The 72089-nt window shown below is 38.8% G+C and overlaps 1 long non-coding RNA gene across 1 annotated transcript; it reads left to right on the forward strand.

The window, feature by feature from the left end:
* Positions 1-6104: 6104 nt before the first annotated feature.
* On the forward strand, positions 6105-46630 carry LOC105709999 (uncharacterized). Its single transcript, XR_001105649.3, has 3 exons — positions 6105-6263; positions 30367-30397; positions 46010-46630. It is a non-coding gene; the product is annotated as an uncharacterized LOC105709999 (long non-coding RNA).
* Positions 46631-72089: the final 25459 nt, after the last annotated feature.

Consider the following 72089-nt stretch of genomic DNA (forward strand, 5'->3'; position numbering starts at 1 on the left):
ACCATTTGATCCAGCAATCCATCGACCCAGAGGAAAAGATGTCATTATCCGAAAAAGATACTTGCAGATGCATGTTTATAGCAGCACGTGTAGCAATTGCAAAAATACAGAACCAGCCCAAATGCCCGTCAGTCATTAAGTGGATAAAGACAGCGTGGTACATACATGCCATGGAATACTACTTAGCCGTGGAACTAAATAATGCCATTTGCAGCAACCTTGATGGAATTGGAGACTATTATTGTAGGTGAAGTTATTCAGGAATGGAAAACCAATCATATGTTCTTACTCATATGTGGGAGCTAAGCTATGAGGACACAAAGGCATAAGAATGATACGTTGAACTTTAGGGACTCAGGGGAAAGGGTTAGGGGTGGCAAGGGATAAAAGAGACACATTGGGTACAGTGTATACTACTTGGGTGATGGCTGCACCAAAATCTCAGAAATCATCTCTAAAGAACTTATTCATGTAACCAAATACCACCTGTTTCCCAAAAACCTATTGAAATAATAAGAAAATCATTTTAATTAACTGCCCACAAGCACCAGCTAGTAAGTAGTAGAGCTGAACTTGAGTCCAGTTCTGAATAACTCCTAAACCCATGTACTTAACTTCTGAGCACTATCTTGCCTCAGTTCTAAAAGGTAGTAAAAAATGTTTTTTTTTTCTAACTCCAGGATTTCATCGGTTTAGAAGCTCTGAGATAGAGCAAGTCAGCATCATCTACCTGTATCTAGTGGCATCCTGAACACAGAGAGGAGAGCTCTACTGTTTTGTGAACACATCACGGCTCGGGGTCCTGTGCTTGTGCATTCTTTCCGTGAGTCCAGTATTTACTTGCATTTCTGTTTCCTGCAACCAGATAAACCCACCTAGAACTCTTAAGATGTTGAAGGGAACGTGAAATCTGTGGTTAGAGAAAAAATGTGTTTGATTTATGTAGAGTCTAGATGAGACATGTTTCATTGTGATTTTCTTGTCTTCTGAAAAAGTTTCTGGGCTCCCAGAATTCTGGCATATTTAGAGTTCCAATGAATCCAAGATTTATTGCCATTCATCCACAGCAGGTACCTTTTCAGTGGATGCTGATTGTCCTCACATACAAAGAGGTAGGTGTATTGGGTTTCAGCCAAAAGTCGGAACTTTATTCAATTGAGTAGGGAGCATTTTTATACATTGTGCCTTTAACACTTAATAACACAGCTCTAATTGTATCTACTATCTAATTATTGAAATAGTATTTCTGACAATTACCGTTGCTTTTAGAGTAGCAGAGCCGAAGTTCTAGAGTTCTTTTTTCTCCAAGGATAAAACATATCTGATGTTACAAGAAATCCACGAGAGTGACTGGTTTTTTGTAGGTCCTCAAAGATGAGGCTATTTAGGTGGTGAATCTTTTACTGAAGGGCTACCTAAGTAAGCCAGAAAGTTGGCAAGGAACTGTACTGCACATACTGAGCTCCAGAAACCTCATCCTGCCTAGAGTTCGATATATGTAAAGCAAGCCTGCTGTCCACTTGGGTTGATAATGATGAGAAGCTTAGTGATACTGAGGGTGGAGAAAGCAGGTTTTGCTCTGTCTTGACCGATTATATTCCAAGCAATCTGGTGATGGCGGAGGCTCGCAGGTCTAGAATAAAAATAGAGCCCTTTAATTTTGAAAATGGTTAGAGGAAATATAGCAAGAGCAAGAACCAGTCTTGGAGGCAGGAAGTCTGTGACATGAACGTTGCTGAAATAGACCAGGGAAAGTGATTACAGGAAAATGTGGAGTAATGTGGCAGAAACTTTCCTCCCACTGCATATCATTTACTTGTAAACTATCGACACTTACCCCAGTTGCTAGGTGTGGACCATGGAATGTCTGGATTGAACATGCAGGGGGTGGTTTTGTCATTTTTCTCAACTTCGATGGTTTTCCTCCCTGAATCCGCACAATCACACAGATTCCTCCCAAGGTGTATAACACAAGGATCCATGGGGAAGACTGGGTGCCCAGGCTAGCCAGAGTGGACCAGACAGCTGTAGGGTGGAGCAGAGTCTCTCATGATGTCTTAGGAGGCCTTGGGGCTCTTTTACATTTTTCCACACAAAACAGTAGTTTTTTTCTACCTAAGAAAAGTCCTATCTGATTAGAGAAGAAGCATCTATGAAACTATGGGGAAAAAATACTGGAGACAAGTAGCTCATGCTTTGCTGTGAATCTAGACAGGTGAAATGAAAAGCCGAGTGTGGCAAGAGGAACAATGAGAAGGTCCACGTGCCCAGCAGTCAAGCAACAAACTTTTATAACACACGGGTACCTGCTCAGCCTGAATCGGGACCCTACAAGGGGCATTCTAGTAGGTCCTTCAGTCTAGACAGGAAGACAAAATGTAATTACAGGGGTGTGTATATTTGTGTCTGTATAAATAAGTAAAATATCATAGAATACCATAAAATAAAAAGTAATCTTGTTTGATTTAGACAATTAGTGGTGCATGAGTTCTGAAGGGAGGGATATTAGCAAGATATATAATAGTTTGAAGATTTTGGCCAACCCATTATGGTTCCCAGCTACTTTCTTTTGCCATTTCTAGGAGGTCTTCCCACTACCCTGCAGTGCAAGAGTGGGCAGGAGCACCTCAAACCGTATCTTCTTGTTTATGGACAAGTTCAGTTTTTATGGAATATAAAGTTTGAAGGGAATAGAAACTGTGGCAAAATGATACAAGCCTAGGTACTCTGTTCAACACTTGCCTCCTATACTAAATAGTTGATCGTCTCTGGATTTTGGAGACAGTCCGGTCAACTTGTTTTATCATGACTTTTCTATCTCTACCAAGGCCCAGCAGCATACCAGGAACTATTTTTCAAATGGTAAGTAGTTTTCTGCTGCAGAAGGTGTGGCTGGGCTCAGGAATACCAGGAATACTAGGGATCTGTACATAGCCTTTCCAATTTGGGCTTGCCAAAGACTTTAGACACCCATGATATCGTGCTGTGGGTATCTTTAGTAACATTAACATCTTAGTCATACAACCTAAGTGGTAAGGCACCTTGCACCACAGCCTGCATCCCACCCAAAATTGTCAGTCTCCAAGTCACCTGATGCATGGGGCAGGTATGAAATATACTGATAATATTTTCGAATGTGACATATACTGCCCCCATCTTGTCATGGTGTACCCCAGGCCAATGCACTCCTTAAAACCTCACTAATGTGGCAAGCTGTGGATCTTCATAGGGTTTCCTCGCACTGTCCACCATAATGTATCTTTCCAGGGCATCCAAAGTATTTGCCACGTTAGTCTATTAAGTATGTTTTCCTTGATGTAGAGAAACATTGATATGTTCTGTGTAATGTCAAGATGATCAAGTTTCCTGTGGATAATGTTTTGACAGAAAACAAAAGAGTTAGGTTGGCCCTTGGGCAGGACAGTTAAAAGTATACATCTGTCCCTGCCATGTGAAGTCAAGTAACTTTTTATCCTTTCCATTGATGGAGATAGAGAAGAATACATTCACCAGAATAATAGTGGCATAGCAAGTGCCTCAGGCCATATTGTTTTGCTCTAATAAAGAAGCTGTACCTGGAAATATCATCTGCACTTGGGGCTCACACCTGATTAAGCTTATGGTAGTCTGCTCTGCTCTGCCATATATCATCTGGTTTTCTCAGGTGCCAAAACATTAAAAGGAGATTTTATGGGAAGTGCCACTATTTCATTTAAGTCTTTCAGGGTAATACGAATCTTTGAAATTCTTCTTGGGATACAATATTGTTTGTTTCTGACTTACTGTTTTGGCCAAGACTGGGGCAGTTTTAGAGGCTTCTACTTGGTCTTTCCTTCCATAACGCAAACAGTATGATGTGCATCACTATAATACTGGTTCCAGAGAAATCCTCCACATGAGTTTCCATCTGCTCCTTTTATTGAACACAGAGGACAGAATAGAAAGGTGAGCCGTCTCAGAGACATATTTTTTCTGATTCCTGTTTCCCTCTTCATCTTCTCCCAGGTATCCAGTACTTCATTTTCTTTAGATGAAAGATGTTTGGAGTTGGAATTAGGAACCCTGGGTCTGTTTCTTGTCTGTCCCTCGTAAGCAGTTTAACTGCAGGCAAGGCACGTGATCTCTTAGAGCTTAGTCATTTACTCTACAAGATGATGCATTGTATAAGGTAGCCTCCGAACCCTTTCTAATTACTAAGATTATATGAATACTGAGTATAATCTGAAATCGATTCCCATTGAGGACCCAGAATCTGATCTTTGGGGTTACCTATTCTGGGGATTGCTAACAGGTGTGAAAGTCACTTCCTGGCTTGGCTGTTTGAGGAGGTGGAGCAGTCCTTGTCCTGCCTATAATAAATATATATTTTTTACTTTATTTTTTATAGTAGCTTGTGGCCAGTCCTGAAGATAAGTTTGAGGCCTTGATAGCCCAGGGGAATTTCAGCAAGGCATCATGCCAGGATATTCTTTATCTCTGCAAGAGTGCACAGCGAGCCCTTATGCCTTTCAGAAAATCTGGTTGAACACTCAAGTAAAATTTCCATGAATGGAACTTTTATGCTTAACATCTTCTGCTGAAAAAAACATTGTCTTTTCTGATCTTAAAAGAAGTCCTCTGAAGAACAAATAAAATGTTCACACCAAGGAAGAACACTTTATAGTTATAATTATAATTATGTTAATCTAAAAGGCTATAATAAACTTTAAGCAAGTGCTTCCTATTTTATTTTCACCACAAACAATTTATAAGCAGAACTGTCCTCTTGACATGATAATGAAAGAGCAGTCACACGTGTCAGCTAGAGCAATTATGTTCTTCAGATGTCTGTCGTATTATATGATTCCTTCCTGCTGACACCTTATCAACTGTGACATGCATATTAAAAAGAACACCCAAGAGAGCTAACTTAAAAAATCTGAGCACTTTTGAGAAGTTCCATCTGTGTTAAAAAGCCTTGCATCTCATCTTCTAAAGCAGCCTTCTCTTTGCTACCTATTTTCTTTTGGGCCTCAAATGAAAAGAACACATAGAAACGCGTATTCTGGTAGTAAACACAGGCAAATGATTCAGGGCCTTAAAAATTCACCTGGCTAGTTATTTCAGTGAATATAGAATCTGGAACCAGACAAATAACGACTTCAAATTTTGGCTCTATCATTTCCCAGCTTTTTTACTTTGGTCAAGGGACAAACTCTCTGAGCTTCATATGTAAAAAGATAAAGACATAGACTCTATTTCTAGAATTGTAGGGAGAGTTAGATGAGGGAACAGGTACGGGAGCACTAGGTTTGGGGTCTGTCATTTGAACAATGAGATGTCTGTTTCCCTCTTCTATGTTTTAGCAGGGTCCAGAAGGTGCTTTTCTGGTGTATTTTGGATGTTACCCAGAGAGTCCGTAAGCCACATGACCATTCTGTTGAGGAGGAGGAATGTGGACTGAAAGGAGGTAGTGTCTTGGACCTTCGTCTAGCTCCAAAATTTGCAGTCTGCAGGTCACACATTTTCTATCTGCTCTTCCCCTCTCATCTCGCCTCTCAGGAACAAAGCCATCTGGCACAGCTCCTCACAGTGTTCACTAGCCATCATCAGTATCAACTCTCAAGAGGTGAGTTTCCTCATCAGTCCCCGTCCTCCTGCTAGGGCAGCACCTCTGACTCTTCCATGTCTCTCTCTTCTGGTGCCTGACTCCATAGGTGCCCCAGAAAGCTGAGCCGGGACCCCTCTCTTCCACTCCTGTCCCGGCACAGCCTCCTTGTGTCCCTTTGGTGGGGCACAGGTACTTCCAGGTCAAAGAACATTCCAGGTCTCCTCTGTGGGCCTCTCCAGAGCATTGTTGTCGGGATGGTCAGGGCCTTGTTTTTTGTTGTTGTTATAAACACCTAAATCTCTCTCTGACATCTCAAATCTTTTCCATCTCATTCAGTTCCCTTTTGGCACCCAAACCTATCAGGTGCTCAAGCCATTTTTCTATCCTTGATTCATTTTAACAGGAAGGAAAGTAGATCCTACACAATAAAGTTAATATCATTGTTGCTTCATTCTGAATTCTCTCCAGCTTGATAACCTTTATTTTTATTTTTTATTTTTTTTTAGGATTGGGGAACAAACTGCACCGTATTCTAATGAGGGTTCTTGCTGTGAAAGGAAAGATGATATCTGGGCCTTTGATCATCACATTATGTTGTTAGACCCCTGGAACCCCTAGAATCTATGGCTTTGCCTTGCTTGTTTCTTCTACTGAAGCACTGTGTTGCTGACAGGTAGATATTCAAAGTCTCTTGCTATAGTTGGTTAATATCTGCCAGTCTCAGTAGTAAATATATTTATTCATCTTTATGTGTAATGTGTGTATACGTAGGTGCATGTGCATGTGTGCGTGTGAGAGAGAGAGAGTGAGACAGAACAAGAAAGAGAGATGAAGAGGGAAAGAGAAAGGTAGGCCAAGAAACAAAAGAAATTGGTACCGTTTATTTATTTATTTATTCATGCATGCTTGAGTCACTTTCTTGTTTCTGTTTTTTTTTTTTTTTTTTTTGAGACGGAGTCTTGCTCTGTTGCCCAGGCTGGAGTGTAGTGGCATGATCCCAGCTCACTGTCACCTCTGCCTCCCGGGTTCAAGTGATTCTTCTGCCTCAGCCTGTCAAGTAGCTGGGACTACAGGCACTCACCATCATGCCCAGATAAATTTTGTATTTTAAAGTAGAGATGGGGTTTCACCATGTTGGCCCAGCTGGTCTTGAACTTCTGACCTCAAGTGATCTGCCTGCCGCGGCCTACCAAAGTGCTGGGATTACAGGCGTGAGCCACTGCACCTGGCCTCTTGTTTCTCAGGTGTAGTAAAGAAGCACTGAGATATCAGGTCAGGAGTACCAGGTTCTTGTCCTGACTAAAGCCAACTTCCTGTGTGAACTTGGGTAGGTATGGTTCAACCCCTTTGGGTCTTAGGTGCTTTACCTGTGAAATGAAAGGGCAGAACTGGGTTTAGAAAGCCCCTTCTAATGTTAGTATTCCAGGAGCCTATTCTGTTTTGCATGTTATGCTTGTCTTTCTGTAAGTTAACCAATGTTACTACAGCAGGGCATCCTCAGGGTATGACAAATAGAAATGATTGTCTCAGACTTCAGAATTGATGTGTGTGCCTTGCCGTTGTGGGATATGTGGTAACCAATCTGCCAGTTAGTTGGGGAGCATGAAGTGAGACTACAATTGACACTCGTCTACCCACAAATTAGGATGTAAGCTTTTTTGCATCCCACCCTGCCCTCTTCTCACCATCATCTAAAAATTAGTGCTGAGTGTCTGAAAAGAACACCTTCCCCAGCTGGGTGCAGTGGCTCACGCCTGTAATCCCAGCACTTTGGGAGGCAGAGGCAGGCAGATCATTTGAGGTCAGGAGTTTGAGACCAGCCTGACCAACATGGTGAAACTCCATCTCTGCTAAAAATACAAAAAAAAATTAGCTGGGTGTGGTGATGCATGCCTGTAGTCCTAACTCCTCAGGAGGGAGGCTGCGGCAGGAGAATCGCTTGAACCTGGGAGGTGGAGGTTGCAGTGAGCTGAGATCATGCCACTGCATTCCATCTTGGGTGACAGAGCAAGACTCTGCCTGAAAAAACAAAAAGAACACCTTCCCCTCCATATAGGCTGTACATTTCTTCTTTAAATGTCTCCCCTCTTTAAGGTTGTCCTTAGCTATCATCTTAGCCAGAATTCTGTAGCCTGAAGCATGAAAACAACAAGCAAATTATTCTGATTCATCTTTCCAAGGAAGGAGTTGATGATTACTTTTTATTAATTATGGTTTTGACAATTTATATTGGTTCAGATTCTGGAGACACAGCCTGGGTGTGAACCTTGGCTCTACCACTTACCAGTTACATGGCCTTGGGAAGCTCTTAGATTTGTGTTCTCCTATGTGACAGTTGAAGAAAATAACTAGTTTACACTGTAGTTTAAGAAGTGGGGAAGGAGCAAGATTCTCGACAGTGTAGACAATGCAGTAGCTACTCTGTTGTTCTTATGCTTGTGTTCAACTGGATGAATAAAGAATGAAAACAGGTTCTAGGCCTCTTTCTGGAAACATTAACTCGAGTAAGTCACATCAGGTTAAAGACACACTCTTGAGAGTTCTGTGATCCAGACCAAGTTTTCACAGTTTAACTCTTAAAATCTCAGATGCTGACATTTCACTGAGCTTGGGAGAGATTTATTTTTGGCTCTCCCATCCATCCCTGCTCATTTATTGAGCACTTTCCTATGGGCCAGGCACTGTGCTAAGCTCTTTATGTAGATTATCTTATTGAGAACTGAAAGCATCCTTATCCATTAGATTCTATTATTGTCCTTATTTTACTGATGAACCTGGGTTCAGCTTGAACTTGGCCAAGTGCAGAGCAGAGCCCCCAGACTTCATCTAGATAATACACCCTTCCTGTGCCACCACTAAGTGTTAAAACCCCCTAAAATGGTCTGATGAATCATTGATGGAGTCAGAGAAACTAGGTCTTAGGAAATGAAGTTACGTATAGCGATTGCTTGATTTAGCCCCTGGGTTAAGGCAAGATTTGACATCATTGTCCTCTTCCAATTTCCAGATCTTCATTAGTAGAAGTCCTGTGGTTAGTCATTGATAAAGGTAGGACCTGCAGAACAGCAAGAGAGAAGATAGAGTAGTTGCAAGTCTTGTGTAGGCTTTTGTTTTTCACTGGCAAAAAGCATCCATTAGCTATTACTTCGTAACCATCTTGTACTGACTTGCTACAAAGTCCATGGTGTAAGATGAACACGTGGGTTGGCACATGCATGCCACAAAAAAGTGTCCAAAGAAGGGTGCAGGGTAAAGGTGGTGGTGAATGAACAGCCAGTTAGGGTATGAATCTAAAGTATGAATTAAAAGGTAGAGAAATGGAAAACTCATGGATCTAATTTGGTGGGAACAACTCTTTCTCAGCATTTTCAAGTCCGAATAGCGTTCAGAATGTCTATTTAAAAAAAAAACACAGATGTCAGTCACTAGTACAGTAAAACATCTGCAGTATACTGATAACACATAATATTCCAATAGAACAAATGTGTTTAAATAAACATATTTAATCCTCCTACCCAGTGAGAGGTCTGCTATTCTTATTAGGTGCTTTTCCTAAGTCAACACACGACTTCTCCTTTCCTCTAGAGCCATTGTGAGACTGTTCTTTTTAAATTAGCATTTCTAAATGGTAAATCCAATGGTTTCTTCTTTCCTGGAATTTCTCCAACTATATAATATCATAAACTAATAAAGATTAACTCTATGTTTTCTAATGCCATTTTCGTTCTTGGGTATGAAAGAAAGGGCTTGACGTTTCAGGAGTTGAATCTAATTAATTCATCAGAAACCCACCTTTAATTTTTAGGCCATCTAAACTTAACAATTCTGACAGTATAAGAAGTAGATATGTGAATGACAAAGAGACACAAGCAAGTTGTGGACATTTGTATATGTCATATTTTTGTTTGATGAGGAATTAGAGATAGTATATTAATAAATCAGTTTAAATAATTTAAACCCTAATTCCCACATGTTAAGTTGAAAATTAAATTTTCTAATCAGTGGAAAATGATGAAGTTCTAGAACCTCAAACCCTGTGATCTTAGAATCTGAAACTCTACATTTTGAACAACAACCACACACACACACACACAAAACCACTGGAGGTATTTCAGTATCTGAGTATACGAGTTAAACATTTTTGCCTCTGGCTCAGGAAACACTTTAGACTCCCAGAACAGCTGGAGGAGGTGAATAGAACTCTTGGGATAATCTCGGAGTTTCTATGTGAGCGAAGAGTTTAGGAATATATTCTGTACAGATACCACCCTTTCTGTAAAGTGCCTAAAAGTTAATGAATATGTTTAGATTTTTTGACAGAAATTGCTACCAATCAAGTTGTTTTGCTTTGAGACAAGGTTTTATTTTGTCGCCCAGGTTAGAGTGCCACTGTAACCTCTGCCTCCCAAGTTCAAGCGATTCTTCTGCCTCAGCTTCCCAAGTAGCTGGGACTACAGGAATGTGCCACCATGCCTGGCTACTTCCTGTATTTTTAGTAGAGACAGGGTTTCACCATGTTGGCCAGGATGGTCTCGACCTCCTGACCTCAAGTGATCTGCCTGCCTCAGCCTCCCGAAGTGTTGAGATTACAGGCATGAGCCACCATGCCTGGCCCCAAAAAAGCTTTTTCATGACTTTATACTGTCACAAGTAGTTATACCCAAATCTGTATCTTTGACCAGTAAGAGGAGGCAAGACAAAGGGAGGCAATGGAGGAAGGTAAGAAACATCATTTGCAATAATTCTCAAATATTTCCCTTCCTTTACATTTCCTTTACCCTCATGCTATTTCAGGATCTTTTGTTATACCCAGTGTGGCTTTATAATGATAATACTAATGATAATTTGATGCTAATGTCACATACTCGGTGCTTTGTACATATTAACTCATTTAATCCTCACAACCAATCTATAAAGTAGGTAACATTACTATACCTACTTTGCAGTTGTGGCAATGGGCTTGGAGTAACTGAGTAATTTGTCCAAGTTCACACAGTAAGTAAATGCCAGAGCAGGAATTCCACATCAGGCAGTTTGGTTCCAGAATCCAAGTCCATAATCACTACTGGCTTGTGGTCTTCTAACTGAATGTCTTGCCTCTTGGCTAGCCTTAGATTACTGTCAGATTTAATGTTCTTAAAATACTGCTTTGAACATTTTATTCCTGTGCTCAAAAGCCTTCTTGGCTTTTTCCCAAAAAGAGTAAAGTCCCGATTTCTCAGCTGGGCAGTATACTATCTGGTCCAGCCTAGCTTGCCAGCACCACCTCCTCTGTTCCTCCCAGGGACCTTCCATTCCTGGCAGGCTAATGTGCTCACTCTCTCGTGATCACTCCCACTATACTCTATCGTGAGATTACCAGGTGCTTTTCCTATTTTTCTGTGCTTTTTCTGTGTGCCACTTTCTCTGCCAAGTATTTTCTCTCCCCATCTCCTCCTTCCCAGCTATTCAACTCAGCACAAGATTTGCTATTGGGCAGAGTGACCAGGATGCGATGGGATTCTGAGCCACAACCAAAGACATGGGAATGCATAGCCTGGAGGACCAAAGACTCATAGGGACGAAATGAGCCCTCCTTAATTAATAGGCTGCCATGTGGGAGAAGTTTAGAGTAGTTTTATTCAGCCTGAGTATGAGACAGCTAAAGCATGGGAATAGAAGTAAATGGAAAACAGAAAGGCCTTTCATCTTCGAGGAGTTCTGACTTTTAAATTTATTATCACCAAGGAAGAGGTTGTCTTTACAGCAGCGATCAAACTATATTCTGTGGCCCACTGCTAGTCCACAAAGATCTTCCTGCTGGGTCAAAAACAGATGCAAAATTCAAGTCTTTCTTCACAGGGCATCCATCCAGAGGACTCAATTCCATTGACTTATCTTTGTCACTAACAGAAGGTGTCTGAATTAGGGGTTATTACATTTCAGTATTCATAAACTAAAGTGTGGCACTAAGCTTACTGAGGAGTAGTAATTTAACAAATGGTACTCAGTAATTGGCAGCATGGCAAAACTCCCATTATGCATACTTATAAGTAGAAATTAGGAAATTCACAGGAAAGTCCTAGACACACTGCTTCATGATTAATTGTTGCCTTTGTTTTTAAACTGATAACTTGATAATATTTATGATACATTTATAACACAGTTTAATTAAAAATTATTGGTTTAGCATCATTATTATCTATTTAGTTAATTGCATGGATTGTTGCATTCAGACTACAGTATATCATGGGATATATTTGCTTAAACAACATTTCACACCTATAATTTTCCAGTAACTAGAATTTAAAATAGTATATTTAGCTCAAATATATTATTTGTACCTCTACTGACATAACTTTTTCTCTAAGTATATAAACTCCAATTCTCTCTCTACCCCATTGCTTACTCAATGGTTTCATTATTGTCATCATCACCAAGTACTACCCTGTCCTCAGAAGAGGAAGGTGGGCTCTGAGGTCTTTTGTGTCTCCCATAAGTGCCACTGACAAAAATGACTCTTTGATAGCGTTGTTTTTTTTTTTTTTTTTGGTAATGAGGACTTAAAAACCAGATAGATCATTCAATGAAATGAGCTTTGTGCATGCTTTTTATTTAGACATTTTATGCTTTTCAGAGTTCTGCAGTGAAACGTGGTGACCACTTGCTCTTCTGAGCTCATAGCTCTAATAGACGTCATCATTTTGAAAATGTAGAAATCATTTTCTCAGCATTTCTACAGTTTTTCTTTCTATCCATGGAAGCTACAGCATGATTAGAGAGTGCACTGGGCAGGGATTTTGGCAACTATCATGCTGTAAAGAGCTTCCTTTGGATCTAAAACACTGGAAATGTAGATTTAAAAAAGAAGAAAAAGGAGATGTGTACCTATTTCACAAAAATCAATTTAATTTCTGTTGTTATTAGCAATTATCTTTTACAAATAGGTCTTTAAGATCAGCTAGTGCTGTGATAGAGTAGTTCCAAAAAGGAATAATCATTTATGCAGATAGCAGCAAGATATTCCAACAGGGCTTCATTTTATACCGTTATAGCCTTTCCCTAAAAGAAACAGTAATCTTTGTGATGAACATGGGGAAATATTCCTTCACTACAAATTCAATTTATTTTGGCCAGCTGATTGGTGCTTGCAGCCAGATCATTGAACATGATATTAATTATTCATTAAGATACTCGGAAGGACAGAATTTGCATTCTCATGCGGTCAAAATTGATGAGATTTTCATTTGTGCTGTAGGAATAGCTTATGACTCAGTGCTACGACTCGATATAATTTTAATAAAAATGTTGAAAAAGGCACCAATAATTTGAACTTTCTCATATCTACAGAACATTTGTTTTATTGGACCCTCCTGTCCTATTAAAAGCGTGTTGAAATATTCTTTTTACCTCTAATCATATAGATATGGCTTTGAAAAAATCTCAAGAACATTTCAAATAAAAGGTCATAATCACTGTAATGGAGCTTAAAAAACTTGTGATTTGGAGAGCAAAACTGCAACTTGTATCTTTATAAGAGACATTTACTATATCACATCTTTCAGAATTTTGGTTCTCAGATAAGGAAATATTGGGACTGTAACCATCTTTAGTAGAGAGGCAAGTAGTGTTCCCATAGCTAAGTAATATCGAGCACAAAAAAGACTTGCCTTAAATCAGAAATATGGTAGGAGATACAGCATCAAGCCAACTCCTGTTGGTCTCATAAAACAGACTTGGTCTGAGATTCTGACTTGTATCTATAAACACAAATAGATCACGGAGGGCAAGCCATCACCATTATATTTACTTATTCCCAGGTGTGTGTGAAATGTGGTTCCAGCACCTGAGTGGAGGGCAGTAAGCAGGTGTGTCTGACATCCTGGTGCTTTCCTCAGGAGGGCAGCAGTACCAAGTGAGGTTTTCTGTATCATGCTCTGAAGTCCATAAGGAAATTTCAGTTCCCCATGAAGAGCTGGTTCCTCTACATCACAGTCTTCACATGTACTGGTTAGAGTAAGATCAAGTCCAAAAATGTACTTCTCTACCTATTTTTCTAATGCTTCATCAATAAATCACTAAAAATATGCACTAAAAAAGAGAGAAAATTTCAGTTCCAAAGGCTGCACATGTTTTGCAAGGAGAGGCTTCTAGGAGAAGGTGTATGTGTGTTGTGAGGTGTGTTGGTTAGAATGACCCTGGTGGCAAGTCATAGAAAACCTGGGCTCCTGCTGACTTAAACAATAAGGAGACATTTCACATCCCTGGGAGTCCAGAGGCAGAGCAGGCTCCAAACATGGTGATCAGAGACTCAACAATGGCACTAAGGGCCCTGGTTCTATCTCTCTGCTGTTTCCTTCTAGGGCTATTTCCCATATGGTTGCAAAATGATCACCAATGGTGATCAGGGTACATGTGTCCTTATTCAAAACCAGCAGGAAAATAACTTTAGTATGATTGGCCCCTCTAGGTCACATGCCTATTGCCAGAACCAGCAATTATTGTTGGGAAACTGTCATGTGCCAATTGGTTACATTTATCAGGATTTCAGGGAATGCAGTGTATGTCTAGACAACATTAAGGTTCTGTTAGGAAGGATAAATAGGAGAGATGGATGCTGAGTAATAAACCAAAGTGTCTTCTACTAAAAAAGAGAAGTGCTCTTCTCTACTCATTAAAATCCTGTTTTAGAGGAACCATTCATTCACATTCTTGTCCCAGTAGCTTGCTTTGCTATCTCCATCCATCCATTCTCTCTCTCAATCATTAACAAATACCTATAGTATAGACTAGTGTTGCTGTGATGGCTTGATAGCAGTCTTTTGCAAACCTCTTCAGGGGTATTTTTCTCCTTTAAGTAACAGATAATGGAGGAAACACATTTGACACATAGTACCCAGTGTTTCTCCAGAAAAGTTATACTAATGTGTGCTTGTATCAATTCCATGTGAGTTTCCAATTTCCCTTCCTCAAAGATCATCATATTAGGAAATAGATGGAGAAATAATATGTTTTCTTATTTTAAAAATTAAATTTTGGGGGCTTATCAAATTAGATAATTTTACTAATTTTAGATTTTAGAATACCTTATTTTACATTTTATTTCTTAAAAGTTAAATTCCATTTATTTTAGTCAATTGAGAGTTTATATTTTTATGTGTCTTCTATATAGCTACTTGTGATTATCTGAGCCCTTTGCCTGCTTATTGGATAAGATTATTTTTTGATTGATTAATTGCATTAATGGTCCAAAATGTTCACCTCTTCGTATATCCATTAAGCATTTTGTCCTGTGACTTTGAATTTCCTCTCATAAAAGGAGAGTCAACATCATCCAACTTCACATGACTTGCTTTGATTATCATAAGGTGGAAGTGTTCGTGTGCCAATTTTGAGCCTAACCCCTTAACAATTCCATATTTCCACTTTCCCTCTTGTACCTCTGCTATCACTGAGAGTGTATGCCAGGCTTGCTGGAGAATGAGAGACATGGAAAGGAATGAAGGTCGTTATAATCAACTGACCTTAGCTGATTCCCAGACATGGGAGTGAACTCAGTCAAGAACAGTAGAGCCCCCTTGCTGACCCCTAGCTGACTCTAGACTGTGAGCAATAAATGGTTGTTGTTATAGTCCTCTGAAGGTTGGGTTGGTTGTTAGGCAGTGCTGGTACGGTCATAGGTAACTGATGCAACTATTATCCTCTTTTGTCCATCAGTTACAAATATGTTCAGATCTTGCCTTATAATTTTCTTTATGATGTTTTGACTTGCAGAAGTTTAAGAGGTTTATATTACTAAATCTGCTTTTCCCCTTTATGATTTCTTCCTTTGTTTTAATGTATAAAAATCCTTCTTCACTGAGAAATCAAATAAATATGAATATATATTTTATTTTGTGGTTTCAGTTTTACACCTACATTTTGCATACATCTTGGTTATTTGGTTGTAGTTTGATCTGAGGATCTAGAATTTTTGTTTTCAAAAATGAATTTCCCAACAACTATTGAAACAATTGCTTCATAATTTGATTAATAAAATCACTTCCATATGTTTGGTTTTTAGATGTATATAAATATTTACTTTTTAAAATTATTATTATATTTTAAGCATTATAATTTGGAATACTTTCTAATATTTGTAAAGGTTGGACATCCTCCATTTATGAAAATACTAAAAACAAAGTTGAACAAAAGAACTTATTTACAGATAAACTTTAGAACCATTCGGCACAACTACTGCATCTCCTAATTTTGTTACAATTTTGATGGACATTGTATTAAGCTTATAAATTAATTTAGAAAGACCTGTTATCTTTATAATAGTTAACTGTTTCACTCATGTTCATGTCAAATTTTACCGTTTAAGTCATTTCTATATTTTAGCATATTTTTGTATGTCTTAGTTAATTTTTTTTTTTTTTTTTTTTTTGAGACGGAGTTTCGCTCTTGTTACCCAGGCTGGAGTGCAATGGCGCGATCTCGGCTCACCGCAACCTCCGCCTGCTGGGTTCAGGCAATTCTCCTGCCTCAGCCTCATGAGTAGCTGGGGTTACAGGCATGCGCCACCATGCCCAGCTAATTTTTGTATTTTTAGTAGAGACGGGGTTTCACCATGTTGACCGGGATGGTCTCGATCTCTTGACCTTGTGATCCACCCGCCTCGACCTCCCAAAAAATTTTTTTCTTTAATTTTTTCACCTGTTCTAGATATCAGAATCTTCCTTATTTCTGGAGTGTCTGGAAGTTAGATTTTTCTTTTTGTGTATCTATCGCAAATCAAACAATATTTTCAGAATTATTAATTTGAATAGTTTATCAGTTTTATGATTTAATTTCCAAGGGAACTACTTTTTTCCTTTGAGTAAACAAGATGGGCAAAGATGGAAGCAAACCAGAGAAGTCAGCTCCCCTTTGTCCTGAGGAATGATATTGGAGAAGAAGGTTGGAGTGGTGGAGGACTTCCATTCCAGTCATCAGTTAGCAGTAAAGGCCTGTGTGGTGGTAGCAAAAGCAATAGGGGCTCCTGTTCTGTCAGTTAGTCATGTCATCTTCGTCTCTGGGGACTCAGGACAGAGAATACTGTCCCCATAGCATTTTCTAGGAACCACAGCACTTGTACGTTTAGTAATGTGATTCCTAGTTTTCCCAGGTCCATTCTGTTTTGTGCCTGTTGTGCTGACATAATTGTAATTGGTACCACTTTTCACTTTCAAAAGTGTTCCAGTCTGGTTGATAAATTACACATTTCCCGTACTCGTATTGCATTATGAAACAGTGACTGCAGTTACACTGACCACTGTACCCTAGACTTGGAACTGAGATGACTTGGAACTGTTCAGGTATCCTTAATGGAGCCTCTGTTGCCACAGGTAAAAGACTCAGACTGCTAATTAGGAGTGGTAAGGGCCACTTTCGTAAGCACAAGCTCCCTTCTCTTGTTTAGAGTTGCATGTTTTGATGGAGTTACAAGTGGCAGAGGAGTCAGCTTTTGGACCGGTCTCTGCACCCAACAGCAAATCATTCTTTTCAGAGTTCTGGGCTATTTCATTTGTCTAACTGCAATAGAAACAATGTTTGGTACATCCTGGAGCAGCAATGAGGTGAATCATTTCAAACTCAAGCAACAAGCAAGCTTTTATGCTGAGAAGGCAACAGGAGAGGGGAGTCTGGAATATGACTAGGGGAAGCCCATGCCCTTTTTGTGTTATTGAAGGATCAGATGTGAGATGTCATTGCTTGATGATCTCACATGATGTTGGCATCTCTTCAAAAGCCTTCTCCTCGAGAGATCAGAGACAGAAGTGCAGACTCATGGAAGCTTGGTTCATCATGAAGGTCTCAAATTAGGCTTGGCTGAACTCCCTTTCCTAAGCCACTGGCCCTTTGTTCATTAGGCATGGGAACCATGCGATGGAGCGTATTAGGCTCCTGTGATTTTTAGTTATATTATTTCTCTGAAAGATCATTTCCTAAAGTGTGTTCCACAGAATCGGTTCTAAGCGGGGATAAAACTGTACTAACAACAAAAGGGGATACATTTGGGTAACAGAGTCGTTTTGTGTTAATCTGCATCTGTGGTCTTTTATTCAACTTGAGGTTCTTAGTGGAAGTCTCACAGGAGAGCCAGGGCATGAATAGGGCTTTGAAGGATTGCATTGAAGAGTGAAGAAAACACTTTTTAATGAAAATGGGTAGAGTTTAGAGAGGTGGGAGTCACGTTGTTTAGATTTGAGTGACGTGATAAAGTAGACAGTTTATTCCCCCTTGCTGGAGAAGAGAGGCGAGCAGCTAGAGGTGGGCAAAAGGACGTTCCGGACACTGGGGCAGTACAGTCGTCTCCCCTTATCGGCAGCTTCACTTTCTGTGGTTTCAGTCACCTGTGGTCAACCTCAGTCTGAAAATATTGAATGGAAAATTTCAGAAATAAACTGTTCATACGTTTTTAACTGCATACTGTTCTGAGTAGCTTGATGAAATCTGCTTGGTCTTGAATCCTTCCTTTGTCCAGTGTATCTGTGCTGTCTACACCACGTGCCCTCTGGTCATTTAGAAACAGTCTGGTTTATTGGGCTGTCATAGTGTCACAGTGCTGGTGTTTAAGTAACCCTGACTTTAGTTAATAATGGGTCTAAAGCACAAGAGTAGTGATGCTGGTAATTCAGACATGACAAAGAGAAACCATAAAAAGTGCTTCCTTTAAGTGAAAAGGTGAAAGTTCTCAACTTAATAAGAAAAACATCATATGCTGAGGTTGCTGAGACCTATGGTAAGAACAAATGTACCGTGAAATTGTGAAAAAGGAAAAAGAAATTCATGCAGTCTATCACACCTCAAATGGCGAAAATTATGGCCACAGTGCATGATAAGTGCTCAGTTAAGATGGAAAAGGTACTGCATTGTGAGTGGAACGGAAACATTCTGATGGAAAGCAATCAGGGTTGGTACTACCCGCCATTTTAGGCATCCACTGAGGGTGCTGGAACTTATTCCCTGAGGAGGAGGGACTACTGTGGTTAGTGTATGTATGATACAAAAGCCTGAGGTAGGGTGGCAGCACTGGGGATACAAAGGAGAAAATGAACGTAAGAAAAACAAAGGGATATGCCAGACATCCCGCAGAATAGCCACATTGGGGTGCCAGTAATCAGCAGCAGCCATGGTGTGTTCACAGCAGCTAATATCTGAGACCGTACACGTGCCATGCCCTGTGCTGAGGGAGCACAGTCCATAGATTATCCCATTTTATCTCGCCAAGGGCACTAGGAGGTAAAGTTTGCATTTTAGTGATGGGAGATTTGTAGAGGTGAGGTTGTTTAAAAAACCCATAAATAGTAAGTAGTGGATCTCTCTCTGAACCTCAGCAGAGCCCTAGAGAAATGGTGGGATCAGAAGTGAGACTCCTGCTGCCCAGAGAGACTTCACAGAGAGGATGATGACCGGAAGGAGGACGTGGCTGTCTCCCTTCTAATGTTATGGGTCCTAAGGCAACTGATAACGCACTGGGGGTGGTTGGTGGGTGGATATGAGGAAATGAGTGGGTTTGATCAAGAAGACAGCCTGAATGTGACAAGGGGAAGGTCACCAACTTGATGCTTTAGGGGCTTTGAATAGCTCCTGTGCTTATAGTATCACTTTTAGAGAAAACAAGTGATTAAATCGCTTTCCCCCATCATCTGAAATGAATGTCAAAATCCTATTAAAAATCTGAGGATGACTGAAGACTCTGCACTTGGGAGGAAAAACAGTTTCTGGCTTTTGTAAAATAACTATTGAACATGTCAAGTATTTACTTTCCATTGCAGTTATAACAGTACTTCAGTATTTCCAATGGTTGATTTGGAGGGCGGAGGAAGAAGCATTTGTATAATTTTTTAAAAATTATGATGCCAAATATTCTTCTCAACAATTTTGAGTCAGTTTCTGAGCAGGTCTATAGAGGCTGTTAAAATGTGAGATTAAATCAGAAAACCAATTTCAATATAAGCCTATGGAGATTCCATTACAATATAAAAATGAAATGTTGCCAATGTGTGCTATACACTACATTCAGAATAGACAGAAAGCAATATAAAATGCTTCATGCCTATATAATATTTTGGTTCAGACATTCATCTATTGATTGAGCAGCATTCTCTAGAAGGAAGCTGACGCAGTGTCCTTACTCCAAACTGTAGTTTTTATCATACCACAGATGATGTTTTATTTAAATGGATTATGCTTCAAGTCACTTAGGTAAATTTCAAAGGAACTGAATTCAAAGTACGGGGCTATAACTAGACAACTTAGGGACATTAACTGAGAAATTCAGATAATCAGGATGTTTAGAACATTAGTGATTCTCAATCCCTACTGTATATTAGAATCACCTGGGAAGCATTAAGAGATACCTATGTCCAGGTTCCACTCCTGGAAAGTCTAATTTAATCTGTGTGCTAGTGGTTCACAGGCATCAGTATTCTAATGTGCATTGCTAATTTACATAAACCCAAATAGCTGGATTCAGCAGGGTCTGCTATTTATGCCATCCAAAGAATTGAAGATGGGATTCTGCCAACCACAAGCAGGAATTGCATGCAAATGGGTTCACTGATTTATGCCAGTTTCCCTCTTACCTCAACTGCTATCTTATTTTGGAAGTTTGTTGAAAGAAGTGTTGAGGAATGATGAGGTAGAGGTGGGAGCATTTTAGGTGTACCTAGGACAGCTTGGATTTCTGGCTGCTTGCAAACTGATTTAAACTATTACTGAGGCAGACACTTGGTAGTCAAACTAAATCCATTACCTAACTGTAATTGGATAAGAGAACTTTGGATCTCTTCAGTTATTCATCCCATCTTTAGGTTTAAATGGAGATTTTGATTGGTTAAACTTTAAGCCAATCAAGTCATGACATTCCCTCGGCAACTGCGGTTGGCCTAGGAGTGGCCATAAGATCTAAGTTTGCTGAATTGGAAGGTACTTGTATTACATCCATAACCAATATGAACAAGCAAACACACAACTGTCAGTAGCAATCCATGCTATCTTAGAACCCTGAGGGGATTCAGACCTAGCAGGAAGTTATACCTAGGAAGGCAAAGTGGAGAGATGGGAAGAACCTGGGTCTTTGATACTGTCACTGAGTTGCTAATGGGTACCTGGAACTACTCTGTCTTTGCACATGTTAAATAACATGGTTCCTTCTTCTGTAAGTTTATTTGAGTAAGAGATTTAAATTGTTTGCAGATTCAATCATCCTAACTGATAGAATTCTAGGGAATAATGATATCTACCAGCATAAGGCCTCTATGGTTGGAGTGTATGTGAGTTGAGGACAGAAAGGAGATAAACAGCAGGAGCGAAACTGGGGTTTTCAGACAGAATATCATTTCAAGAAAGAAAATAGTAAGAGTTAAGGATCTCTTTTTCTCTGGAGTCCTTTTGCAATTAAAGTTTGTTGAGGATCTTTATATTTTTAGAATCTTAAATGAATTTTATGTTTGTGCCATTGCTCATGTTAAATAAGAGGACAGTATTGCTATTAGCAAATAAGAACCATCAAGAAAATCTTTCCACTTCTTTACTCTTATGAAGCATAACCATTTTAAATCATTAGAGAAGGATGGTAAGATGATCGTGATTCAAGTGTTTTATTTATTTATTTATTTTTTATTTAAAATTTTTTTAGACAGAGTCTCGCTCTGTTGCCAGGTTGGAGTGCAGTGGCACAATCTCGACTCACTGTGACCTCCACCTCCTGGGTTCAAGTGATTCTCCTGCCTCAATCTCCTGAGTAGCTGGGACTACAGGCACATGCCACCAAGCCTGGCTAATTTTTTGTATTTTTAGTGGAGATGGGGTTTCACCATGTTGGCCAGGATGGTCTCAATCTCCTGACCTTGTGATCTGCCTGCCTTGGCCTCCCAAAGTGCTAAATTACAGGTGTGAGCCACTCTGCCCAGCCTCAAGTGTTGTATTATTTAACTAAACTTTAGAAAGTCCAAATGGCTACATGTAGAACATCAAATAAGATTACTGAATGTAACAATTATATGTGCACAGTTTTATAGTGTATAAATAATGATGGATATTACCTGTTGGCTTTTTAAAAACAATTAACTAATAGAGTTGTTTATATGTGGAAAAAGAAAACCACTTATAAAGTAGACTTGTACGGCTCATGTTACACTTCTCAAATACTGAATAATGATGTTTTCATATTGTATTCTAAAAATGATTTATAGTAAATTATTTCAGATAGTTGGGAAAAAGAGAGTATTCAAGCTGGAGTTAGAAATCCCATTCTGGCACTAACTTGAAGATCTTAGACCAAAGGAAGTTTCAGAGGCTGTTTTCTCCTATGGTAAAGTTAGGGGTTTGAACATGATCTCTAATGTTCTTTGAGCACAAACTGATCAGGTGTATGTTTAAGAATTCTATTCATTGAGTTATACTTGCTACTCACTTAGGGCATTCTGATTAAACATTATTTTCCAACGCATTTAATATATCTCCTATTTGTAACCCAAAACTTTCAAACTTTTGTACATAATTAGTCTCAAGTGAAATTTCAACACATCTTTGTCAGCATTTTTATTTGGGGTTGTCAGTTTTGGGGATTGGGGCCAAACTAACCACTGGTTTCTACTTCCATCTTTATGTCTTAGATCTGGTTTCTTCTCACAATGGCCTGTCTGGATACTGCCTCTTGAAATGGCAGTAGCCAGTACAAGATTAATAGGTAGACCAGATTGTACATGCTCACATCTGGCTCTGCACAAAATTTCATGAAATGAGTAATATACTCAGAAAAGATTACAGGAGAAGGAAGGATGGAGACTCAGGTGAAGTACTAGGAATTTTGCTCACTTTCAACTCTAGAATTGTGAAAGTAATAGTCATGCAAAGTCTATCCAGGTAAATTACAATCCTTAAGGAGATCTCCTAACTTGGGGCTTTATGAAAACTTTTGTCCCTTTCAACAAATCCTTTTGAACTCATACTCTGAAATAAAATTGGTATATAATTTACCATATGTACACATATACAGAACAAAATTTGAAGGTCTATTATATGTCTTGATGTCATCTTCAATTTTCTGAAGACTGAGGTTCCATAGCCCATAAGGTAAGAGCAGTCTCACAACTCACCTGGTCTGTATCTTTTTCTGTGTCTCCCACATTGACCTTATCCTGATGACTCGATAGATGCTTCCTTCCTCCCTCCCTTCCTCCCTTTCTTCTTGCCTCCCTTCCTTTTTCCTCTTCTCCTTCCCCTTTTTTTCCAGATATATATAAAATTGCTCTTTGTCAAGAAACAAACACAAAAACAAATTATTAAAAAAGTAACTTGCATACAAAAGTAGAAAAATAACTGCCTCCTAAAATATTTAACTTGAGTAAGATAAGACCTGGCAAGAGATGACATTGTAATTAATTTTGATAAAAGCAAAGTAGAACATTTTTTTATCATGTTTTCTAGGACACAAAAGGGATGATCTGGTGTGTATGTCATAAAAACTGAAATAGTATAGGAGATTCACTATAATATACTTCCTCTAGTGGTATCTTCCACTTCATCCATAGCTATGTGAAACTTTGCAGGATGATCCTGGAAGGTCTGAAAGTATAACTGAAGTCTCTACCAGGATACCTTGGGAAGGTGACTTGATTTGTGTTACATGTGATAACTTCACTTTAGCTCCAATGTATTTCTTGTTTGTAAGGTCTTTAGGAAGAACTTCCTTTCCAGCACTCCTATCTTGCTTCTCCTCCTCCCTTCCACAAACATCTCCCAAACCACCAAGAAATCTACCAACCAAACATCTACAGCTTTTCTTCAGTCTAGGAAACAACAAAAACTCTTCGCAAATTTCTCTGAACATAGGTTGTTCTGTAGAGCAGTTGGTGGCTCCTGCATTGACAACTCATTTACCTTTAAGCATATGATCTTTATAGTAGGGCTGCCCAGTTATTTAAATATTGACCAGTACAGAGTCTAATTAGTGAACAGATGCACAGATGGTGCTGGTATAAACACAGTGGTTGACCCTGAAGTTAACTTCCATCATTCTTCATTGCATTTTAATTTGTTTTGTGACTTATGGACAATTGATTTAATTAGAGTAGAAATCTGCTAGGCAGTTTTCAGGTTGCTTGAGCTACGTGTCTGGTAACATTATCTGACTATGTGTATTGTCTTGTTAGTTTTAGGTTTTAAAGTGTTAACCAAAATAACAAACACATAGGGGCTCTCTAAAAGAAAATATATGTATTTGGGAATAAAGCTTTGCAATGGGAATGCACATGCCATAGTAAACTCTATGGCTATACTGAAAGATAAGGGAAGACAAAGGTTTTTAAAGGAACAATCAGGTGGGTTGCACAATTGTCTTGAAATGATTATCCTTGGCTACAAAGACCAATAACAAGGGCTATGCCGGTCTGAGGTTGGACAGGCAGTTGCTGGCAGATATTTTTGCAAAATCATTTTTTTGTGTGTAAGGTTGCAATGGCCTTTGTGCAAGGATACAGTTTTTTGCAGTCTTTTGTTACAGGTTACAGTTTTTATTTGGCATACAAGCATGAGAATCCTCTCTTCATGGCCTTTCCCAGCTTTATTTGCCAGGATTATTGTAACATTGGCCTCCATTTTGATTCTCACAACTTTCGCATTTCACCCTTTTGATCAAGATCTTTCTCCAAAACCATCACTGATCAATCATTCTGTAGTTCAATTTTGATGTTTCTTTATGCCAGAATGGACCTGTCTAGTTGCGGGTCTTATACCACATTGAGAGGAGTGATTGGCAACTAAAAGCCAGGGTCAAAACTTTTTAGCTGCATTTAAGTAACAAGGGAGGCTTGAAGAGGATGGCTCTCAGACTAAGTCAACCTGGAGTCCATTATTAAATTCAATTTTGTCTGTTTTATCGTCTTTTGTTATCATGTCAAAGTGCTCGGCCAGCATTGTTTTGTTAGGAGTTGTACTTCTACAAAAAATTTAACAAGTAACGATACAAAATTTAAAAAGGGAAAATGCAAAGTAAAATTAATAGTCATATGACAATTCTAGTTTGCATAGTGGTTTTGAGTCATGAATTTAGGCTTAAGGACAACCAACTGAATAAATCAAATGATGGTAGGGAATTAGTTAAGACTTGTAACCATGTAGCCTGTTGGCTTATTTTATGTGTATGGGTCTCAACTTTCCCAGAGCCATTTATCTAGGTGCAGCATGTAGTATTAGCAGTAGTACAGACATTTTCTTATTTAACCAATGGATACTAAAGTATGTCTTAGGTTCTGTGAACTTACCAGCAGAAGCCATTGAGTGTGAAACTTTGATTATACCATTACCCTGCCAAGTGAAAAAGGTAACATTAAGAAGGGTAGAAGTCTCATTATGACATGGAGTCTTATCCCAACATGTTGAGATAATCTATTTACTGCATGAAAGCATCATCTCCTCCTGATTTGTAATTTGAATGTCTCTGGTCATGGCATTGGGCTGTGTGGTGAACTTTTTGTGTGCCCCATACATGAGGCACAAGGCCTGTTCCTTAAAACTTGTCTACCTTTAGTTTATAAAGCTGTAGGAACAGCGAAGTCTTTGTTTTTATCTGGAGAATTATAGACAAATATTGGAGAAAATTAGAATTCAGGAACCAGTCCTGTCTACAAGTAGATAACAAGCACTTGAAAATAGGGCTACAGTCTAATATCAGGTGTATTATAGTTTCTTTCTTTATTTTTTTTAGAAATCTAATTTTTTCTTTCCACGTTGATTATATAAGAATCTCAGATTAAAGACCTAGTAAGCCAAACCAAGATAGATTTTAGATTTTGCTCACAGTCTTAAGGTTCTTGGGCCCGCAAGGAAGTGACAAATTTACTCACTCACTGTAAGGCTGGGAACTCTTGAAGCCAGGCATTTTATGCACAGTCTTAAATATGACATTTTAGTCAAAGCCTTGGTAATATGGCCAGTGTTTCCAATTATATCCTTCCCATAAAGAGAGAGCATACTTTTAATTAAACTTATGTAGTAAAAATAAGAATACTCAAGAATAGTTTCTGAATTTTGGAAAACTCAAGTAGGGAGAAAAAGTAAGTACTTCCACCTTTATTTATAAAATTTATCAACATTTATTAAATTTTCCATTTAATATGTCTACAAGATCAGAGATACATTCTTTGATACTATCAGGTGCACAACTAGAAAATTACAAAATTAATTTTAGGCCCCAAATACTTAATTTAGGATTTTGATACTGGGAAAACCTGCCAAAGATGTCAAAATGTTCAAAGCACTTGATCAAAACAGAATCACAGGTCACTGTAAATAATAGTCATTTATTTAGCCAGAGTGATATTAAAAAGACTTCAAAAGCAACACAGAAAGTTACATGGATATAAAAGTCTTAATTCTGCTAAAGCCCAGTTTTCCTAAGTAATAAAAAATAGAGACAACACAGGAAATTATAAAACAAAATCTTTTTTTTTTTTTAATTTTAGGCCAGTTACCAAAAAGGAAAAGAAAAGCTTTGTACACCGTGATTGCTTCTCTTTGTGGTAAGCCCATTTAGATGTCAAACCCTACGCAAAGGGTACTTGAATTAAATCACACCCAGAAACACTGTGTCTAGGGTTATGAGTAGACACTATATCATAGAGGAAAGTAAACAAGTAGACCTTGAGCAGGAGATCACATAGCTCTTAGTTAACAGCATGGGAAGTTTTCTTATTAGATAGAACAAGTCTATCAAGAAAAGCCAAGAGTACATGATCAATTTATACTGGAAGAAAATATTGTACTTCTAGGCCTTTAATATAAACATTTCAGCATGAGGCTGTGATAGTAGACTTGAAACCAGAGAAGGAGTCCTAGGAGTTGATGAAAAGACAGAAGGAGAAAGTTATCACCCAGCCAAGTAAAAAGACATATCTTTTTAAGGGGACAGAGGAAAACAGCTGAATTTTCAACATGACATGAGGGAAATTAAAAATATCTCAGGAAGAAATGTGACAGTAATAAAAACTGTAGTTTAGAAGATGGCTATCAAAAGAAGAGATTTCAGAATAAACATCAAAACTTCTTGCAGTTTTATTAAGAGCAAACCAATACTTTAAGAAAACCTTGTTGTTCTGGCATAGGGGATCATTTTTTTTTAAAGTTTTTTATTAATGTCTTTTTAACATCAAAGCTTAATCTTCAGAAAGAAATACATAAATAATTCTCTTTCAATGATAGCCAACTGAATCACACACACAATTCCTTTCATAAATTTCATTTTCACACTCCTTATCACAACTTACTCAGCACTTTGTTTTATCCTTTACTTTCTCTTTCTTAAGTCCTAGTCATTTTATTTCAGGACACAAATGCATAACATGAGGTTCTTTGTCATACACAACTATTTTCTCTTTTTTTAAACCTTCCTTACCAAAAATATATCATTATATTCATAACTTTTTTCACATCTCTCTCTCTTGCTGCTTTATTTCTATTCCATGCCTTTTGAAACAACCTTTAAATAATTTCTGAATTAGACAAAATAATAATTTTTTTGAAAGAGAACCTATCTTTATTCTGTTCTTATAGTTTTTTTATCATCCAAAACACATATTTAGAAATGACCCACGTTTAATGAATATCTATTATTTAATTTAACATAATATAACTTTAAAGTTTCATATTACTTGAAGAGTTCATTTATAGACATTTATACTATTTACATTCTCCTAATTTATTTATTTTTAGCAGTTTACCTAGTTTATGAGAACTAAGAGGTTAGGCAGTTAGTCACCATTTCAAGTTACTTCCCCGTTAACAATTTTTATGGCATGTGAATATCAGGTGTTCGCCTAAGTAAGAACCTTAAAGTTAAAAATGTGAGTATATTTCTGGTAACTCAGAAGATACGGCTGTTTTAATTAAACCAACAATATTAAATTCGTTTTACTTACAAAAATTACATAAACAAAGATAGTTCTGTTTTAGACTGGGTTTATAGTTTTATAACCTTTGAATCAAAGTCTGGCAGATTAAAAAATCTAACAGAAACAGATATAAAACTTACTGATCAATAAACCCAGGCAAAAAAGTATGCTGACAATTTTGAAAACATTTCTATTTGTATTTTACCAAAATTTAGAAACAAGCTTATTCATTAAAGGTTTTCTTAAGTCATGTGAACTGAAAAGCATTTGAGTTAATTGCTATGTATTTTATATTTTATATGAGTGCTCATTTATCTAAATAGAATTCCTTAAGTGATTTCTCTATGACTACACCAGATTTTATCAGGTAGACACAATATATAATATAATATATGTACATATAGGTAAACACATATAAACATATATGCATACACATAGACACAAAGATTTTATAGCTTTCATTTTAGAGTTTTAATAATGAGATGATAATTATAAACTCGCGAGTTTATAAAAGACAATTAGATCAAAATTATATTTCTGTCAAAATTTAGACCCATTCACATGGCTAAACTTTATTTGCCCTGATTGGGAATCTAATGAAGGCTGTGAAGCAAAATTTTGGGTAAGGAGTTTCCATGTCAGTTCAATTTTTAAGAACCTCCTTTACTTTTTCCCTACTCTTTTTTTTTTTTTTTTTTTTTTCCAATTTCAAATAAGCTTAGGGTTAAATTTCAAATTGTTTACATTTTAGTTAGGACTGGCTGAACTATACAACAAAAACAAAATTTTCAAGCTCCTTGAACTGGTCTCTAATATAATATAGGTATGCCTGTAATCCTAGCACTTTGGAAGGCTGAGGTGGGTGGCAGATCACCTGAGGACAGGAGTTCAAGACCAGCCTGGCCAACATGGTAAAACCCCGTCTCTAGTGAAAATGCAAAAATTAGCTGGGCATGGTGGCGGGTGCCTGTATTCCCAGCTACTTGGGAGGCTGAGGTAGGAGGATTGCTTGAACCTGGGAAGCAGAGGTTGCAGTGACCCGAGATCATGCCACTGCACTCCAGCCTTGGCGACAGAGCGAGACTCCGTCACAAACAAAACAAAACAAAACAACGTGATACACTGAGTGTAAAGCTCTTCTTTTAGCATGGAAAATCAGGACCTTAGTGTACAGGTGTGCTGCTATGCAGTGATGGCAAATAAATCTGTGTTTGTTTCAAACTGAGTTTTTAGATGGGACACTTAGTATTTAGCCTTTTATCACCTGCAAATTATGAAATTCTGCCTCTAATCCTCCCACGTGTAAGAAGATACCTTATGAGAACACATCATTCTCTGAGATAATAATTTATTTCTCACATGATAATCCTGAAAAAAACACTTGGGAAAACAGTCAAGAAAACGTAAAAGGAGTTGAGGATCTGCAAGTATTTTGCAGTTGTTAGAGGATGAACCCCGTGTGTGGGCTGAAAACGAGCCTAAAGAGGTTGGTAGAGCCTCTTTCATGTGCCGTGATCAAGGAATTGAACTTCCCTGAAGACTGCGGAAAATCTCTAATGGAGTTTAAGTAGGGGAAAAACAAAATATAGACATATGTGTTAGAAAGCTCTGTCAACAAGATGGAGTGTAGATTGTGGTGGGGGATGATGGGGAGAGATAGAGGAGGGATGAACCTAGAGGGCTTGGGATTAGTGACAAGATTGGTCCAGTGAAGGAGTGATCAATGTCAGATGGAAGACCATGGCCTTTAATTCCTGTTAAACAACCCTTTCATTTCTCAATAAGCCCTATTTGTCATGGTACATTTTTTCCATGTTCTGTGTTTACCTATATTATATTAGAGGATTTTACATTGTCATTAATTAGCAAAATTGATCTGAATTTGGAAAGTTTATTTCTTTTCTATGTTTTGAAAGTGTTGAAATAATACCACATTATTTGTTCTTTAAAGATTTGGAAAAAAACCTTTTGAATCTTTTTTGACCTAGTTTTCTTGGGTGCAGAAGGTGTGGGGAGTAGTTCTTTGACCTTGGAAGAGAAAGAGGCTAAATCTATACTCAGGAAATAAATCAAGAATGCTTTCAAATTAGATGTTACAATTTCTTAGAAAATATTTATTTCGGCCAGGCGCGGTGGCTCAAGCCTGTAATCCCAGCATTTAGGGAGGCTGAGGCGGGTGGATCACGAGGTCAAGAGATCGAGACCATCCTGGTCAACATGGTGAAACCCCGTCTCTACTAAAAATACAAAAAATTAGCTGGGCGTGGTGGCACGTGCCTGTAATCCCAGCTACTCAGGAGGCTGAGGCAGGAGAATTGCCTGAACCCAGGAGACGGAGGTTGCGGTGAGCCGAGATCGCGCCATTGCACTCCAGCCTGGGTAACGAGCGAAACTCCGTCTCAAAAAAAAAAAAAAAGAAAGAAAGAAAATATTTATTTCATCTAGAAATTCAAAATTATTTTTATGGAGTTTTTATAAAGTACTCATAATTCTTAATATCTTATGCAGCTGAGGTTTCTTTTTCCCTTTAGTCTCATTGTTATCTGTGTTTGTACCTTCTCCTTTTTAATTTTTGTTTGGGCTAATTGCTAATTTATGTATATTACTTCCCCCACCAAGAATTGCCTTTTGGTTATATTGATTAATTCTACTTTGTGTTTTCTGTTTTATAACATATCCATTTCCTTTTATCATAAATGATTTTTTCTTTCTGCTTTTTTTTTAGCTTTAATTTCTTTGAAATTGCTGAATTGAATTTTTATTTAGTAATATTTAGTAGTATAAGTGTATAGAAGTTCGATTTTCTACTGTTTACAGTTTTAGCTGTTTGCTATGGGTTTTTATTGACCGAGTGCTTTTAATATTATTACTTTCTAGATATTCTGGCACTTTGGAGCCCATAACAGAAGTACGTATTATTATTGCATTTCAGATATATATATATATATGTGTGTGTATATATATATATGTATATATATATGTGTGTGTGTATATATATATGTGTGTATATATATATTCTTTTTTTCTGCTTTTAATGTTTTTTTAAATTTTGGTAGCAGTTTTATTATATCTCATATATTTCATAGCATTAATGTTAGAATTATCCCTCTCCTTTAGAGGGTAATATTTTCCTTCTCTCCCTCTCCAGGTAAGCAGATTGCCAGCCAGAGGATCCATGTGAATTCACAATATAGCTCCATGGCTCATAGTACTTCTGTTTGATGATTCTGTACTAATTTATTTCGCTTAGTTGGATGTAGTAAGCAAGTTCAAAGCTAGTTGCTATTTCTTGTCTTTCTTCCTCCTTGCCTCACCTCAGGCTGTTTTCAGCACAGGAGTCTTAAATGGAAAAAGCAAAGGCAAAAACAGTATTTCTTCAGTCCTTGTTCCCCCTCTGTTCATCAATGTGTAACAAGCTCCCTCCCCTTCCCATCTTCTCTAGGATGGCCTCTACCTCACATGGCCTCATTGTACTCCTCCTCATCCTTCTAGATAAAGCTGGGCCCCTTGGGTCCTTCCCACTTATTTTCAGAGAAATCTGTATTCTTATTAAGACTCAAGGAAGGTATGAATTGTTTTTCACCATCTCTAGTTTGGGTCTAAGGTTTACCATCTTTTGACAGTATTCTTCACAGCCTGGGGTTGGGGATTGTAGCCATTTTCTATTTTTCATGTTAGAAGCAGTTTTCTTCATTTTTTATTCTTTTGGATTGTATCTAATAATTTCAGGGAAGTGAGAAGAGTGAACACACCCTTAGCCCTCATCCTTGACTAGAAATTCTAAGCTCATGGTTATGCATCTCCCTGATAGGTACAGTTTACATTCCCTGTCCAGGTTGTGATTCGGATCAGACTACAAGCCACTAGTTATAAAACAGGTCATGCCCACTTAGGGATTTCAGATAATTAAAAGGAAAAAAACCTGTTACATCAGGAAGTGTGAGAAATAAGGATACAAAGAGGCAGAGAAAAGAGAAAAGAAAAATTCTTCCAGGTTTTTGTGACAAGTTAGTTGTTGAAAATCAACTATGAAATTAACTTGAAAATTCCAGTAATTTTCAAGTTAATTTCATTCATACAGGGCTGAGGAGGAAAATCACATTGGCCGATTCAGCTTTAATTACTTGATGAGGAGAAGCACATTACCCAACAGAGATTAACCATTATTCTGCTCTAAAAATTCATAGGAAGGATTTATTAAATGAGTATCTGCAGGCCCTTTATGTTTCTGACAGTAGGAAGGTTTGGAGAGAAGGAGCTGGGGGCCTGGCATTCAGGTGGTTTCCAGCAGTGAGGGTGGGACTTGCCTCTGCCCTCCGGGTTCACTTCCTGATCCTGGTTCTGGGCCTTTCTCCTGTGCTTTACACCTGGACCTGCGTCCTTGACAGTCTTGGTTCCTGAAGCCTAGGTAATCCTTCCGATTTTGTTCTTCTTTTGGTTCCTAAACTTTCTACTCATTTCAGATACTGAGAACCTCCTAGACTTTTCTCTGCCGAGTCTTTTCTGACCCCTTGGCTTGAGCCTTCTGCTTCAATTGCTATGTCTGATGCCATGACATGGTCATGGATCTCCTTCATCTGGAAGAGCAAAGGGTCAGATCAGCCTCTCACTGAAGGATGAGTGTACTCATCGTGGCTTGGTGGCTTCTGGGAAGACTACTGAAATGCAACACTCAGATCTCATATCAAAATCAGAGGATCTATACCCCAACTACTGAGACAGAAGAAAGACTTCAGTTGTCAGCTTCTTATTGCCTTAGCTGAAGGCTATGCCCCGTCCAAGGGCTGCCTGCCTCCAGTGATTGATCTCTATGGGGATTTAAAAGCATGGACAGCTCTGAAGAGACAGCTCTCAAAACTCCCCATAGGGTTAGTGGAAGCGTTCATTGAAACTACACTGCAGCCAAACTTCTCCCTCCACTCAATCTGGCTTTTTTTCCCTTTCTTCTCCCAAGAATATTCACTAACAACCTTCCTGTTCATGAATTCTCATTAAGAAGTCTGCTTCCTGCAGAATTCAACAGGTAACAGCTTCTTACAGCCAGCTCAGGCTAGTCCACTACATCATAATGATCAGAACATCATGAAGTTGGCCTATACACTGCGGTATTAACTAATAAGAATGTATAGTGCTGGGAAGGAAACATGGGGCACTATAAAGGATTGGAATTCCAGAATAGAAGAGGATGGATAAAAGGGATGGGAAGAAGTAAAGAAGACCAAGCATATTGGTGTAGCTACATCTGTCCTCAAGGTTCAAGCTTTAGGGTTTAGACATTGATGGAGCATCTGAAAACTACTCTCCCCATTCTACAGACTCCACTTGAACTACTTCAGTTACAGGGAACAAACATGTAAAATCTCTATAATATTTTCTAATCTCACACCATTTAGAATACTTCTACATACCTTCCCATTTGATCCTTACAGCAGTCTCTGTCTGAAGTGGTACCATTTTTATCTCACAGGAGAGAAACAGAGCGTTTAGGTGACTTGTCCAAGGCCACCCAGCCAGAGGCCAGGGCTGCAGGGCCTAAGGCCAGTGCATTGTCCACACTTGGGAGTTTCCTCTTAAATGGAGGAGCTCAAGAGAGCCAGAACTGGCACTTCCCCCATTTCAAGTACAGTATGTTTTTGAGTTGCCTATTTCCTGGTATTGTTTGCACAGCTTGAATAAAACACTCTGGGGTCTCTGGGCTGCATGGGGGCACTGCAAAAATAATGGAAATCAAGTTAGAGAAAAATCTCTGATTCTCTCAGCTGACGCCGTCTGCTCTCTCCACAGGTGTAAATACTACTCAATAAACCCCTTTAGTGCACAAAGCTAGGGGTCTATTTATTTTTAAAATTAAAAACAGCCTTTCTGATATTTTGCTTGTGGTCTCAGAGCTTCTTGCTATGCCACTGTGCACCTGCAATGTTGGTGTAACAAATGCTTGGGGCATGTTCCCTGAAGTTTCCATGGGGCCTACATTAGTTTTATTTTCCCTATGTGGGTCTGAGCATTACTGAGCAGATCAAAATCAATTCCTGAAAGACCATTTGATAGAGTTGTGGCATAGCCAGCAAGGGATACTGTGCTGTGAGTCTTGCTACTGAATATTTTAAAACAGAAATAATTCAAGAAACTGGAGAAAATCTCCCTCTGTCTTTGCCTGACTCCTGAGTCTTTGGAGCCGTGTTCAGCATGTTCTTGTCTTCCGCAGCTCATGTTGCTCTGGATGATGGTGGAGTGCCAGGATTAGGTACCATGTGTATTCCCTTTTGTCTCTCTCTTGAGAGCTATGGTTAATTTTTTTTCATATGTAAGTAAAATAAGGAAATCTCCAAGAATACTAATAGTAAAAAAATAGGGATGTTTCTCCTCCTCTCTCCGTTCTTGAAAAGCCCAGCACAGCCCACCTCCCATGCACCAGGTAGGCTGGGCGGCCATACCTCTCCCTCCAAGGCTGATTCAGCAGTGAGTGTTGTAAAGCTGTTCTCACGCTTGAGAAGTCCTCTTAACGCTAAGCAGGTAGTGGATTATGCTTGCTTATTTGCTTTATTTATATTTATTCATCCTTTTGATGTTTTCTTTCTAATAAGAGGTGTATGAGTCATCCATTCTGGACTTTATTTTGTGGAGGGAACCTCGGCCTGATAAGAACTCTCTAGACGTTAACAAGTTGAAGAGGAAAAATGACTCATCAACACCGATGTTTTATATCACTGTGTGGAACTGAAAAAAAATACTACCGCAAAATGGAGTTGTGGGTCATGGTTAGGAAATTAGACAATAGCTATATCAAGGGAAAGGGACTTTATTTATTTTTCTTTTTAAAAGAACAATTTTTTTTCTTACTTTTGTTTTTTACAATAAAGAACAGGACAAAATGCTCTTCTATCCAATTGCATAAATTTAGTTAGTGAATATTTTAAAGAGAAAGTGGGTAGGGATGGTGGTAGAGGGTTGGAGAACACTCACAGGGTGATAAATCATAGCAATTTAGAGATTATGGTTAAGGACTATACTGCAGTGGACTAGATAAAGGTATTAGCTGGGAGCTAGACCTCTTGGTACTGATGGCATGGGCTAACTTAAGTGAAGATCAGATGAGGGTCACACTCTAACCATTCCCAGCCCCACTGTTGAGGTGTCATCTACATCTCAGCTATGGCCAAAGACCAACTTCTTAATGTTAGTTAGCTGGTTTGCTCTCGCTAATACGGATTAATTTTATTGAGGGCTATTTTTTCTCTCTAAGAAGGTCCTTTTTTCTTTTCTTTCTTTCTTTCTTTCTTTTTTTTTTTTTGAAACGGAGTCTTGCTCTGTTGCCCAGGTGGGAGTCTAGTGGAGCGATCTCGGCTCACTGCAAGACTTTGGGAGTCAAGAGATTCTTGTGCCTCAGCCTCTCAAGTAGCTGGGATTACAGGTGTGCACTATGACACCCAGGTAATTTTTTTTTTTTTTTTTTTTTTTTTTTTTTTTTTAGTAGAGATGGGGTTTTACTATGTTGGCCAGACTGGTCTTGCATTCCTGGCCTCAAGTAATCCACCTGGCTCGGCCTCTTAAAGTGTTGCAATTACAGGTGTGAGCCACCACACCTGGTGAGATGGTCTCTTTTTGCCCAACTCTGTGCAATCAGGAGGGAGGCCTGAGGTGCTATGAAGCACGGACCGGCATCTTTTTAACTAAGCAGACCAACTGAATCAACTGTTAGAGTCAAAGGAGTGACAGATGCTTCTTTTAGATCCTTCATTCCTTGAATATTAACTGAAGTTAACTTACATAGAACAAATGCACATCTTTTTACAACATGCAGTTTCCATTGGTATATAGTGCAATGTTTTGCAACACAAAATGCCACTCAGTCTGAGAAGAATTATTTTTAAAAAAGATCCCAGAGTTAAGATGACCTGGAGAAGACAATAAAATAAACTTTCTTCAAAAAATATTCTCAGAAGGTAGGAAGGAAAAGTGTGGTAGACACAGATATGTGCTGTCCTTCTGAAAAGGACGTCTGCTTAGCCATGGGGCTCTGGGGAGTGTGATCAGCAAGATCGCGTCCGGCTGTCAGCTGCTTTGGGATCTGCCTCAGCTAGAGAGAGTCATTTGCCAGGTTTCTGCCTTTTCTAGAATGGCCTGTTGTCACTGAGGGAGGTGTCAGCCCACCAGGCAACTCAGACTGGCAGTGCACATTTGTGAGCCTCCTGCCAGCTTCCTGAAGACTTTATTAGGCCTGTGTTGCAGTTCAGCAACTTCCTGATTCCTCAGCCCTGCTTCCACATGCTTCCTTTCACAGGTGTTGACTCTTAACGAGTAAGCGTCTTGCATCACAAACGCCAATGAGATGTCTGCTGGGGAACCCAGCCTGTGACAATTGGTGCCTGTTTCTGAAAATGCAGGCAATATGATGCAGATTTGTAAGGCAAAACTGAAGCAGGCAGAATTTAGCTTGAGAGCCCTTCTCACTGCCCCATCTGCCCTGTTCCTACCCCACTGCCAAGTGTTCCTTCCCCCAAACATCTAGGGTGGTCTTGTTCTTCTGGATCCTTCCACTCCCCCATCCTATGGTTCCCTACACTCTAGGTCCTCTTGCTTTGGTCTCCTGGATATCAAAACTTATGTCTAATGTGTAGTACATGTAGGTATGAACAGAGGACGGTATCTTAATGTTTCACTCATAAAATTTTTTCCCTTTACTAGGTACAGTCAATTGGCATTCTTAAATACTAACTTTGTGCTATGAAATGTGGAAGGGATTGGTTTTCTCCCCAAGAATTTCCTTGTTAGTTTCACCTAATGAGAAAAGGACAAGGCCTTCAGCTTTGTCCTTTGTAAATGTGTTTGCAATACTGTCCCTTGAACAACCTTTCTTTCTTTCTTTTTTTAAACAGAGTCCAACTCTGTGGCCCAGGCTGGAGTGCAATGGGGTGATCTCAGCTCTCTGCAATCTCCAACTCCTAGGTTCAAGCAATTCTCTTGCCTCGGCCTCCTGAGTAGCTGGGATTACAGGTGCCCACCACCATGCCCAGCTAATAATTTTTTTTTTTTTGTATTTTTAGTAGAGATGGGGTTTTGCCATGTTGGCCAGGCTGGTCTCAAATTCCTGACCTCAGGTGATCTGCCTGCCTCGGCCTCCCAAAGTGCTGGGATTATAGGTGTGAGCCACCGCACCCAGCCTGAACAGCCTTTCTAAAGTGTAAATTGATCGTCTTTGCCTTTGTGAAACTCTTCCATGGCTCCCCTGACCCTCAGAATAAAATGACAATGACGGTAATAGCTATGTTTTACCCAGTACTTTGTATAGGCCAGGCACCGTACACACCATTCTCTATGGGTTAGCTCAGTATTTCCTCACCATATTGCTTATAGGTAAATTTTTTCCATTTGATAGCCCTGATTCAGGTGCCAGCTCAGGATGTCCGATCCTGTCCTTCTACCACGATGCCCACATTTTTTTCTGTGGCTGCAGATGCCATCATCAACTTATCTTTCCAGCATCACTAAACTCTCCCCTCCCAGCCTCAACTCCCTGGGCTCTCTTATATTTCCAGGCCTTTGTCCTTGCTGTTTTCTAGAACTCCTTGTGACCCATGCTGCAAACCCAGCTGCTCTCTCCTCATTGAGCTTCTGTTTGCCTTTCCAGTCTCCTTTTAGACATCACTTCCTGTGTCAGCCCCCTCATCCTTCTCCAAACAAGCTGGGGAAGATGGCCCTCCATGTGTCCACCATTATTGTGACACCTGTTTCTGTCATCCCCACTGGTCTGCAAGTTCTTGAGGGAGGAAACACGTTGCTCACTGTTATATCCTCAGCACTGGTAGCACCTGAAACGGAGTAGATTCTCAAAAAGAGTACTCGTAAAAATGAGCGATGAATCCCAAGGGAATACATGTACTGGGAATTTTGTGATGGTGGAGGTGTGGAGGCAGGATATCATTTCTTTGGGAGTGGTCTTTTTTTGTGTGTGTGTCAAGACAGTCTCACTGTCACCCAGGTTGAAGTGCAGTGGCGTGATCTTAGCTCACCACAACCTCTGCCTCTTGGGTTCAAGTGATTCTCCTGCCTCAGCCTCTCGAATAGCTGGGATTACAGGCACCCACCAACACACCCAGCTAATTTTTGTATTTTCATTAGAGATGAGGTTTCACCATGTTGGCCAGGCTGGTCTCAAACTTCCGACCTCAGTTGATCTGCCCACTTCAGCCTCCAAAGTGCTGGGATTACAGGCGTGAGCCACTGCACCTGACCAGGAGTGGTCTTTTCGAGGATGTAGTCGTTTCTGCTCTGCCCAAATGGAAAGCCTAGGTGACAGACTAGCTGTAGGGTCATAATTTCTCACTTTCACTAAGTGGCTGTCCTTATCAGTAGGATAGGTGAACAGCAGCAGAAATTTGTCCCTAGGGAGTTTCAGAGGCCATGAGGTTAGACTTGGAAACTGGAGTCAGAGTTGTCATAACCTAGTTCCCTTGTGTGGTGTTAGGGATCCCCATTGCCTGGGGATGTCAGCTCAGCTGCTCACACAGGGGAGCAAACACAGGCTCCAGAGGGCAACTTGGGACTCAGATCTGGGTTCTACCACTTGTTCAACTATGAACAAGTTATCTCACGTCTCTAAGCTTCCATTTCCTTTTCTGAAAAATGGAGACACTATCTACTTCTGTCAATTTAAGCTGTGGTACTAATTTATGTTGCATTCCCAGCCCTCGATTAACCATAGAGTATACAATCTGATTGAAAGAGACTGATCAAGGCCATTTTCTGGGCATATATCCTTGTCTTCCTTTTTGGATAGCCTCTTGAGAAAGAAACATACCATTTAAAAAAGAAAAGTAGGGTTTGTGAGTGGAGCTGTAGCCATGTTGCACGACAAATTCACCTCTTTGTTTGGTGACTGGGGCTAAATTTTGTATCCAAGTCAGGTCCAGAGTCTCTTATGCCATTTTGTCTCTGACCATGTGTGCCACACAGGAGGATTTGGGGTCATATCGTTCCAAGCCAGAAGAAGCCTGACAATTGCTTGTTGAAAGAAAATTGTTATGGGATTTCTAGGTATTTGCAGCCTGACAAATAAACTGTCTTTCTCAAAGAGTTCAGACACACATAACTAAACACTGAATACCCATATGGCCCATCATAGATGAAAAGGTGGTAAATAAGAAAAGCCCAGTGTAATCAATGTTGCTGTCTTCTAAACTACATGAAGAAAAATTCCAATCAATAGTTGGGATAGTCAGTTCTTTTAAAACCAAAGAATGCTGAGAATGAGATGATTCCATATATAGAAAATGATGTGAGGAAAGCTGTATTCTAATTCAAAATGTTCACATTTTTGCAATTCATGAGATTTCTCTGTAGCAAATGAGGAAAATGATTGTATATAAAATTTAGCAGCTCTGAAAAAAATTGAAAAAATGCTGGAAAAAAATTTTGCAGTGTCATTTTGCCTACAAAACAATAAAGGAAAATAATAGCTAAAAGGCAGCAAGAAATAAGCAGGCTCTGGTTGGGAGTAGTTTTTTTCAACTGCATTTTTTTTTAATTAAAAAGAAATTGCCTCAATTGACTGTTTTCAGAAATAAGACATGACAATAACCTAAAAACAATGCTTTCTGGGAAGCATAGATAGTTATTTTAAATCAACTTGGTTAAAAGACCTTTAACTTGCTATCTAGCTCAGGGACTAAATGTAACTGCACTAAGAAACCACAGACTATTTTTCTCAGGATCTTTTATCTTTTCCCTTAGAGAGGGAGATTGTTTCTTCCCTGGTGGGGCTTCAGTGAATCAGAATAGTAGTCAAATATATTTGAATGCATATGATTTGACCTGTGTGGATCCACTCTTTAGAGAAAATGGCCTTGATCGGGCTCTTTCAATCAGATTGTACACTCTATGGTTGACTGAGGGCTGGGAATGCAGCATAAATTAGTGTGCTTTTTTATGTGTAGAGAGTGGTTTCCACTGCTTTTGAATAAGCTAAAAAAATCGATTTTCCCATGAATCTCTGGGCATCCTGGGCATATCTGTTCTAGCCCTGACTTCCTCACTGTGCATGGGGTGCTTCACTCACTTAGGCCTCCCATCCTCTACCCACATGGTCCTCCCTCCGCAGTCTGAACACTCCCCTACTCTGCCCAGCTGGGCCAGGGAGAACGGAGACTCAGGGACAAGGCAGCAGGACCACCATTGTTCTTTTCTTCTTTCAAACACGTGGGCACTTGGTGTGGGCACTCTTCTAGGTGCTGGCGAGATAGAAAGTAATGTGCAGAAAAGCAAATACTGCACGATCTCACTTATATGTAGAATCTAAATAAGTCAAATCTATAGAAGCAGAGAGTAGAATGGTGGTTACCAGGAGTGGGAGTGGAGAAATGGGGTGATGTAGGTCAAAGGGTACAAAGTTACAAAGTTACAATTATATAGGGTGAATAAGCCTAGAGATCTCAGGTACAGCCTGATGCCTATAGTTAATACTGTATCGTATACTGGAAATTTACAAAAACTAGATATTATGTAGAGTGCTAAGTAGAGAAAGGGAATCAGGCTGGTAGGAGCAGGGGAAAGCAAAAAAAGAAAACAAATAAGCTACAAGTTTATCTTTCTTCATGGTTCAGGACACAGCCCTCCTGTGCGAATAACTCTCAATCTTCCTGCATCCAGCTATCGCCAAACACCTGCAAGTCAGCTCACTGCAACCTTGTCATTATCAATATTGCACAAAGCCCTCTTCACCAGACAGCATACACACTATCCTACAAAATATCCAGCAAGCCTTTGTCTCTGGGCAATTGGCTTCTCTCTTTCAGGTTGCCCATTCTCTCTCTGGCAATGTATTTTCCCGCTTTAATAAATGTGACTTACTTGACCTACGACAGCCTTGGCAAATTCTTTTACCCCTGCACTACTGACTGTGGGTCCCCAAAAACACTTACCACAAAAAAAATAAATAACTGAAAAGGTGAGTATGTTAATTAGCTTGACTGTAATAATCATTTCACTATGTGTATGTCTATCAAAACATATTGTATGAATTCAGTATATACATTTTTATTTTAAAAAATAATGGTAAGCACTACTTCTGCCTGGGAAGAACCAAGATGAGTGCTAAGGAGAAGTTAGGGGAAAGGCTTTGCTTTTGATTGAGAGGAAAGAGGCCAGCTTGCAAAGATCTAGGAGCAGGGAACATCAGGCACAGAGACAAGTAACTGTACAGGCAGCTACACCTGTACACCTGTTCCTAAGGTGGACAGGAAAAGGCCAGTGTGATTGGATCACAGTGTGGGAGAGGGGTGGCTTCTGGAGGGAGGTGGATTTGAAGTTGTAGTGGGAAAGAGGGGCCAGACCATTTATCACTATTTACTGATATCCCTCCATTTACCTCTCTAGTTCCACTCTCCACTCTGCTCTGTGGCCCCAGGGGTGACTTCCTCTTGCCCCTTGCCTTCTGTTTGGATCCAGCCACTGAGGCTCCTAGCAGGAGATGGGGGCTCACATGTTTAACTGAAAGCATCAGCTCCACACAGCCTTTCTGTCTCCAGGTAACAGTAGCCGTACCTTCCTTTCAGGCCTGGGTGCTAACTGCACCCCACTCTACCTGTAGCTTCATGACAGTCTGTCCAGTTTTGAGCAGAGTTCCATGAACTATTTACAACTTTTTCCTAATTCGAATATATTATCTGTTTCCTGCAGGACCCTGAGTCATTGAGCTGTGTCAGCTGTGGTAGAGAGTCTGGATTTTATTTTAAGAACAATGATAACCATAAAAGATTTTAATTTTTAAAACTTTAAGTTGGGCTAATTGAGGTATCTAATTTATATACAATAAAATTTACCCCTTTTAGATATCCAGTTTTATGAATTTTGACAAAGGCCTACAGTCATATTATCACAACCACAATCAGGATGTAGAACATTTTCAACCATTGGAGAGTCTTAAGCAGGGGTTTCCTAACTTGTCTTCCATTTTAAATACATTACTCAAAGTTGAAGAAAGGTGATAGGAAGGCAGTAGTACAGCCGAGTCTGGTTAAGAGTCTATGCAGCGGCGTGGGCACCATGCTGGACAATCAGGGTATGGTAGCAAATGATATTTTGCTGTTCTGTTTTTTCCTCTTTATTTTATTTATATATTTATTGTACTTTAGGTTCTTACATTTGCAGGTCATGCAGGATTGTTGCATATGTACATACATGGCAAGGTGGTTTGCTGCCTCCATTCTCTTGTCACCTATATCTGGCATTTCTCCCTGTGTTTTCTCTCCCCAACCTCGCCACCTCCCACTGTCCCTCCCCTAACTCCCACCAACAGACCCCAGTATGTGATGCTCCCCTCCCTGTGCTCATGTGTTCTCATTGTTCAACATCTGCCTATGAGTGAGAACATGTGATTTTTGATTTTCTGGTTTTGTGTCAGTTGGCTGAGAATGATTATTTCCAGATTCATCGATGTCCCTACAAAGGACACAAACTCATCGTTTTTTATGGCTGCATAGTATTCCATGGTGTATATGTGCCACATTTTCCTTGTCCAGTCTATCATTGATGGGCATTTGGGTTGGTTCCAGGTCTTTGCTATTGTAAACAGTGCCACAGTGAACATATGTGTGCATATGTCTTTATAATAGAACAATTTTTAATTATTTGGGTGTATACCCAGTAATGGGATTGCTGGGTCAAATGGCATTTCTGTTTCTAGATCCTTGAGGAATCGCCACACTGTCTTCCACAATGGCTGAACTAATTTACCCTCCCACCAACAGTGTAAAAGTATTCCTATTTCTCCAGCGTCTGTTGACTCCAGATTGTTTAATGATCTCCATTCTAACTGGCATGAGATAGTATCTCAATGTGATTTTGATTTGCATTTCTCTAATGACTAGTGATGATGAGCATTTTTTCATGTTTGTTGGCCTCATATATGTCTTCTTTTGAAAAGTGTCTGTTCATATCTTTTGCCCACTTTTGAATGGGGTTGTTTGTTTTTTTTCTTGTAAATCTGTTTTAGTTCTTTGTAGATTCTGGATATTAGTCCTTTGTCAGATGGGTAGACTGCAAAAATTTTTTCCCATTCTGTTGGTTTCCAGTTCACTCGAATGATTGTTTCTTTTGCTGTACAGAAGCTCTGGAGTTTAATTAGATCCCATTTGTCTGTTTTGGCTTTTGTTGCCAATGCTTTTGGTGTTTTAGTCATGAAGTCCTTGCCTATGCCTATGTCCTGAATGGAAAGATTGTTGTTTAGCAGGAGAAATCAACAAAGAAACAGAACATTATAATTCAGTGCAGTTGCCTGTGTGACATGTTGAAATGTGGGGTACTATGGGAGTGCCTGGGAAAAAGGTATAGGGGTTAGTAATGTGCAAATTCTGCCTTACCGTGTGGCCTGTCTGGTCTACCAAATCCCTTTGGCTTGGGCTAGAATTCCCCATATGAGGTCTGACTCCAAGTTCTTATGGAGAGAGGGGATCAGAGGTTTTGAATTCTCTAAATCCTAATAGTTCAAGGTATGAATATTGCCCCTTTGAAATGTAGAAGAGAAAGGTAAAAAGATTAACATATCAATGATATCAATGCCAGATAAGATGTGTCAGTGCCTCCTGACAATTTTTCACACCACAGCCCACACAGCACAATGAGATGAAGACTAGAGGCTGCTCACTGCTCAGAGTGGACCAGCCAGCTATTTTGGCTCACCTGTAAGCTATTAACTGCTAAGCCTTAACATAATCTGACTCCCAGCTGGCAAGTTGTCAAGGGATAGAAAGAGCTATGGATAAAATCTGCTTGAAGTCACAGAACTGTTCAGGTCATCTGTGCTGCATCACTACCTCTCTGAGCTTCAGTTACCTCACCTAGATAATGTTAATAATAACTTTCTATCTTGTAGACTACTGAACACTTTTTCAAACATCAATTATTGCATTGTAAAAACCTCAGTGACAGGAGCATATGGAATCTTCAGGATTGATCACAGTGCTTTGATTGATGTTTGCACCTGGGAAAATGCTTGTGGTTGATTTTAACCACCCTGAAAGAACAGCTCAGGGAAGGACAGTGCAGAAGCGGGAAAATCTTGATACCTCCTTGCCATTAACCATTTGCTTTCACTACCTACTGGAATCACCAGCTTTAATCCTCTCCTCCAGCAAATTTCTGGAGAGAAGAGACTAAAAAAGGTGAGAAAAGGTGGCTAGCAGTACCATCTTGGATGATTTTAGGTTATTAAATAACAGCCTTATAGAGGGGTTGAATATCATTCATTTATTACTGATTCAATCCTTGGTTATATTTTTCTAAGTTTTAAAATCTTTCTCCTGCATTTGTAGAATTATCTGAAATGGCTTGTTAAAAGTATACAATGACTATTAAAGGATGACATTTTAATAGGCAAATAGATATCTGTCTGGATACTTAAACGGTATCTTCTTAATGTTCTAGGAAATTGGTAAGCTGTTTTTTAAAGTGGCTGTAATATCTTGTACTCCGCTCAGCATAGAATAATTCCGGTTGTACCAATCTCTACCAGCACTTGATATTGTCAGTCATTTTAATTTTAGCCACTCTAGCTGTGTGTAGTGGTACATTATTTTGATTTTAATTTGCATTTTCCTAGTGACTAATGATACTTGGCCTATTTTCATGTACTTATTTGCTATTTATATATGTTCTTTGGTGAAGTGTCTATTCAAATCTTTTACCTATTTTAAAAATCATCTTATTTTTAGTTTGTTGTAAGAGTTTTTAAAATATTCTCAGATGTTGGCAAACTTTTTCTTTAAGAGCCAGATAGTAAATATTGTAGGGTTATGGATTATAAGGACTGGATTGCAACTACCTAACTCTAATATTTTAACTTGAAAGAAGCCACAGATGATAAACTTCTGACAAAGATGGGTGTGGAGGTGGGGAGGGTCTATAATTTGCCAACCTTTGTTCTAGATACAAGTTCTTCATTAGATATATTTTTGGCAAATGTTTTCTTTTAGTCTGTAAACTTTTAAAAGTTTTGTTATTAGTATCTTTTGAAGAGTAAAAATTTTTATTTTTTATTAAGTCAAATTTATCAATGTTTCTTTTATGGATATGCTTTTTTATCTTAGAAAATCTTGGCAAACCCAAGGTCACAAAGGTTTTGTTTTGTTTTTTTCCTATGGTTTATTCAAAGAGTTTTATAGTTTTAAGTTTTACATTTAGGTCTATGATCTATTAGATCATATTGATTTTTAAATTAATATTAATTTTGTGTGTATAAGGTAATATTATAAGATATTTTTGTGGCTGTAATAAGGTGTCAAGTTTCCTTTTTTTGTTTTACGTGTAAATATCTAATTGTTTCCAACCATTTGTTGAAAAGACTGTTCTTTCCACAATGAATTGCTTTGACAACTTTGTCAAAAATCAGTTGGCTAAATATGTGTGGGTCTATTTCTTTAAAATGATACTCTAGTCTCTTCATTAGTGTAGTTTCATAATGTATCTTGAAGTCAAGGAAGTCTCAAACTTTATGTTTTCTTTATCAAAATTGTAGCTATTCTAGGTCCTTTGTAATTCCAAATAAATTTTAGAATCTTTTTTTTTCTTTTAACAAATACAAAACAGCTGCTGGGACTTTATTGGGATTGTGTTGAAAGCCAATTTGTGGGAGAATCAACATGTTAACATTATTGTGACTTCTAATCCTTGAGGACCAGAAGTTTCACTCTATTTATTTAAGTTTAAACAAATTTCTCTAATCAATGTTCTGTAGTTTTTAATGTACAAATTTAATTGTTTTTGCTAAATTTATCCCTATTTTACACCTTTTGATGGTATTTTAATTTCCAGTTGTTGATTCTGATTATATAGAAGAAATATAGTTGGTTTTGCATATGGACCTTGCATCACACAATCTTATACTCACTTAGTTCTAGTAGCTTTTTTTTTGTAGAGTCCTTAGGCTAGTCTACATAGATGATCATGTCATTTGCATCATAGAGTTTTACCTCTTTTTTTTTCCAATCTGTATGCTTTTTCTTCTCTCCCTTCTTTCCCTTTCCTCTTCTGTTATTTCCTCTTTTCTATACCTTAATATTCTGGTTAGGACATCTACTACAATATTGAATAGAACTGGTGACAGCAGACATCTTTGTCTCCCTCTAAACCTTAGGAGGAAACATTCAGTCTTTCACGGTTAAGTAGAATATTAGCTATATGTTTATTATAGGCACTATTTATCAGAAAATTTCTTTCTATTCCTGTTTTGTTGAGAGCTTTTCATCACAAATAAATGTTGTTTTCAAATGCTTTTGCAACGTCTATTAGGATGGTCACATGATCTTACTTTATTTGTCTGTTAATATGGCAAATTATATTGACTGACTTTTGATATAAATTGGCATTACTAGGATAAATTCCACTTGGTCATGATGTATTTTTAAAATATATTACTAGATTCAATTTGCCAATATTTTGTTGAGAATATTTATATCTATGTTTATGATTTTTCATTTTCATTTCTGTATTTTTAGTTTTCATGATGTCTTCATCTGGTTTGTGTTAGGAAAATACTGGCTTCATGAAATGGCTTGGAAGATTTAGAGGCGATCTAAGTGTCCATCAACAGATGAATGGATAAAGAAAATGTGATACTTATACACAATGGAGTACTCCTCAGCCATAAAAAAAATGAGATCCTGTTATTTGGAACAACATGGATGAAACTGGAGGTCATTATGTTAAGTGAAATAAGCCAGGCACAGAAAGACAAACCTCACATGTTCTCACTTATTTGTGGGATCTAAACATCAAAACAGTTGAACTCATGGACTTAGAGAGGAGAAGGATGGTTACCAGGGTATTGGAGGGTGTGAGCAAGGTGAGGATTGTTATTGGGTACAAAAAATTAGTTACAAAGAATGGATAAGGTCTAGTATTTGATAGCACAACAGGGTGACTATAGTCAGTAATAATTTAATTGTATATTTAAAAATAACTAAAAGAGTGTAATTGGATTGTTTGTAACACAAAGGATAAATGTTTGAGGAAATGAATACACCATTTTTCATGATGTGATTATTTTCATTGATTGCATGCCTGTATCAAAACATCTCAGGTACCCCATAAATATACACACCTACTATGTACCCATGAAAATTATAAATAAAAAAAAATGACTTGGGAAGTTTGTCTCCTCTATTTCCTGAAGAAGTTTGGGAAGCATTGTATTATTTCTACTTTAAATGTTTGGTAGAATACATCAGTGCAGCTGGAGTTTTACTTGTGAGATAGTGTTTATGTAAGAATTCAATTTCTTTAACAGATACAGAACTACTCTGGTTATTCTTTCTTTTTGAGTGAGCTTTGATAATTTTTGGCTTAAATGACAAATATTTATTTTATTTGTGAGATGTATTGGCATAAAGTTGCTTATGTACTCCCTTATTATTCTTGAAATAACTATATGATCTGTAGTAATGACTCCTCTTTTATTCCTGATATTGATAATTTGTGTTTTCCTTAATAAGACTGACTAGACGTTTATCAGTTTTTAAAATTGATCTTGAGAAAGTGTCTGACTTTGTTTTATTTAATTTTTATGTTGTTTTTCTATTTTATTGATTTCTGCTCTTATCCATATTTACTTTATTCTAATTATTTGGGTTAAATTTACTCTTATTTTCTAGCTGGTTTGGTTAAGATTTAAATTATTTGAGATCTTCCTAATACAGACATTTATTGCTTTAAATTTTCTTCTAAGCACTGTTTTATCTCTATTCTCAAAATTTTGTGATGCTGTGCTTTCCTCTTCCTTCAGCTCAATATATATACATATACACACATACATTTAGATTTTTAGGTTCATTAGTACATGTGCACATGTCATATGCAATTTATCTATAAATTCCATTCACAATTTGGGGTTTGTTGTACAGACTATTTCATCACCCAGGAGATAAAACTGATAGGTAGTTTTTCAATCCTCTCACCCTCTTCCCATCCACAACCCTCAAGTAGGCCCCAGTGTCTATGGTTCTCTTCTTTGTGTCCATGTGGTGTACTTAATGTTTAGCTTCTGCTTATAAGTGAGAACATGTGGCATTTAGTTTTCTGTTCCTGTGTTACTTTGCTTAGGATAATGGCTTCCAGTTCCACCCATGTTGCTGCAAAGGACATGATCTCTTTTATGATATGGTGTCCCTTGTAATTTCTTTTTTAACACAAGAAGTTGTTGAGAAATGTATTAGTTGTTTTAAAAATATTGAGTTTTTTAAAGCTATCTTTGTTATGATTTCTAATCCTATTTTGGTCAGAAACCTGATTTGTATCGTTTCACTCCTCTTAAATTGGTTGAAATTAGTTTCATGGTACAAGATATGACCTATTTTGATGAACACTCCATGTGTAGTTGAAAAGAATATATATTTTATGGTTGTTGATGGACTATTTAATAAATGTAAATTTGGCCTAGTTGATTGATAATAATGTTTAAGAATTCTATTACCTTATTGATGTTTCTATTCTATTACTGAGAAAGAAGTATTGAAAGTGACAACTATATTGTGTTTTGTCTGTTTCTCCTTTCACTTATCTCAGTTTTAAAAAAATACCTTCATGTATTTTGAAGCTTTGTTATTGAGTACCTGTATATTTAGGATTGTTATGTACTGTTATGAGCTGAATTGTATTCCTTCTCCCTAATTCAAATGTTAAAGTCAAACTCCCAGTACTTTAGAATGTGGCTGTATTTGGAGATAGGGTTTTTCAAGAGATAACTAAATTAAAACGAGGTCATTAGGGTTGGCTGCAATCTAACATGAATGGTGTCCTTATAAGAAGAGATTAGGACACAGACACACACAGAGGGAATACCCTGTAAAAAAGATGGCCATCTCTAAGCCAAGATGAGGTACTTCAGAAGCAACAAATCCAGCCAATTCTTGATGCTGGAGTTCTAGCTTCTAGAATTGTGAGAAAATAAATTTCTGTTAAGTCATACGATCTATGGTACTTGGTTATGGTAGTCCTAGAAAACAAAAACAAATACTTTTGGTAAGTCAGTAGTTTAAAAATCATTATAAATGTCCGTTTTTTGTTGGCAATGTTTCTCATTCTAAAATATACCTCCCTGTTTCTTTTTTTTTATTTTGAGTAGTGTGTTTTTGTATTATATTACTTTTAATACATTTATATCTTCTAAAATTATCTTTCATTGCCTTCCTCATTATGCTCATTTTTTCTTTATCTTCTTAATCATATAGAGTATATTTATAATGCCATTTTAATGCTCTTGTGTACTAGTTCCATTGGTTCATTCATTTATTGATCTATTTATACTTATTTGTTTTTTGTTTTGGCTGGCAATAGGTAAAAATTTTCTGCCACATTGCCTTTTTACATTGTTTTTTATTTTATCGATTGTTGAATTTTGTTGTTTTTATTTAAATTTGGATTCTATTCTGATGTGCACTTAATTTACTTGGAATCAGTTGGATCTTTTTGAATTTTGCTTTTAAGCATTGTTAGTGTGAGTCTAGATTATTCTTTTGTTGAGCACCAAGTTAGCTCATTACTGTGGTGATATTCTTCTACATGATGTACCTTGTGCTGCAATAAATAACTCTACACTCCAAGTGGTAGGAACATAAATTATTCCAATCTCTGTGTGGACTTCCAGAATTGCTCTTCATCCTCTTTTCCATTGATTCTTTTCCTGTCTCACATGTGCTTCTTTACTTAGCCAAAGACTGTAGAGAACTCCTTGTACAAATCTGGAGCTCTCCCTCTTGCATATCCCTTATTTTTGTTTTCTGTACCACAAATTCTAACTGCCTTTGTCTTCTGAGCTCCAGTCTCTGTCTTTTCAAATCATGGAGACTGCTGGGCTTTGTGTTTTCCCTCCTTGCACTGTGGCCTGAAATTGCTTCCAAACAGTAAACTGGTAAATTTGAAGGCCTCATCTTATTTGTTTTTCTTCTCTTGGGGATCACTATGCTGCTACTTTGTTGTTTAATATCTGAAAACTGTGATTTCATGTATTTTATCCAGGTTTTCAGGTGTTGAGTTAGGAGTATAAATCAGCTTCTATTACTCTATCTTGATGTCTTTATTTGATTTAATCCTAAAAATTGTCTTCCTTTTTAAGGTTAATTCTTATTCTTAGGAGGAAATTAAAGGTCTAACAAAAAATGTACAAAGTGCTCTCCTTTTAATTGTGTTTTTGTTTGGCTCCATCCCGGCTCTGTGGTGTCTTTCTGGTATCTGAATGGTGCCTGGATCTCTTCAGCAGCTGCAGCTTGAAGTATTTCTTAAGGAAAATTGCACTGATCTTTGGTAAATCCAGAAATTACCTCAGTATCAAGTCTCTCATATTTCCAAAGTTCTGAAGAGCTGTCAGGATCCTTAGAATCTACTAAAGTAAATATTTACAATTTAAGTACATATTGCCTTGTGCACATTTATTTCCCAAGCAAAGCAATGTTTCCAGTACTAAGCAGATATCTTAGACTCTAACCCCAATTTGCTGTCAACCACATACCACCACAGAGATGCAGTATATTTGGGAGATCAAATAAATAGAGAAAACGGATAAGGGATGGAAGGACAAAGGGAGAGAGAGGGAGGGGAGAGAGGAGGAGAGAGGTTGAGAGAGAGAAAGAGAGAGAGAGAGAGAGAGATTCAGTTTCTCCAAAGGGCCAGGCTAATTGGTACCCAGTGTTCAGTGTGCTGCTGTTGAATTTAAGGCTCAAATGGAATAGGTCTTCTGACAAAAGACTCTTATGTTAAAATGATCATGTTTGGTGGGGAGAGAGAAAGGGAGAGGAAAATATGTATAACTCTGAAATATTCCCTTCTTTCAATAATATTTCTAAGACCCAGACCACCTCCTCTGGGTCTTTTTGACTCCTTTCTTCCATTTAGTGTCCAGGTCATGTGCTTTGAATTTCCAAAAGAGGGAAACCAAGATGTTTTTTATCCATATTGGACTCTGCATTCTTGCTATTTCTTTCCAGAACCTACCCTCTTGAGATCCAGGGTCATACCCTGTAAGAAATTCTATTGCTGCTTCATCCATATCTTCGTGGGCCTTACCTTACCCAACGGTAAGGCACCTACCCCAGTAGCAGGTGGCTTTCTTTACCGGAGGGCTGTCTAAAGCAGCTGGAGTGCACTGCTTGTGCCCAGGCTAGGCTAGAAGTGCCATAGAATTAATGACCAATAATCGGCCCTTAATCAGTGTCTTAGCAAGATATCTCTCAAGTATCTGTACTACATCAATATCTAGAGTTTCCCAGTGGGATGAAGCTGCAGTTGCCCACAGTAGTAGCTGGCTTGATATGTTCCTTTTTCTGTTTCATTCCCACTTCCCTGAAACTGTTTATTGGATCACCTTCCAAATAAACTACTTGTTCTCTATTCCTTGTCTCATGATCTCTTCCTGGGAGAATCTAAAATAAGATATCCCTACTTTCTGGCAAGCAAGCTACTTGCTTGACACCTCACAGATGACAAGAATTCTTCAAGTAAAATTTACAGCTCTGCATTCCCAGCAATGATAGTCCCCAACCCTCACTGAATACTGAAGAAAGAAGGAAAACAAATACCAGATAGTGAATGCCCTACCTCCCACTATTTCTTCATACTGTTTGGCCCAAAGTGAACTTCCCTATGTGAGCTGAGCCTGCCTCACTCCAGAAATGAATTTCTATTCCCAATTAAGTTCAAGACATATTATTCCAAGTGGGATCAGATATATAATTGCTGTTATAATTTGTACCTCAGAAGTGAACCTGCCTTAGCCCCTAAGATGAATTCTTATTCTCACCGAGATGACTTCTAGAATCAATAATTGAGGACATCTTCTAATGACAGTTATTTTTCTCTCCCCTGGGACTTTCCCCATGAGAAGTAAAGTTGCTCTTGTAGTTTGGAGTTTTTGAGTGTGTCTCCCATATCCAGCACGCTTCTGCCTAACCTCACCTCCAGCTGCTTTACTGCCCCAGGTATCAGTCTAGGAGAAGATTTATCTAAGTTCTCTGCCAGCTGCTACAGTGACGGTTGCCACCCTGTCCCCAAGAATGTGTGCCTTGGGTCCTCTCCTATGAAAGCAGCTGTCTAGTTAGTAGCAAGAGCTACACTCTCAAGTGATTTCTTACTTTGGCAAATTGGTCTTAACTAAGAGAGAACTATAAAGACTATTAATCTAGAGATTTCTACTGTGCCTTTATGCCTTTTTACCTCTAAAATCCCCGCTCTGGAAGAATTTCTTCTGCTAGTGGAAAGATATTTTGGACTGTTCTTTTTAGAACAGTCTGCTATTTCTGATTGTTTTTTTGAATTTGATTATGTAATGTTCTTAGATCCTTCTTGAGGTGGCCATGAGGTTAGTTTGGGCAAGCAGATTGATTGAAAATCAATATCTTTTCTTGTTCAAAATACATCAGATAAAACATGAACCAATCTTCATTTTACCAAAGAAATGTCTAAATTAAAAAAAGACAAACAGAAACGGGATTCTTATAGGCATTTGGAATGAGTACAGAATTTGATACCGGATAGTAGGTACAATGTTTTTGCTGTTGTCCAGAAGACCAGCCTGACAACATTGCATTTTAGGATATATGGATATACTGGTGAATTAGAAGATAGAATAGGAGAGAAGATAGATGACCAAGGGCAGTAGAGAAGAGGGAGAGTAGGAGATACAGAATTAAAGGGCACAATTCCACATGGTTACATGTGAGATTATGTTTGAGAGAGAGCACAGATGAGTCAACAAAATAAGTCAGGAAGTGGAGAGGGGGGAGGTGGACTAGGGCAGGGGTCAGCAGCCTGCCGGCCATATCTGATCTGCTGCGTGTTTTTGTTAATATGATCGTTTATTGGAACACAGGCAGGCTCTTTTGTTTATGTATTATCTATAGCTGCTTAAGTGTTACAACAGCTAAGTTGAGTAGTTGTGACAGATGATATGTGGCCTGTAAAGCCTAAAATAAGTACTTTTACGTAAAAGATTGTCAACTCCTGAACTGGAATGGAGGGTAAAGTAGGAGAAATCAGTTGGTTAATAAATTAGTCATAGGTGACCAGTTGCCAGTGAAAATTCCTATAGTGGGTGTTGTGGGTATCCCACCCAGATCCCCCAGCTGCTGTTATATGTTGATAATCATCACAAATATCCCCTGTTGAGAACTGACCTTGGCTAATGACTTTGTCTGTTTTTATTTTTATTTTTTGAGACAGAGTTTCTCTCTGTTGCCCAGGCTGGAGTGCAATGGCATGATCTTAGCTCACTGCAACCTTCACTTCCTGGGATCAAGCGATTCTCCTGCCTCAGGCTCCCCAGTAGCTAGGATTATAGGCATGTGCCACCATGCCCGGCTACTTTTTGTATTTTTGGTAGAGATGGGGTTTTACCATACTGGTCAGGCTGGTCTTGAACTCTTGACCTCAAGTGATCCACCTGACTCATCCTTCCAAAGTGCTGGGATCACAGGCATGAACCATCGCACTCAGCCACCTCAGCTAATGACTTTGGCAAGTGTGTACAAACACCAGTCTTCTTCCCTCAAGGTGCGACTATCTCTGTGGTGCCTTTTTTGCCTGGAACCTCCCCAGGGGTCAGGCTGAAGCTCGTCTCCAGTTTTGCTGTGTTTCCCTTTCCTCTTCTGCTTCCCTGATGCCCCTCCTCCTGAAGAAACTTCCCTCAAAAATCAGTTGAATGCACAAGAGTTCCTTTCTCAGGCCCTGCTTCTGTAGAACCTGTCTTAAGAGGGTACTATTTAAGGTCAAACTGTGCACTTAGCCAAGATTTTAATGGAAATAAATGGAAAGCACAAAAGGCTACCCTAAAATCCATATTTTTATAGAAAATACGATCATTAAAATTGTCTCTATAATCAAATTAACTTACAGATTGTGGTCAGAGAAGCATACAAAAGCAATTTACTGCATCCCATTTATCTTGGCCACAAGCACTGGATTTGCTTCAGCATACAGCAGACACACACAAGCAGGTTTGAGGCCTTTTGTCATCCATGCGGGAGCTGCTCTGGGCAACTGTCTGTGATTAGGCAGGGAGTCTCTCTAACTAGCAAGCCTAATGCAGATCACTCAAAAATTTCTCTGTGGCATGGAACACTTGAAGCCCTGTGTCCTGACCTAACCAAAAAAAAAATGCCTTAAATCTTGAATCAGTAAAGGGGCCTCTGGCCTGTCATTAATATTTTAAGTTTGTGCTATTCCTTTTCATTGTCCTGAGTATACAGGGAAGCACAGTACACTGTACATCCCATTCATGGCCTCACTGGCTGTGGAAGTCAAGAAACCTTGGCAGGTTATGGGGAAAAGGGAATGCTTATATATTGTTGGTGGGAGTGTAAGTTAGTTCAACCACTGTGGAAAGCAGTATGGCAATTCCTTAAAGAGCTGAAAGCAGAACTACCATTCAACCCAGCAATCCCATTACTGGGCGTATACCCAGAAGAATATAAATCATTCTACCATAAGGACACAGGATGCATGCAAATGTTCATTGCAGCACTATTCACAATAGCAAAGACATGAAATTAACCTAAATGCCCATTAATGACAGATTGGGTAAAGAAAATGTGGTACATATATGCCATGAAATACTATGTGGCCATAAAAAGAACAAGATCATGTCTTTTGTGGGAACATGAATGAAGCCAGAGGCCATTATCCTTAGCAAATGAACACAGGAATAGAAAACCAAACACTGTATGTTCTCACTTACAAGTGGGAGATGAATGATGAAAACTCATGAACACAAAGAAGGGAACAACACATACTGTGGTCTACTTGAGTGTGGAGGGTGGGAGGAGGGAGAGGAGCAGAAAAAGTAACTATTGGGTACTATGTTTAATACTCAGGTGATGAAACAATCTGTACAACAAACCCCTGTGACACAAGTTTACCTACATAACAAACCTTAACATGTACCCCCAAACCTTAAATAAAAGTCAAAATAAATAAATAAATAAATAAAAAGAAAAATGAGCAAGAGAATCACTGGCCACAGCAATGGTTCTCTGGCTCTGCAGTTTCTTTTTCTCTCAGTAGCGTTTCTTAGGATGATATTTACTAATCCACACATCCAAAAAGCAGAAGAGTAGAGAGCACATAAACCAAGCTTTAGGAGTACTGTCCTTTGTCACTTAATGATGGGGATAGGTTCTGAGAAATGTGTCATTAGGTGATTTTGCCATTGTGTGAACACTGTAGAGTGTATTAACACAAACCTACGAGAGATAGCCTACTACACATCTTGGCTGGTTGGGATAGCCTATTGCTCCCAGGCCACAAACCTGTACAGCGTGTTACTGTAGTCAACATTGAAAGCAACTTGTAACACAGTGATAAACATTTGTGTATCTAAACATAGAAGAGGTACGGTAGAAATACAAAATAAAAGGTAAAAAAATGATACACTTGTAGAGGGCACTTATCGTGAATGGAACTTGCAGGACTAGAAGTTGCTCTGGGTGAGTCAGTGAGTGAGTAGTAAGTGAATGTGAAGACCCAGAACATTAGTGTGCATGACTGTAGAATATAAATGCTATATACTTGGCTACACTAAATTTATAAAATAATTTTCCTTTATATAATAAGTTAATCTTATGTTACTGTAACTTTATAAACTTTTAAAAAACTTTGAGTCTTTTGCAATAATGCTTCACTTAATTTTGTAGCTTCATAGCTGTACTAAAATATATCTTTTCTTCATATACTTATTATATCAATTGTTTTATGTTTCTTAAATTTTTTAAAATTTTTTTTACTTTTTACACATTTTTGTTAAAAACTAAGACAGAAGCCCACACATTAGCCTAGGCCTAGGCACGGTCAGGATCATCAATATCACTGTCTTTCACCTCCACAACCTGTCCCACTGGAAGATCTTCAGGAACAGTAACATGCATGGAGCTGTCATCTCCTATGATAACAATGCCTTCTTCTGGAATGCCTTCTGCATGACCTGCCTGAGGCTGTTTTATAGGTAACTTTTTATTTTTTGCAAAAAAGTATTATTTTCAAATACTTTAAAATAACAATAAGTATAGTATAGTAAATACATAAACCAGTAACATAGTAGTTTATCATCATTATCAAGTATTATATACTGTACATAGTTGAATGTGCTGTACTATTATGTGACTGGTGGCACAGTAGGTTTACTTACAGCAGCATCACCACAGACCCGTGAATAATGCATTGTACTACATGACAGTGTGATGGCTGTGATATCACTAGGGGACAGGAATTTTTCAGCTTCATTATAGTTTTATAGGACCGCCATTGTACATGCAGTGTACATGCAGTCCGTTGTTGACTGAAACGTTGTCATGTGGTGCATGACTCTATTGGTGAAGTACCCAGACTCTTTGGAGAAAGTAGTAGGACCTAAATCAAAGATTTTTTTTTCAGGGCTGCTCAGCCTGAAATACTTTCTTTTTTTAACCACTGACCTGCTTTCGAAATTCTACTAATCATTCAAGACTCAGTTATAAAGGGCTCTTTTCTTCACATTTGCAAAGTTGGCATTACTTATAGGTGTATTCATCTACTATCTACTTTCCTAGTTAAAATTGTCAATTAGTATCAAGGACTATGTCTAAAAGCAATCACTTGCTTAAACATGTACTGAGCCTCATTTACACATTTAACCACCACACTTTTAACTGATAGTGAGTGACCCTAGGCCTATGTAGTAATTTGGCAAATGCTGGGGCAGGGCCTAGAACTGATCATGCTGTGAGGTGCTGGGCAGCTGCAAGCCACTTAGCTGGCTGGTAAACCTTGCTGCATCTCAGTGGGATATGACTGTCTGCTATGCATTAGCTCTCTTAGCTAGAAATTCTGTTTAATTGAAAAAACAATTTTAATTTTTGTGTGTGTGTGAGTGAAAAATATCACCCCAAACAAAGCCAATTGCTTCTGTTGGTGCAGACAAGGAGGAGTTGGAAGTAGGTTTAAAAACAGAGAGATCCTAGGTTAAGGTCAGCAAAACACAGCATTTGTCTCACCAGCCTTTTCTCTCAAGCCCATGACAGATACTGCAAGTTGATCCGTTTTCTTTCCTGCTAAATTCAGCCCCTGCCTCACAAATCTTCTGAGCCTCTCTAGGCAGTCACCACTAAGACATCAAATTGGGCACTTAAAATGATACCTGCTTCCTATCCTTGACTTTGTTCAAACTAATTTCTCTCAAGTCGCCTTTCATCCTTTTTTGCATGACCCAGCTCAAACTTTCTGGCCTTTTTATGTTCTTTTCCAATTTTAGCTATGTTTTGATTGCTCTTACTTTTCAATTGACTTATGTTGTTTATGAAACACTATAGCAGCAACTACTGTAGCTTAGTAACTACATTCTGATAGTTGGCACATACAAATTCCTTTGGCTTTGTGACAATTTGTGATTAGGCATTTAAAAAATTCTGGTTGGTTGAGTTTGCTTGTGGTTCAAGTCAGTTTTGCTTACTGACCTGTGGCTTTGAATAATTACCCTTGCAGTAGAGTCACATTGCATGTGTTTTATATTATGTAAAAGTTTTTTTGTTCTTTGAATATCTAACAATCTTTAGCTCAATTCTATAAATGCAATGTCTCAAAACAGGTTTTCTTTAAAAAGTAGCTGCAAATATATGCTAACTGATGTTGTATAGTTAATGAACTGGGATTTTGTGCACATACAATTATTATGATTTAGCCTGAGGCTTGCAGTTTATTAAGAGTTTTACACCTGTGAGGCCCTAGGTAGATACCTATTCACATTATGGTGTCTATGATTCTGGGAAAAGTAAAAACATGTTAGTTCTTGGTTAAATTTAACAGTCTAATTTATTCCAAATTATTTCTAGCCAGTATTCTGTCCTTGACCAGAGCTAGCTTTACCATATGCGCTTGATGGAACAAAAGAAGTGATTCTTGATGAACCAAAAAAAGTGATTCATAAATTTTCAATGAATGCTTTGATTTACTCCACAATGACTCATCAAATAAGAGATAAAACTTTAGTGAATGCTGAACCAGCAATTATCTCAGTGGTTGAGGATATGCCTAGGAAACTCATGACTGAGTCTCTATGCAAATACAACTTAAAGTCAGGTGGTGGAACAGTCATTTCATTGAAGCATGAGGAGTTAAAGGCTTATCTGTCATCACTGAACCACACTTTTGTTGAGTAAATAACATGCTACGGGTTTGTTCATGTGTTGAGGGATTAGCCAAGGTCTCTAGACGGAGCTCTTGTAAATGGCAAAAATCCACTATGTTGAGTATTGAGCACTCTGCTAGTTCTTTAGCAAATGAAATATGGAAATTGCTGATGTCTTTCAATATGTTTGAACAACTGCTTTGTGCTGTGTATTATTAATTGAAGTGAGAAAAATTTTTTTATTTTTTTTGTAGCACATGTGATTAAGATGTGATATTTCTGAGGAAGTTTCTCCTGCTCAAATATACTTCATTCAAGAGCTTTATTGTATAGGCCATATGTACCAGCTATTGTGCTAGGTGCTGGTGATATAATGTGTACAATAAAGAAAAAAGATAATTTTGTGATGATCTGATCATAGATGCTGTGAAGAAAAGGGTCAGTGCTATAAATGAGTAACGGCAGCGCAAGGCCAGGCCAACATGACCAGGGAAAGCCTTGATTTTATATCTGATGGGGAATGAGTAGAAGTTAACTGGCTATGTAGGGGATTCTTTTCAGGGAAAATGAGCACCAAGAGCTAAAGCCCAGTAGTGGAAAGGAGTAAAGAGCCAAAGGGGCTGTTGAAGAAGCCAGCCCCGGTCTTTGTGTCTGAGCACAGGGAACACAGAGTGGTGTGAGAGGAGACTGAGCAGTGGGCAGGGCCTGGGCCTTACAGGGCCATGTCAGACATACCGTGTATTTTACCATTTGTTTTAACAGCTGCATCATGAATGCATTCCAAGCCAGCCATGAGAATCTCATTTTGACAAGATCACCAAGATTTTGGGGGGCTGAAAGGCCATCAGAACGGTCATCAGTCCATGGGGGTGAGCAGCTGGGAAGCCATTGTGAAAACCAGGCAAGAAGTGATGCCAGTTTTGACTAGGATGATTCAAAGTATCTGAAACTACTGCTAATCTCTCCTCTGAGTTCAGGAGGAATAAAGTTTCTATAAAACTGTTTTCTGGGAGGTAGATGGTCATTTTGCACTCACCTTTACCATTCATAGAAAGGTTTGGCAGATCAGTTCTGACAAGAAAGAAGCCCCAGAGAATAGGCCTCAGGTTAGCAAGTAGTGGGAACCAGAATCTTTTTTGGAGGCATGGTCTGCACAGGTGTGGTAGGTGAAGTTTGGCAGCTGGGAGTTAGCAGAGGCTCCTCAGACCTCACACCTGATGATAGTGCCAATCAATCAGGTGCAATCACAACAAAAGAAGGGATACAAAGAGGCCCAGAGAGCCAGCCCTATCTCTTCTCTGTGTTGCTCAGGGTTCACTCTACTGTGTGTTTCATGAATTCACAGAGATGCTTTAAAGAGTATAGTAATAAGAAATTGTGGTATATATACACAATGGACTACCATTTAGCCATAAAACAAAGCTTGTGAATTTTGGCAATGTGAATGAGCCTGAAACACATTATGTTAAGCAAAAGATAAATATTGCATCTTCTCACTCATATGTGGAAGCTGAAAAAGTTGAGCTCATAGAAGCAGAGAGTGAAACTGTGGTTATTAGAGTGGGAAGAGGTTTGGGAGGATAGGATAGGGAGAGATTGATTAATGGATAAAAAAATTACAGCTAGATAGGAGGAATAAGTTCTGGCATTATGCACCACTGTAGGGTGAATATGGCTAACTATGATAAATGTTTTCAAAAAGCTAGAAGAGAACTTTGAATGTTCACAGCACAAAGAAATGATAAATGTTTCAAGTGATGGTTATGCTAATTACCCTTATTTCAACATTAAACATTGTATACATATATCAGAATATCACTCTGTATCCCATAAATATGTATGATTATTATGCATCAACTGGAAATGAGAAAATAAAGAAGTATAATGATAAAGTGTAGAACTGGAAGGGATGCAGGAGATCATCTAAGGTAATGGTTTTCAAGTGTAGTCCAGAATCTTCTGATTTCAGAAAGATGGAGATGTCCTTTTCCCTATTCTCCTGGTAAGTACAACTAAATACCCTGGATGTTTTTCATTTTCAAGTTTTTTAATTTAATTTTTATTTTAAACCAATGAAAAATTGTACATATTTATGGGGTCCAACGTGATGTTTTGATATACATTTTGGAATTAGTGTATCTAGCTAATTAAGGTATTCATCACTTTAAAGGTGTATTTCTTTGTGGTGAGAACATTTAAAATGTATTTGTTTAGAAATCTAAAATATACAGTACATGATTATAAACTATGGTCACTATACTGTGCAATAGATCTTGAAAACTTATTTCTCCTGTCTAACTGAATCTTAGTACCCTCTGGTCAAAATCTCCCCATTCTCCACTACCCATCCCCAAGCCCTGACAACCACCATTCTAGTTTCTATTTCTATAAGCTTGACTTTTTAAGATTCTGCAAATTAGTGAGATAATGCAGTATTTGTCTTTCTGTGTCTAGCTTACTTCACTTAGCATTAAGCCTGCACATTTTTAGAGAAAGCAAACATGAGACTCTGAAGAGTAGAAAAAGAAGGCAGGCTGACTAGCGGGCTCAGGCATGACTCTTTAGGGAATAATGAGTTCCCTACTTTTCTTTTTGACTCATATACAGACTTATAGCTGAAGACACTTGCAACCTGAAAACAGCCACACACAAAACAAAAAACAAACCCAAGCCTAAAAATTTCTGCTCTTGGGCCTGGAAAGGGCAGCCCAGCAAGACCGAGAACTTTTAGACAATAATCATTATATTCTAGGCAAAGTATGGTACCTGGACCGAACAGTATCAGCATCACCTGGGAACTTATTAGAAATGCGACTTAACAGGCCCCACCCCAGACTTACTGAATCAGAAACTTGGGTCTGGAGCCCAGTAGCCTATATTTAATGAGTCCCGTGGGAGAGTCTGATGCATGCTCAAATTTGAGAACTGCTGATAGGGTACACCTGGTGTGTTTTTGGAAGTGGAAACGCTGGTTGATTTCCCTCAGGTGATAGTTTGTGAGTAATCTAGCACTTGTTCTAGAATTGCCCAGAATGACTCTTCTATGGCTAAAATGTAAAGTGAACAGAGAAAATTTATTTTTAATTTTAATTTACAAATGTTTTTATTTTAGATCCAGGGGATACATATGCTTATTTGTTACATGGATATATTGTGTCTTGGGGGGGAATGGCCTTTTAGTAGAACGGAGAGGCTTTTAAATAAAACAAATTAAGTGGTAACAAATGTTAGTATGTATATTGTTTTAATCAAATGCTTGGCGCATAGTAGGTTCTAGATAAATATTTGTTGAATGTTGAACATATTGTAAGTCTTTGATTCAGTTATAATTTCAGAGAAGATGCAGAAAGAAAGAGGATCTTTTGGAAAACCTCAATCAGCATCTGCAAATCATCTACAGCATCTCTGAAACCCGTCCAAGTGAAGATGGCTGCTGCAGGCAAAGGGATTGCACAATGTTCTTTCATATGCCTACTCTCTTCTTTCTCAACATAAGGCTTTATACATACATGCCATCATATCACGCCAGAATTTCTCAACTCTACACTATCACCTTTTCCTGATGGGGTAATGAGGAGAGTCTAGATTCCTGTAGCTCAAGCACTGTGTCTATTCTCCAGGTTAGCTAGAAGGTGATTTCTCAAAAATAGAGCCGTTTTTAATTGTCCCTCCATTGGGTCTTAGCCCCAGCCCACGTTTACATCATTCAACCTTTGGTTTAATCGGATCAGAGCTGCTGCTTGAAAAGATAAACATTTTTGTATTGTCCAACTGTTCATCTCAACGTATAGCTATAACTACTCAGAGACTAAATGGAGTTTTAAAATTTATTTGAAAAGTTGTGGCTGCTAGGATGAACTGAAAAAAGCCAAGTTTGAACACAAACTTTATTTTTACAAGTAGTTTTCTAATAACCCCTAAGGGGTTTTGTGTAGTCCCTTAGGTATGAGGAGATTCAACAGTGACTAAATTTGGTAGGACAATGAGACACTTTGACCCTGCAGATGCAAGGGACCTATTGTCACTTTAGTCAGGCTGTTCCTGTAGTCTGCTATTTTGTATTTTGTAAAACGTTGAAAACAGCACTAAAGCTTCGTTTTAAAGATTTTTCAAGCCACTGGGTTCAACAGATGAGGAGGCATGATAATTGGGCAGGTTGAAAAGTCTACTGAAGCATCCTTTTCTAATTCTCATCACCAAAGCCAGTATATACAAAATCTGGTAGGAGACATGGAAATGGTGCCTTAAGAAGTGAAAGCTCAAGGTGAGACACTTTCTGAGGGGGCCAGATATGCACTTGCAAAGCATCTGCCTTATGGTAGCTTCCTGATGCCATTTGCGCATTCATTGTGACATACCACTCAGCTCAGAAAGCCATTGGAACTGGATGCTGGTTTATAGCAGTAGTTCTAAAAGTGTGGCACCTAGACCAGCAGCCTCGGTGTCACTTGGGAATGTGTTAGAAATGCAAATTGCCTGGCCCCACCCCAGCCCTACTCAATGAGAAACCGTGGGGATGGAGCCCAGCAGTCTGTTTTAACGAGCACCCTCAGGTGATTCTAGTGTACACTCGAGTTTGAGAACTACCGCAGTGATTTGAAAGAGCATATCTTTTCAAAGAGACACAGCATCTCGTTGCTCGTGTGAAAAATCATTTCAAAGCCTGACTGGGAAACTAGAGTAACTAAGTCAAAGGCAAGAAAGGAGTCTTTTAAAAACCAGATACACAAAGCCATGGCTCTCCTGCTGGTTTTCAGAGGAATGAGAAAATTCAAGGAAATGGAGGAAGCTATACATCTGAAACAACCAGAAAGCAAATAGCCACTAGGCTCCCGCATACATACGAAACATATTTGAATAACTTGATTCAATTCTCATATACTCTCTGCCTCAAGCTTTTTGCAGAGCATTTGCAGTTAGCAAAGTTTGTGTATCTTGTTTGTGAACTTGACAGCAAAACTAGGTGATAACCCTTTTCTTTGTGGCGGTGTGAGTGGGGGACAGTGAGTACAGTTGAGGCATAATTTGTGTGACCGTAACTCAGGAAGCACACTTACATAGTTGGCTGTGTGTCCCCATCCAAATCTTATGCTGAACCGTAATTCCCAATGTTGGGGGAGGGGGCCTGGGTGGAGGTGATTGGATCATGGGGGCAGATTTCCCACTTGCTGTTCCCATAATAGTGAGTGAGTTCTCACGAGACCTGATGGTTTAAAAGTGTACGTCACTTCCTCCTTCTTTCTTTCGCTCTCCGGCTCTGCCTCGGTGAGCCGTGCTTGCTTCCCGTTCAGCTTCTGCCATGATTATAAGTTTCCTGAGGCCTTGCAGCCGTGCTTCCTGAACAGCCTGTGGAACTGTGAGTCAATTAAGCGTCTTCTCTTCATAAATTTCCCAGTCTCAGGTAGTTCTTTATAGCATGTGGGAATGGACTAATAGACACACTCACCTGAATTTATTACTCGGATGTCGTGGGAGCCTCCCGGGAAGGATGTTTGTCTTTGATCAGTAACTAATCTGGAGTCACCGGAGAGAAGGAGTAATCCCTCCCGGGCATTCTATCCTGGCAACCACCCGGTTTGCCTCTTGACTCCTGGTTCTGTAGAAGATAGGTGAACTGTGTAAACGTGGGAGTTTCACATAAGCAGCACTGCTTTGGTGTCTGCAAGGAAAAGTATAACTCAATTGGGAGACAGAAGGCATCCTCTCTCTTCTGTAAGGAAAATGGCATCTGTTTTAAGGCATTCAGAACTTCAGAAAACACAGTCAAGTATTTGCTGATTCTTGGCAACTGGAAATCGGTTGCCAAGAATCAGGTGCTGCCTGAACGACCTTGGCAGCAGCCCAGGAACATTAGTATTATAAAGAACACAATACAGTGGGGAATTTGCGTTTTCCTCTTGTTTATAGTCAGTTGCATTTATGATTGGTGAGGCTGGGTGGGGTACAGGGCAAATTTGTTGTATGTTTATTTCCTAAAGAGGAAATAAAGCTAGGTCATAGCTTAGTTTACACAACTAGTGTCAGCTAATTATGCTGATTGAGACACCTGCTGAAAGCAAACCTTTTAAGAATTATTTGATGCTTAATAAAAATGTGGCATACCTGTGAATTATAAACAGAGTCTATTTACTTTGCAAAATATACCTAACTGACCAGAAACCTCATGATCAACTAACAGTGCTGGGAAACTAGGAGAAAAAGACTTCAGAAACTTTAGTTAGGGGAGCAACTAGGTATTTGTTTTACCAAGTTCTGCCTCAGTTTCCCACTTAAGGTTTCTGCTTGAAAGCCCACCAAGACCTAGGCCTTGTCATGAATGCCAATGGGTGGCTGTGCTCCTTTAAGCTACTTTTTACTGTCAGCCTGCCTTGGCCTGTTACCTGCTTCCTGCAGACTCCTGGCACCACTTCCATCCTTCATACCCTCCCACTTGTGCGGGTCCTGCATTTGGGTGGCTTTCTTAGAAAAAGCCACTGCCTTCCTGCCTGATGGCAAGTATTGTCTGATGCTTGTGTTTCCTGGTATTCCCCGTATTGGCAAGGACCTCTGGCTACCAACCAATTGCCCAATTCTCCATAATACTTCACTTGTATTGTCCTTGGTACTACTCTACTGCCCTTGTTCAAGTTCACTGAAATCGGACTTAGTTTCAATGTCAGTCCTACCATGCTTTGTGGTGAGCAGATTTCTGGCCTTTTCCTAATACCTCTATTTAAAAAAAATTTATTTTTTTAAGTTCTGGTGTACATGTGCAGGATGTGCAGGATTGTTACATGGTAAACATGTGCCATGGTGGTTTGCTGCACCTATCAACCCGTCACCTAGGTATTAAGCTCAGCTTACATCAGTTCTTTTCCCTAATGCTCTCTTTCCCCCACCTCATCCTCTGCCTTCCCCTGTCAGGCTCCAGTGAGTGTTGTTCCCTTCCCTGTATCCATTGTTCAGCTCCCACTTACAAGTGAGAATGTGCAGTATCTGGTTTTCTGTTTCTGTGTTAATTTGCAGAGGATAATGGCTTCCAGAATCATTTGTGCCCCTACAAAGGACATAATCTCATTCCTCTTAATGACTATGTAGTATTCCATGGTGTATATGTACCACATTTTCTTTATCCAGGCTAACATTAATGGGCATTTGGTTTGATTCTGTGTCTTTGCTATTGAGAACAGTGCTGCAGTGAACATGAACATACATGCATCTTTATAATCGAATGATTTATATTCCTTTGGGTATATGCCCAGTAATGAGATTTCTGGGTCAAATAGGTTTTCTGCCTCTAGGTCTTTGAAGAATTGTTACACTGTCTTCCACAAGGGTTGTATTAATTTATATTCACTCCAATAGTGTAAAAGCTTTCTTGTTTCTCCACCGCCTTGGCAACATCTGTTGTTTCTTGACATTTTAATAATCACCATTCTGACTGGCATGAGATACTATCTCATTGTGGTTTTGATGTGCATTTCTAATTTTATGAAGTGATACTCGGGTCAAAAAGTGTGCACATATTGAACGTGCTAAATAGGTTGAAGGCATTGTTTCTTAACCCAAACGTTAGCAAGTGTTTCTAAGAGTGTGGTCTATGGGTATCTGCATCAGAATCATTTGGGGAACAAATTAACAAAGCAAATTTCTGGGCCCTTCCTCCAGTAGCTAGTTTTTTGACTCTGTAAGTTTAAGATACAGGGGTCTTTTTTGTTTGTTTGTTTTGCTTTAAATCTAGGCAGTTTGAGAGCCACTGCTTTATATTTGGTTCTTAATCTTGGCTAAAAATCCCAGGGTAGAGGTGAGGGGTAGGTAGGTGAAGAGGTGCTTTAAAAAAATACTTTGCATGGGTCTCAACACATCAATTAAATGAGAAGTTCTGAATGTAGAGACTAGGTACTGGCATCTTAAAAAAGCTTCCAGAGTAGAGTGTAGCCAGGGTTAAAAACAACTTCTTTAGTTTTGATGATTCAGTATATGTGGTTTCAGAAGTATATTATGCACAACCTGCCTTAATAAAGTTATTTCTCTTTCGCCACGTTGTTTACAACCTTCCTTTCTGTAGGTCATGTTAATAAAATGTACTCCCTTCTGTGTTTTCTTATGGAATCATCTATCCTGTTTTCTATTCTTTATTTTCTTTTTTTTTTAGATTAAGTTAAAAAAGAGCAAAACAGAGAAAACTGGCTTTGCAAGCTGGTGGTTCACAGCTAAAATTGGTCTAGCAGGTGTGTTTTGTTGTGTTTACAAAGTACTTTAAAGATTTAAGCTAATAGTTTAAAAAATTGCAATTCTTTAAATAAAAATTCAGATGACAAAATGAAGGAAAAAGCAGATATCTCCTCAACATGGGAGCCACCTTCCCCCAGAGAGCAGTTGGGTAACACTGAGACCCAGCTGCCCCCTTAGGGGGCTGAGTGCTGCTTGCCCATCAGCCCTCCTTGACCCATTTATGCCATGCCCTCTGACACCTGTGGTCCTGACCTTCAGGATAAATACATGAATTTAATCAATTAACATTTGGGCACCTACTAAGTGCCAGGCATTCTATGGTACATGTTTTTCTTAAACAGACCTATGAAAAATGTATTATCTTCTTTGTAGGAAATATAAGGTGGGGCATGGCTGAGCAAGGCTGACCAGGGACTAGGTCAGAATTCCAATCTTGATCTGTATGCTGCCAAAGCACCTCCAGATCCTCATGCTTGTAGAAACTGCCGGAGATTTGGCTTGGTTCCACAACTCTGAGATGAAAGAGAAGGAACATTTTGGGGCACCTGGGAAGTATTTTGCATACGATTAGGGCTCTAACACCTGGATTAGGGGAATTCAGAAATCAGTAAATTTGGGGAGGGCTTTAGTAATTAGCTTGAAGAGTCAAAAAAAATTGTAAAGGAAAAATCTTTTGGGCCATTTAAGACAGATTTGCAATCCCATCAAGTGGACACAATCTCGTACGTAACCTGAACATTTCAAGGAGAGTTAATAATGACTTCTCAGGCACTTTGGGGAACTCAACAGGAAGAACATTTGTTCAATGCAGTTAGTTATCTGAGCAATTTTTTTGTAAAACAAATGCTTGAGTGTACCTCTGGTGAAATAAGACCTCATGCCCACATCTCAATAGCAGTCACTTTGGCTTCCTGTAGTCTAAAGTACTGTCTTTTTAGAATAGTTTTCAATTTACATCATAAATATTTTACCAGAGTTACTTTGTTAAATAGCATTTTATGTTCTTTGTGTGATTTTCAATGACATCTTGGGGTCAGAATCATTCCCTTAGAAATGGATCTCAATGTATGGTGTATTAGTAGAAAAATTCTGTTCCTAGACACATTTCTAGAAAACATCTGCTTAACTAAAGTATGCAACTGTATACTTATCTAGAGTGTTTTCAGGGTCCTAAAACTAGGTTGAAAAGAAGGCAACTGGTGAGCTGTTCTGTGTCTAGAAACTTTCCATTTCTCAAGTAGGTTGTGTAAACTGGCAAGTTAATAAAAGGTAGAAGTGGTAAAAAGGTACTGAAAGACATTTAAAAAAGGTAGTTATTAGGGCAGGATAACATTTATACCTTTTAATGAGATCATGTTCAATCAGTTTTTGACTTTGTATTCCTGCGTTGTCTACTGTGGGGTAGTTGGTTGTGTCTGTTAGTATGTTGTCAACCTCAGTCATCATTGACTCAGGGTTCTGATGAACCTAACCCTGAGGTTAGTACATCTTCAGCTACAACTGATCAAACTGAGACCGGATAGATACTATCTTTCCCCTACTACCAGGAGAGGTACTAGGAGACCGGAACTGAGTAGCTTCTTGTGCTTTTTTGGTGAGAACTTAGTCCCACACTCCCTTTTGATCAGCACCTTGCAAGGGTACCATAGTTAGTCCTAAGATGAAGGGAACATTGACTAATTTCCTTTTTTAAAAAATTATACTTTAAGTTCTGGGATACATAGGCAGAACATGCAGGTTTGTTACATAGGTATACATATGCCATGGTGGTTTGCTGCACCCATCAACCCGTCGTCTACATTAGGTATTTCTCTTAATGCTATCCCTCCTATAGCCTCCCATCTCCCAACAGGTCCTAGTATGTGATGTTGCCCTCCCTGTGTCTGTGTGTTCTCATTGTTCAGTTCCTACCTATGAGTGAGAACATGTGGTGTTTAGTTTTTTGTTTCTGTGTTTGCTGAGAATGATGGTTTTCAGCCTCATCTATGTCCCTGCAAAGGACATGAACCCATCCTTTTTTATGGCTGCATAGTATTCCATGGTGCATATGCGCCACATTTTCTTCAGTCTATTATTGATGGGTATTTGGGTTGGTTCCAAGACTTTGCTATTGTGAACAGTGCTGCAATAAACATACGTGTGCATGCTTCTTTATAGTAGTATGATTTATAGTCATTTGGGTATATACCCAGTAATAGGATTGCTGGGTCAAATGGTATTTCTGCTTCTAGATCCTTGAGGAATTGCCATAGTGTCTTCCACAATGGTTAAGCTAATTGACACTCCCACTAACAGTATAAAAGCATTTCTATTTCTCCACATCCTCTCCAGCATCTGTTGTTTCCTAACTTTTTAATGATTGCCATTCTCACTGGTGTGAGATGGTATCTCATTGTAGTTTTGATTTGTGGAAAGTTGACTAATTCCCAGGCTGGCACCCTAGACCACTGAAAGGGAGGGCAACTAGGAGGGTTGTACTACTATGGGGGCTCATTTTTCTCAGCTGGTCTGGACCTAGATTTTTTGTGTCAGTCTCCCCTATTTTTCTGCTGGTATAGGTAGATGCTCTAATGCTAGGAGCCACTTCTCTCTAAGGTGGATATAGAGGCTGTAGGTTTTGTCTCAGATCTTGGTGTATAATGGGTCAGAGAGACTGGCTGGCATCCTCAGGCCTTCAAATGAAGGATTTTGATTATTGCAGTTTCTTGAAAGTTAAGACACTGGACTTGAAATAGTGCTTCCTGGTATTTATCCACCGAGGTGCCCAAATAACCACCTTGGCAACAGGCTTCCATCAGAGCTAATTATAATTATTATTTGTGGTTTACTTTTGATTACGGTTGACTCAGTAACTGACAGCTCTCAATTTAGCAACAGTTTTGTGATCTCTCAGCCAGGAGGTGGTAGAGAATAGAGATAATGAGGTCAAGAATTGGAAATACTCAGCCCAGCATTCAAATCCCTACTTATGGGTTACTGGAACACAAAGCTCTGAGCCTCAATGCCCTTATTTGTAAAAAGGGACAATATCAAACTGACGAGGGGAGTATTAGAGGTTTAAATGAGAATGTATATCAAGTGCTGTCACAGAGCCTAGCACACAAGTGCTCAGTGGATGGGATTTGTCTTTAATGAGGACATATATCTAAAGTTATCCTCAACCTCTCATTCATTAGGTATCCAAAGGTCTCCAAACTTTCAGAATAAGAACACTTCCACAGATCTCCAGGAGCAGGAGTCAAGGCACTGTCTGCTCTGGCTGCAGCTCAGCATCCTGCATTTTATCAGGGGCTGTTTGTTTGAGCCAGAGTAAGACTACACTCTGAGCAGTCCACCTTCAGCAGAGTCAGAGGGGGGTCAGAACCCTACAGACCACCATTTGGCAGTTGCTATGGTTTGAATGTGTCCTCTCTAAAATTCAGGTACTGCCCATGTGATAATATTGAGAGATGTGGCCTTTAAGAGATGATTAAGCTATGAGGGCTCCTCCCTTGTGAATGGGATTAAAGCCCTTAAAAAAGAGTCTGCAGAAGCATTTGGCTAGCTTCCTCTTGTACTTTATGCTACCTGAGCATACAGTAGGAAGGCCCTCACTGGACCAGGTGTTGGCACCTTGGCTTTTGGACTTCCTGGCCTCCAGGACTGTGGGGAAATACATTTTTGTTCTTTTAAACTTACCTGGTCTCAGGTATTCTGTTATAGTAGCACAAAGGGACTAAGACAGTGGGTATCCGGAGTAAGCCTACATTAAAAAAGATCACCGTTCTTTAACGTGTACTTCCTTCAGTGGAGGGAATGAGAAGTCTAGGACTGGTTTGATCCCTGGAAAGACTCCCTCCCCAACCCTCTTCGCTCTGAGCACTCAAAGCTTCTCCATTGCTATCTGTCTGGGGACCAGCAGCAAAAACTCCATCACATTCCTTACCCCTGTACATTGTGAGATGTTTAGGACTCGCAGGCCATTCCTCATATGATTCCATCACCTACTCTGACCTGTCTCCCTCACCTAATCATCTCTTGAAAGTCTTTCACTTTTTTTCCTAGGAATACAAGGTCAATCATGATCAAAATAACCTTTATGCGGAGACTCTTCTGAGATTTCTATTCACTTTCTTGCTCTAACTGAAAACTGCTCTTCTCTTGCCAACTCCTCTGTAGTCTTTTACATCCATCCTACCAAGGACTCTGGAGTTAAGGAAGGTGCAATACTTCTTCTTCATATCCCCTTCCATATTCTCTTTTTCTCTCCTAAAACTCTCAGCTTTGAACCTCATATGATTGGACTCTATTTCCCTCTACCCCTCTTTATTGCAGTTGTGTACTGCCTTTTATCTCAGCCCACTCCTTCTTATTTTTTTAATTATTTTAGCTTTCAGTCAACTCTTTAATGCTACTCCTGTTACAATTCTTAGTGATTTAATATCCATATTGATACTCTTTCCAATATACTGGCTTCCCAGACTGATGCTATTAAAATATGTCAGATCATGTCACACCTTATTGAAAATTCTCCAGGGACTTTCTACTTTATGTAAGGAGCCTGATCACACAAGGCTTTACAAAGCATAACACAGGCTCTGAGTTTTACTGTTACTGTTTATTCCAATCAACTGCACAGACCTCCTTGGTACTTCATGTGCACTACACAAACACTCCTGCCTTGGGGATTTCACACTTGATGTTCCCTCTGCCTGGAATTCTCTTCTCCAAGAAATATGGTTTGGTCTCTCAGTTTATGCAGATCTTGAATCAAAAGCCTCCTTGTTACTGAGGTTTTCCATGAACAGCTTATCTAAAATGCCAACACCCCTGCTGAGATTTCATATCTGAGTTCTTCCTTATGTTTTTCATTAACATTTATCACTCTGTAATACAGTATTTTATTTACTATTTATATTCCCCACTAGAATGGAAGCTTCATGAGTGAAGGCATTTTTGTCTATTTTGTGTCTCTAGTGCCTAGTGAAGTGCCTGATGCTTGATACTTAATGTTTGCTTATTGCAGTGCTATTAACATATTGTCATTGGTAAAGTTCTTGTCTGTTATGTTCACCATTCATTCATTCAATAGCCAGTTTATTTTGAAAATAAAAACCCTCCAAATGAAATGGAGTAGTCTGTCTTTGATGGGATAATCACACATCCACACCTTTTCCCTATTCATTCCCAAAAAGGAACCAAGCTGATGATCATCTCTTAGCTTTCTCTAAAGCAGGCAATCATACACTAGATCCATTTTCAAAACCAGTTTTACTATACTCAGTTAAAAAAAAATCCTGGTCCACACTGGCATATTTTGGCACAAAGAGATGATTAAGTGCCATAGCCCATCCGTAATTGTCAAGTGGGAGAAGCCTGGTTTGGGTCCTGTGAGGTTTCCTCAGTCAGTCCCCTTGTTCCTGTCTCAGGGTCCTAGTCTTCAGGTACTTTTCCCACAGGCCCTCTGGAGCCCTATAATTTTAATTATATTACAAATTTAAAAACTTAAAACTTAAGATCTATTTGGTAAAGACTTAAAGAACAACCTCAGGTGGGGTTATTGTATTTTTAAGAGGAAATTATGATAACTGCCTGGCTGCCCAGGTGTAGAAAAGATAGGGAGAATTAATAGGCTGAGAACTTTTAAGCCTGTGGGCAAAGGACATGAGCAGAAACTTCTCAGAAGGAGACATTTATGTGGCCAATAAACATATGAAGAAGATCGGCATCACTGATGATTTGAGAAATGCAAATCAAAACTGCAATGAGATACCATCTTGTACCAGTCAGAATGCTGATGATTAGTAAGGCAGGAAACAACAGATGCAAAGCTGCAAAGAAATAGTAACACTTTTACACTGTTGGTGGGAGTGTAAATTAGTTTGACCATTGTGGAAGACAGTGAGGCAATTCCTCAAAAGACCTAGAGGCAGAAACACCATTTGACCCAGAAATCCCATTACTGCGTATATACTCAAAGGAATATAAATCATTCTGTTATACAGATACATGCAAGTATATGTTCACTGCAGCACTATTCACATTAGCAAAGACATGGAAGCAACCCAAATGCCCATCAATGATAGACTGGATAAAGAAAATGTGGTACATATACACCATGGAATACTATGCAGCCATAATAAGGAGTGAGGTAATGTTCTTAGCAGGGACACAGAGGGAGTTGGAAGTCATTATTTTCAGCAAACTAACACAGGAACAGTAAACCAAACACTTCAAGTTCTCACTTATAAGTGAGTGCTGAACAAAGACACAT

Source organism: Aotus nancymaae, unplaced genomic scaffold, assembly GCF_030222135.1.
Source record: "Aotus nancymaae isolate 86718 unplaced genomic scaffold, 86718_ANA_hifiasm-v0.15.2.pri h1tg000062l, whole genome shotgun sequence".
Classification (NCBI taxonomy): Eukaryota; Metazoa; Chordata; class Mammalia; order Primates; family Aotidae; genus Aotus; species Aotus nancymaae.